Source organism: Scatophagus argus, chromosome 4 (genome assembly GCF_020382885.2).
Source record: "Scatophagus argus isolate fScaArg1 chromosome 4, fScaArg1.pri, whole genome shotgun sequence".
NCBI classification, from domain to species: domain Eukaryota; kingdom Metazoa; phylum Chordata; class Actinopteri; family Scatophagidae; genus Scatophagus; species Scatophagus argus.
This window is the reverse complement of record NC_058496.1, coordinates 19397268-19468167: the sequence shown is the minus strand read 5'-3', so window position 1 is coordinate 19468167 and position 70900 is coordinate 19397268. Positions and strand designations below refer to the sequence as shown.

The window sequence follows — 70900 nt, the reverse complement described above, 5'->3', positions numbered from 1 at the left end:
AAATGCCTCGACATCAAAGAAGGATTCCTGGAATTTGGTGCATTCGCAGTCTCTCATTGTCTTTGTGCAGATGTCTTTTGCTTGTGGGCAGAGCTGCACAGTGTGAGGGTCCTTTCTGTTGTTTTTGGATGAGTCAGTGCGTTGTGCACGCTTGCCCCTGCTCTGGTGCACATTTGCTCAGACCTCACATTAACCCTGCTGTGCACAGTGCGTCAGTGGTCTGCGTCGGAGGTGACCCCTGCCTCCTGAACAGCAGCCACAGAGGGACCATCCAGATGTCAGGACGCTTCATCCAAACCCCAATCACAACATTTTGAAACGTGGCAGCTCAGGATCACACTGTAATTTGTGACAGTGAGCCTTCCGGTCACTGCAGCAGCTTCTCAATATGACAAACATGGGGTGGTGAATGATGCGAAAATGTGCCCATTATGGTAGAAGTGCTGTTGTTCCAAGGAAAAGGAAGAGTTTCATTGTTGCATGTTTTAAAGATTAAATTCTTTCCCTTGGAAACTGGCTCTGTTCTCCAATTCTTTGATTGTTGCTGATGTTAAACCAACTTTAAAGCTACATTTGACAAACACCTAGTGACTGGCCTTAAGTGAGACTACAGACCCGCTTCAGAGTGATGCAGTAGCGAATCCACCTTAGCTCCGGAGGTACGCACTTACTGTAACTAAACTAAATCTGTGCGGCATGTTCCTCAAAGTGCTGTCCAACAATCTGCTGTGAGTCTGTTCAATGTCCAAATGGAGTTTAGAAATCAAGATTCAAAAATAGTCTACATAAAACATATAATAAGAGTCAATAGTCATGCTAATGGCTCTGTGAGGCACAAATATGCCCAGGACTAACTGCTAACACTACCCTGCTAACAGGCACTGTTGACAATTAACATACTGTTTAGCAGGTACACAGTACAACGTTTAATATGTTGCATTTAACACCTCTAGTAAATCTACAAGCACTATTTTATTTATCCCCTTGAAAGTAGCAGGAAAAGGTTGTGAGTGTAACATATGATCAAAGTCTAAGTTAACGAAGAGAACATGCTTGCATACAGTTTATGCTTGAAGATATTGAACAACAAAAACGACTTCCTGTTCCAAACAAAAACGAAAAAATTCCCAGAGTATTCTCACTATATCTCTGAAAGTTAAGAGAAAACATTTTCCATTTTCATTTAATACATTATTACAGTAATGACACAGATTATAGCCTTTTAAAATAGCCTCAGTAGATAGGAAAAAGAGTAGAAAAGGAGGGGAGAGATAAGAAAAGATATGCAACAAAGGTGCCTGGTTTGAGGTGACTTGAGGACTTTGTGGCCACCAGGGTACCCCAGCATTTGTTAATTCACATGAAAAATGAAGTGCAGTGGAGTTTGATAGAAACATCTTTAGTTTGCAGGTATTTGATCAAAAAAGTCAACAAATTAATTTTTTTTAGCTACTGGTGGCACTAGATAGAAAGAAATTACAAAAAGATACAAATCATCCTGAAGACTTGAATGTTTAAATGAAATTTCATGGCATCCCATCTAGAATCAGAATCAGAAATTCCTTTATTTATCTCTGAAGGGAAATTCTTGTACTCACAGACATTGCACATGCAGTATTCCCGACCAAGAGCCGTTCATTTCACTCAACCACAAATACAAACCTGCTGACAGTACTAGAGTCAGGGTTTGACCAAAGTAATTTAGCTTTGTCCTTTGTGGATACTTAAGTCTGGATCAAGACGGTGGACCTATACTAAACCGGTAAGCTGACACGCTAACCAACACAAACTGCTGCAAACTATGCCTCTTTTTGCATGCAAGCCACAATAATTTGCCTATGCAACAACATACCAAATTCATTTTTGTTTTGTGCATACTTTCTAGTTTTCAGTGAAAACCATGAATGACAATGAAGACAGGGCAAAGAAAACATTTACTAATTTTTAATCTTTTCCTGACAAAGCATCAAGTAAAGCATTATTTGTAACAAAACAGTTTGTTGATAGTTGATAGTAATGTCTTATGATGATCACAGGTCATAATGGCTGTGCAGCATTATATTTCAACAGTTTTCCTTGAATTTGAGATAAATGACAAAAACTGGCCTTATCTGGTATTAATCCTGGCCACCTCAGAGAGTTAATGCTGTGTAAGCAGACAGACAGTAAACCCAAAGGTAGAATCACCTAACAAATGTTCTGACCTTTAGTAACCTCTGTCTTTGCAACTCAGTCTCCTTGACAGAACGGCCTGTTCTGTGAGTTTGTGTGAGATGAGTCCCTGGAGTTACAGCAGAGTCATGTCCAGGGCTTGGCCAGGATGGGGGCCTCTATTGTTCACATTTGTGTCTATCAGTGTGTGTTTGTATTTTCTGTAAGTGCGTGTGTGTGTGTGTGTTTTAGGTAGCTCTGGAGAAAGCCTTTTCCTGTGTGGCGCTGGAGGTTCCCTCTGGGGCTGGGCGGCCGGCGGCCCTGCAGACATGCTGTCTCGTTCCAGTTCCACCACAAGGCCTTACCATTGTTCTACCCTTACTCCCTTTGTCCTGTTCAGTCTGCCAACCCTCCAACCTCGACACCTCCACCCTCTCCTCCTGTCTCTTACCCTGCAGGTGCAGCTGATCCATGGCCCAAAGAAGGAGGAAGTGCAAGGCCTAGTAACAATAGCAGACCTCACCTCCTATTTATATATCAATTCTTTGCTTTATGTATATGTTTGACTGCTTATTTTGAGGGTTTGACATCAGTTTGAGCAATTATTGTAACGATGCTTGATTGTAAAACCCTTTGTGTCAGCATACAAACATGTTACATCTATTGTTGACCAACTATGGGATTCCCCTTTCACCTGAATATAAAGTCCACGCTCTATGGTATTTGTATTGACAGTTTTTTTTTTGTGCCATGGAAATAACCCATATCTCCAAATGGAGATTATTTTATATTTCAGTGCCTTAATGATATCATAGATGGGGAGGGATTAATATCTGTAGTCATCTCCTCAACACTGCGACCAGGCTGCCAGTTAGTTGCGTTAAATAGTGTGAAGGTTTGACACTCTGCTGGTCAAGTGCACCCTGTTGATGATAATATCCTTATGAGTGTGCCGAGAGTACTGCTTGTCAACACGGTTATAACACAGATCAAAGAGCTCGGCTGGTAAAATGTGGCAGACAGATAACGCGTAACAGGGCAGTGAGTCTAGTACAGTCATTGAAGACCTTCTCTGACCGAATGGACTCCAAACTGATAGTGGAAAGTGAGATTGTTTGTTCATACCTCTACTAACAACAGCACACAATGACCCCTAACAGTTCACCAGTATGAAATGGACAAGATCTTTTGCTGTCTTGCATTTAAAATATTTGTCATTTAGTCTCACCAACAAGTTTGGCAGCTAGCAGATCGCTATATGATGCAATTTGTAATAAAAATTTGTGTTTCCTTTGTGCACCCAGTTGCAATACTTTCAGATTGGAGGGTGTTCACTGCTGGAATAATATGGCAAAAGATGCAGAGTCACCATATTGCAAAAGAGTAATCTCTCATGGGAAGTTGAAGGAAATGTATCTGAATGTAATGTGAGCTATGCAGCAGACAAGGAAAACAACATGACAGCTATTGAGGAAACAGGCACTGTGTGCAGCACAACCTTCGCTGTGTCCTTGTTTACAGTAGACGGTAGAGCATTTTCCCATGACAGATATGAAGATCTGGTAACAAAATTTGGCACTCTGGCAAACACAAGTCTCTCCTACATAACTAAACACAAACACATTTTATATGCCACACAACACAGTGAGGAGACTGGGCTGAAACACTGGGAAAATAAATCACCTTTTCAACTTGCACACAGTGTGGCACTTGGTTCACACGAAAAGTGAGATGTGAACTGTGTGAAAAACGAAAAGCTGAGGGAGCAGTTCGAAATCTGCTAACATTTAGCACCTGTCCACAAACCAGTCACTGAATGATGAGAACATGCTCCTTGTCACTTTCCACAGATTGCACTGATAAAAAAGTGTGGGGAGGAGGGATTTCAGATGCTTTCAGATGATCTGACAGGAACTTATTTTGAAGCATACAGATGCCTTAACTCAGTAAACTAAACACACAGATACATCTATAAGGATAGAAATGCACATTTTATCCAAAGAAGGCTGGTTCCCTATCAAACAGGTAGCATCGTCAGATAAATGCGTGTTTGATAAACTGATAAAAAAATGACAACTTTTGTTGTTGATAAATATCTAGGATGTCCTGTATTAGGAAGGACAATTACGGTAGATAAAATACAAATACAAATTCCTTTCAATACTTAAAAAAAAAAAAAAATTTATAAACATAATTATGTTGATGGAAGCACTTTACTCTTGTTTTTTTATGTGTGGAAATGAGAAACAGATATGCTTTAACTAGATCATATGAGTCGTGCAATATACATTGACCTTTAACAGTGACAGAATGTTTGTTTACATCCTTGGCCTCCATTGGGCTCAGACGAATGTTAATTTTCACAGTTCTAGAGTGAAATGTGCATAACAATAGCTGCTTCCAATCACACAGACCTGCCCCACATCCATCAGCTGAGACAGGAACTTTATAAATAAAAAGGAAACTGATAAGGCTCAATTGCTCTGTAGCTGATGCATATCAGTGTGGGCCAACGTCAGGCATTACGCCACTGGGAGAGCAGATATGTAATCTGTCTGCTCCAGTCACGCTTTGGTCTGAACTGGGTTTACTTCCATGCCTTATGCTGCTAATGTCTTACACAGCTGGGTGAGTTCATTAGGACAGGGAACATAATAGACATGCCAGTGATTTTCAAAGGGACAATGCACTTTGTTCACTTGTGATATGCTGTGCATCCTTCACTGCCTTGTTCCGTAAAATCAGGCCATAGCTGCTCTGCAATCCCATATATCCCACATGATAACGCACGTTGATACGTAGTAGGCATAATGCTTATCATCTTATCTGCTGGGAACTTCTCTGCAAATTTGGCTGCCAATTCATCAGTAGGTCTAGTAGGTTAAACCTTTAATCTTCTGCTGGGTAGTATGGATTTCTGTACAAAATTGCATAATAATCCATTCAGCTGTTGTTTCACTCTGAACTACAAATATCATGCTGGTGGTGAAACAACAATGGAATTTATCCTTATTTGTCCAGACACCAAGGTTCAACCTTTTGACCAGTATTGCTAAACTTAGTTTAGGTGACATGTTAGAACAGTTGCTTGTAGTGCAGATACATCATTAGTATTCATTTGAATGAATTAAATGAATTTAAGTCCTATATTCACACACAGTTTAGCTGTTTTGCTTGCCACCAACTCCTGCAGGAAATATCTGCCTCTTTAACTGCTTTAACAGCTCCATCTAGTTCTCCAGCTGGTTCTTCACCTGCTTTCAGCTGTGCTTTCATCTTAACACAAATATCATATTATAAATTTTTTTACCATGTTATGTTTTCAGCTTCAGTTTTAGATATATGATGCCTTTTGACATGATGCGATAAATCAGGAGATCTACAAATTCATCAGGATTCATCCTCTGAGGTCCATAAGTGTCAGTACCAAAAGCAACAGTGGAGATATTTCACTCTAATAGAATGACATAGACTCTGTAACGCTGAAGACTCATTTTGACTCGAACTGTGGGCTATGCCCCTTTCCGTCAGCCCAGAACATAATTAGCTTGCATAACAGAAGGAATAGAAAACAGGAAAATTTCTTGTCTTCTGCAGTTGAGCACTGAAAAACAGCAAATACATTATATTTTGTCCTCCCTCCTCTGCCCTGTTCTTCAGCTGCTCCAAAGATGTGAGAGACAGTATTTATCTTGGCCTATAATCAACATCTCTGTGATAATCAGAGTGAGAGGGAGGCAGCTGGTAGTTGTTAGGCTCTGACGGTGGGCAATGAGAGCTTTTAATCTGGCTACTGATGTCAGCTCAGGGTAGCAGTGAAGATGAAGGCTTTGGCAAACCAGTGGGTCCACATGATGTGGTTTTGACTGGTGAGGGTGCAGACCGTAAGAGGGTCCTTAATGGGGTCAGCACAACAGATAGAATGGCGAGGGCCAAGTTACTGAAATATGTTTTTCTAACATGAAATATTTTCTTCTTTCAGACTCATTTTCTTAAAGAGCAACACATATCTGGTGTATCTGATACCTTAAACCTAAATACATGACCTCTGTAGACTTTTGCATATCATTTGTAGAAGAGGACATGTACAGCTGTAAAAGCTTTCCCAATGCTGGTAACAAACATTTCAACATATGCAATATTATAATATTTTTAGCCATCCTGGAGAAATGACCTCAGCTTTTCTCATGAGGGGACAATCCATCCTAGCGATCAATAGTTTTACTGGAAAGCAACTCTATTTAATAGGATAAAATTATCTGCAAATTACATAAGTTTAGTGAATGAACATCTGACTTCTTCCATAAAATAACATAATGAAATAAAAGATCTCAAGTGAAACCTGGTCAGGCAAAACATTAGGTGAGGACACAGCCCCCCTGTGTTTAGGATGCATAGAGAGCACTCTAATGCTGAATTAGCATACTGAGCAACAACAGTGAGTAAAACCTACAGAGTTAACTGTCTGCATGTGCTTGGACCAGGCTGGCTGCCCCAGAACTGGTTTCAGACTTGTTCAGATTAACCCTGTGGGTCAAATCAGAGGGAGTTGGAGAGAGCATAGCAGAGCACACCACACCACTGCTTTATCCAGGCAGCCTGGCACCTACCGTAAAGCCTATAAGCAGATAAGCTGTCAGTTGGCCAGAATAGACGTACCACACCATCCACAAAACGGTAACCTCTCCTGAGCACACTGAGATTTGTGTTTAGTGGCACAGTTCTGTAATTCTCTTTTTAAGAAGCTTCATTTTTAGAGCATTATTCCTTTATTGAGTGTCCAGACCCAGCGAGAAGCACTTATCAAAATGGACATTTCCCTCTTACACGTGAGGGACAGCTAAAGGTCATCACAGTCCAGATCCTGCTCAGCTTTTTGGATCAATAACCAGGCTGAAAGATCAAACTGAATCATCAGCTCCAGTCAGATTTAGGGTGCTGAGAACAAACAGGTGCTGCAAGAAGTTAGAAACACTAAGCTTATTATGCCCACAATTATGAGTCATTCATTCACCAGAGTTATGTCACAGCACTGGAGGTCAGCTTCTTCAGGAAGCCATCCAAAGTTCACAGACAGCTTCTCATGCTGCAGTGTGTCATTGAGTTCATTTTAACATTACTTTGCCTAAATCTCACTTTCAATTATTGCATTGAAGTTGTTATTATACTTTCAAGAAATGAAATCTCTGTGGCAGCTGCCATTGGAGCTTGTCAAATACTGAGATGAGAAAAATTCACTGTTGGCATCTATGAAGAGACATGGAATCTTGTTATAGCCTTGTTGTTGTTATGTGTTCCAGTGATCTGTGCATGGATGGCAACATCAGGACCGAGCACATGGAGTGACTCAGCTGAAAGGTCACAGGCTGGATCACTGCAGCCTGCTGTGTTTATCTCAGAATCAGAACCCTTTATAATTAACACAGCATTTTTTTTCAAATCCATTTTTCTTTGGATCTGAATTTTGTATGTCATATTGTTACAACATGCACATCCAAATACTGCATTGGCAAGGAAATGAGGCAGAATTTCTAATATAATTTTGTGACTTTTTACCTACTATCATTTACATCACGCTGACGTCTGTAAGGAAGCAAAGTGTGGATGCAAAGTGGGGGGCGCCATCTAGTGTTAAAGCAGCATCAGAAGTTTATTGTTTTTAATCATTCAGTTTATTCAAAAAGAATTCTGCTCCTTTTTAAAATTACATATTGCATAGCAACAGGCAAATGTTTTCAGATGGAAATTTTTGGTTTGGTTCAATCAAATAAAGATACGTTTTGTATTTATCCTTGTGGATCCTTCATACAGATGTCACTTGAGTCCTCACTGATTAATCATAGCTCTAAGGACTGTTTAGAAATAAATACACTCAAAAAATAAATTATATACAGATATAAATGTAAGAACTTGTGCTGTGAATTTGATTTATTACAGAAGAGAAGGTGACAGAATAACTAATTAGAACAGCATTATTTTTACATATATAATATTTAATAATGTTATTAGAAATAATAACATATTTATGTAGAAGTTTTCCTTAACTTTACTTGTAAAAACTGACGTTTTACATTGAACTTATGTAATAAAATTAGATGGAAATTTTACATCTAAATAAAATGTGGAAACATACAATAAATACACTAATATTTTGGGGTTTTTTTGTTTATTTGTTTCTTTTTTTGAGTGAAGCTATTACCTGCCAGACATCACATCCATTTGCTATATGATGCATTATTGATGCATTATTGCAATATCATTGAACTGGCGCTTTTATGAATCATAACCTGTCTATGGAGTGTTTCTACAGCAGCTAAATGTCGCACAGTTCAAATTGTAGTGATGGTGTCTTCATGAATTTTCCATGAATGTTGTGACAAATACCTTTATTTTATTTATTTATTTATTTTAGCAAAACTAGTTAAGCCAGTCAGTGTTTACACTAACACTAACTTGCTATTTGATTTGAAGTCCCCCACCAGTCCAAACTGTGATTTTCTTCTTGTTCCTACAGTTGAATGTTTGAGTTTCACTGTGTAGAAACATGTATGTGCAGAATCTGATGCTATGAGACTGTGACTCTCATTGCTGGCAGTCAGCATTCATTTGGAGGCCAGTCTTGGTCCAATATTCAGCAAACACAAGTGTGATGTGGAAAATTGAAGCCTCTAGCCTATGTACACTGAGAGAGGTCTGTACAGCGAAGAAGGAGACGTCTTGTGTCTGGTGGAGTGAAATGAAAAATATTTCAATGTTCATATATTCTGGAATTTTTAACAAGGGAGGATTTTTAATATATGCCATTTATGGATTTTAATGTAGTAATTACTGTTTTAATAACTGTTTTTCTTAAAAAAAAAAGTAAAAAATATGCAGACACATCTGAGGAATCTTATGTACATCAAGAGCCTCTTTAATTATTTTTAGATTGTGATCATTTAATGCATTCCCCTGTCTTTGCTCTGTCTTTAAACCTTCTTTTTCTTGTTGTTTATCAAAGCAGAAAAGTCTCTTTCATTTTAATATAAATGCAGTTTTTGTACAGTAGTCCCTGGCTTTTGTTAATTCAGGGGTCTGTGCATCTGTGTATTGCTTGGCTACACATACTGTATGTGTATGGTAATGGGCACAAATAGAAGCTGATACAAAGGGCTTTAAACTGTGAAGTAATCTAATTGCTGTAAAGGTGCAATGAAGATGGGCTATGTAGCATTATTGGTCATGCAGCATTAAGCGCACAGTCATCAAACTCCTGTTTGTTTCTATGGATAACTGCCCCATCTAGTGGTCAAGATGTATACCACACCTTTGTTCCTATAATGTGTGCATGTAAGTACATAATCAAAGCACTGATTGGAACTGCATTTATACTGACTATGTACTTTTCTTGTCCTGCGCAAGGCAGTGATGAATCACTGCAAACAAAACAGGAGCATACATTACCAAAGCTGTATGCAAGGAAAGAATGGCAATTCCTGTGTTAGCATCCAGAGCTATTTTCTTTCCATTTGGCAAGCTGATTCTTTACGTCGTCCTTTGTTCAAGCTCCAGTGGTCATTGTTTGTGTCTGTTAATTCCACAATTTGTCATGGGCAAAGCTAAACAGATAGACAGCAGGAAAAAAGCCCAACAAACACAAGGCTATGAGTCACTATGTTTGATGCAGGCTGTGGAAAAGAAAAAAACAATGCTTTGATCTACTCAATGGAGAAATTACACTATGACTCATTTCTGTTATACCCAGCAGCCCAACAAAATGTACAGTAGGAGAGTATGACTTTAAAAAGAGAGTGATTACGAACAAGTCCTTCACAACAGCGTTCGAACTCATCTGTGCTCAAGACAGCGAATCTCTGATGAATCAAAAGTCTTCTTTTAGATGAGCCTGTGAATATTGTCATTCATCCAGGTCATGGTTATCTCAAGGAAATTCAATCGAATGCAACTGGACTTAGTTATTTGTCTTTGAAGACGTTTCGCCTCTCATCCAAGAGGCTTCATCAGTTCATGCTCGCTTGACTAGGCTGGGACTAGTCCAACTAGCTGGTGTGGAGACCCAGGTATTTAACCTCTGTGGAGGCATTCACATGGCCAGTGGTGTCATAGGCTCGTTTATTGTCCCATTGTGCCAAACGACAGTCGTTGAGAGACAGTCGTTGGGGATGGTGAAGTTGGTTTCGACTTCGTTAATGCTCTATTGTGTTATAAGGACAGTCGTTAGAGTCACATGGGGTCCTTTGTGAATGGCAGTTGTTCTTAGAAGCTAAGTTGTTGAATCTCCTGGGAAGGGATGAAAGGGCAGCATTGTAAATTGGAGATAGGTGGTGTCGCAGACCTCCTCCTCTGTTGAGAGATGGTTTTTCTAATTTCACATAGATGGCTTCTTTTACTCCTCTTTCAAACCATCTATCCTCTCTGTCCAAGATGTGAACATTGTTATCCTCAAAGGAGTGAGTTTTCTCTTTCAGGTGTAGGTAGATGGCAGAATCTAGGCCTAATCTGAGGAGTTGGGCCTCCTGTGCTGATACATGCGCTTGTGTAGTGGTTGTTTTGTCTCCCCAATGTAGAGGTCTTTGCATTCCTCATTGCATTGGACAGCATACACCAGATTGCTTTTCTGAGTGTGTGGTGTTCTGTCGTTGGGATGTACTAGTCTCTGTCTGAGTGTGTTGCTGGGTTTGAAATACACAGGGATACGGTGCTTGCTGAAGATCCTCCTGAGTTTTTCTGATACCCCAGATACATATGGGATGACTATGTTATTTCTTTTGTCCTGTTTTTTCTCCTCAACCACCTTGGTGGTGTTCTTCCTGGAACCAGCTGCAGTTTTCACAAAGGTCCAACTGGGATAACCACACATTTTGAGGGCATCCCTCAGGTGTTTATGTTCTTCCCCTTGGGCCTCCGAGCTGGTGGGTACCTTATCAGCTCTGTGTTGCAGGGTTCTGATAACACCAAGTTTGTGTTCCAAAGGGTGGTGTGAGTCGAAAAGGAGGTATTGGTCTGTGTGTGTGGGTTTCCTGTATACCCCAATGTGGAGGCTCCTGTCCTTTTCTATATGGACGTCACAATCTAAGAAGGGCAAACTACTATCTTTAACATCTTCTCTGGTGAACTTGATGTTCCTGTCCACTGAGTTCATATGTTCAGTAAAGGCTTGCACTTCTTGCGTTTTGATTTTGACCCACGTGTCATCCACATATCTGAACCAGTGGCTCGGTGTTGCTCCTTCAAAGGAGTTCAGGGCCCTGCGCTCCACTTCCTCCATGTATACATTGGCCAAAATGGAAGATACTGGTGAACCCATGGCACAGCCATGTTTCTGTCTGTAAAATTTGCGATTGAACTGGAAATATGTGGTGTTTAGGCACAAATCCAGAAGTTGGCATATGTGTTCTGGTCTGAGTTTTGTTCTGTCCTGGAGGGAGTCGTCCTGTGTAAGTCGCTCTCTTATGGTTTCCAAAGCTTCCATGGTAGGTAACAACAAGAGGAGACATGAAGACCAGCGCCACAGGCAAAGGAAATTTGCCTGATCATAAGATCTATAGCTCTATAGATATAGGTTTGTAAGAGTTAAATCTATCTCTGTATCTGTAGTCATTATTTCAGTAAAATTGAAAACCCATTTATTCAGTCTGGATTTTATCTTGTGATTTCTAATTTTATAGACTTATTATTATTTAAATATATTTATCTATCGCAGCATTTGATTTTTGAACAGGGTTATCGATTTCTGGTTTTACATGAAATACAAATATTAGATATTTATTTACTTGTATTTTCTCTTTTTATTTTGATATGTACATTTATTTATTTAATTATTAACCTTTCTGGTTATTCAGCGAAAATTAGCATTGGGTTTTGTTAATTTCACCCAGATAATTGAGTGGGGAAACCGAAGCTCCCGGCGTAAACCTGTAAATGCCTCACAGAAAGGTCTGGAATGAACCAGAACCTGACTGTAAGGAACCAGTGCTAAGCACTGAGACTGCATGGTGTCCTAAAACAAAATGGAAGGAAAGCTTGCAGTCAGCAGAATAATTAAAACAGATTAAAATGAAGGGAAAGATGAAGAGGAAAAGGGAATGTCAGAGATGAAAATATGAGGTCAGAAATTGTATATTTGTTGCCGCTGACTTGTTTTTTTTCCCATTATCCAGCTAAAATTAGCAATATATTTTTGCTAATTTCACCTGGATAATTGAGTGGGGGAAACCGGAGCACCCGGCGTAAACCCATCAATCCCTCAAAGAAAGGTCTGGAATGAACCAGAACCTGACTGTAAGGAACCAGTGCTAAGCACTGAGACTGCATGGTGTCCTAAAACAAAATGGAAGGAAAACTTGCAGTCAGCAGAATAATTAAAACAGATTAAAATGAAGGGAAAGATGAAGAGGAAAAGGGAATGTCAGAGATGAAAATATGAGGTCAGAAATTGTATATTTGTTGCCGCTGACTTGTTTTTTTCCCCATTATCCAGCTAAAATTAGCAATATATTTTTGCTAATTTCACCTGGATAATTGAGTGGGGGAAACCGGAGCACCCGGCGTAAACCCATCAATCCCTCAAAGAAAGGTCTGGAATGAATCAGAACCTGACAGTAAGGAAGCGGTGCAAACAACAAAAGTGGTTAAATGAGGAGATGGGACAGGAATTAAGTAAGTTGGTCTGGCTGGTCATCTTATTTCATTTTGTTCCTCTGCTTGTTTACATATTTATAGCCCAGAGGGAGGGGGTGAGGTTTCACGTTGTAGCGAGGACAGCGATGTTCAGAGGGCTGCTCCACGTTGTGACGCTGCAGCTGTCTCTTCTTCTTAGGCCTGCCACGTCTGGGCATTGGCTGAAAAGTATCTGCAGATAAGTAGGTGTAATCCGGGGGGGATCTGCCACTCTGTGGCTCTTTCTCAGTCTTAGGCCTGCCACGTCTGGGCATTGGCTGAAAAGTATCTGCAGATAAGTATCTGTAATCCGGGGGGGATCTGCCACTCTGTGGCTCTTTCTCAATCTTAGGCCTGCCACGTTTGGGCGTTGGCTGCGAAGTATCTGCAGATAAGTGTCTGCGATCCGGGGGGGGTCTGTCACCCTGTGGCTCTTTCTCAATCTTAGGCCTGCCACGTTTGGGCGTTGGCTGCGAAGTATCTGGAGATAAGTGTCTGCGATCCGGGGGGGGTCTGTCACGACGCCCTCCTGTAGCTGGAACCTTAGCAGTTAAAGGGTTGTTAACTGCTTTGGAAATTGGTGGGAGGCAAGGATATGGTGCAATTGTAGAGGGCACCTGAACCTCAGAGTCATCAGGTGAAGAGGAGAGGCAAGTCTGACCCTTTACAGTTAATCTTTCTTTGGAAATGGGTGGGAGGTGGGTAGTCTTTTTATTGCTGAGCTGCAAATTCTGGAGTTCTCCACGTTTCTTCTGTAGCTTCTCTGAAGCCTTGTGAAGATCATGCTGCACACGCTGCTGGAATTGTTTCTCCTCCATAGCAGTCTGTTCTGCATTCCTGGCTTCAGCTTCATGTTCTTCCCTTTTCAGCTGCTGAAGGTGGGCTTGTTTCTGACTTGCCATGTTGGCATTGAATTTACTCACTTGGATGTTGTTCTCTTTGGTTTTCTGAGCCTTCACTTTGGTTTCTTCCATGAACAACCCGTCAGCGTTTTTGTCCATCTGCAGCTGGTTCATACAGAGCTGACGTTCATCTTGTTCCCTCTGCTTTTTCAACCCTATCATTAACTGATTGCTAGCAGAATTTGACTGATGCATTGCAGCTCTCTCATCCTTCTTTTGTTTCAGCCGCTCTGCGTCTTTAGCATCTATTTTAGCCACATCTTTAGCAAGTCTCTGCTCCTCCTTCAGGGCCATAGCAGTAGCCTGGTCCTTGTTTGAGGCTGCCAGATTGTCTGCAACAATCTGGTTGCGCATCTGGAGTTTCCTGTCCCTTTCTGATCGCTCGGTCTTTCTTTGGTGCACCATTTCTTCAGTTCTCTGTCCATACCGCATCTGACTTTCATACTTGCGGTTTTCATGTTCAACCATTTCTTGCTGTCTTTCCCTGTTTTTAATTAGCGTTTCTGCATTCTCCGTGTCAATATTCCTCTTTTGGAGTTTGCTGTTGTATTCCCTGAGATCGCTATTCCGTTGAAGCTCATGCAAAAATGGATGATGTTCTCCTCGGTTGTTAACTGCTTTGGAAATTGGTGGGAGGCAAGGATATGGTGCAATTGTAGAGGGCACCTGAACCTCAGAGTCATCAGGTGAAGAGGAGAGGCAAGTCTGACCCTTTACAGTTAATCTTTCTTTGGAAATGGGTGGGAGGTGGGTAGTCTTTTTATTGCTGAGCTGCAAATTCTGGAGTTCTCCACGTTTCTTCTGTAGCTTCTCTGAAGCCTTGTGAAGATCATGCTGCACACGCTGCTGGAATTGTTTCTCCTCCATAGCAGTCTGTTCTGCATTCCTGGCTTCAGCTTCATGTTCTTCCCTTTTCAGCTGCTGAAGGTGGGCTTGTTTCTGACTTGCCATGTTGGCATTGAATTTACTCACTTGGATGTTGTTCTCTTTGGTTTTCTGAGCCTTCACTTTGGTTTCTTCCATGAACAACCCGTCAGCGTTTTTGTCCATCTGCAGCTGGTTCATACAGAGCTGACGTTCATCTTGTTCCCTCTGCTTTTTCAACCCTATCGTTAACTGATTGCTAGCAGAATTTGACTGATGCATTGCAGCTCTCTCATCCTTCTTTTGTTTCAGCCGCTCTGCGTCTTTAGCATCTATTTTAGCCACATCTTTAGCAAGTCTCTGCTCCTCCTTCAGGGCCATAGCAGTAGCCTGGTCCTTGTTTGAGGCTGCCAGATTGTCTGCAACAATCTGGTTGCGCATCTGGAGTTTCCTGTCCCTTTCTGATCGCTCGGTCTTTCTTTGGTGCACCATTTCTTCAGTTCTCTGTCCATACCGCATCTGACTTTCATACTTGCGGTTTTCATGTTCAACCATTTCTTGCTGTCTTTCCCTGTTTTTAATTAGCGTTTCTGCATTCTCCGTGTCAATATTCCTCTTTTGGAGTTTGCTGTTGTATTCCCTGAGATCGCTATTCCGTTGAAGCTCAAGCAAAAATCCTCCTTGAAAGTTCTCTTCTGTAAGCACATAATTTTTTTTCATTGGCTGCACCTCCATTGTTTTTGGCTCTTGCTGTTTCTGCCAACGTTTCTTAAGAAGCTTTCCCTCTGCTCTCACATTCTGATCAAGCGTGCTTATCTTTTTTCCTGCCTGCATGTTGTACATTTCCAATTATTGTTTCTTGTATTATTGTGCTGAATGTGTTGTGTGTATCTCTTGTATATGTTTTTGTACGTAGCTGAGGTCGGTCCCTGACTGTAGCTCTGCCAATACGTATCTGTACATTGCACCTCATTTAAGGAATCAGATCAAAGCCAGTTGGTGACATCATCGCCGATATGCAACTGTGGATTTAACTGCATTTAAGGAAAAAGATCAAAGCCAGTTGGTGACATCAACGCATTCCGTGGTTTTGGTCTGTGCTGTGACATCATCGTATTTTCTTTTTCTTTTTTTTCAACTTTTTTAAATACATTTTTTGTAATTTAAACTTTATTAACAGAATTTGTCTACAACCTTTATTTACATCATGGCCTGAAAAATGGAATAAAAATGTTTGGATGAGATGACTGTGATGTCTCTGTGTTTTGAGACTCCATTTGAATGTGGGTCTGCAGAGCAGTTCTTTTGTGGTGTGAAAGTGAAAAATATGAGATATGTGACTTCAAAAGCTAAAGTTCTAATAAATGCCCGTCCTGATTGTGAAACCTTAAGAAAGCAGTTTTAGAATTGTGATATAAGACAAGAAAAGACAAGACAACTTTATTTGTATAGCCCATTTTTACAAGCAGTTTGTCTCAAAGGGCTTAACATAACATCAGCAACATCCTCTGCCCTTCGACCCTCACATCGACTAAGGAAAAACTCCCAGAAAAACCTTTAACAGGAAAAAATGGAAGAAACCTCAGGGTGAGCAACAGAGGAGGGATCCCTCACCCAGGATGGGCAGACGTGCAATGGATGTTGTACAGGCAGGAAAGCAGTTAACAACATGAGAACGACATTACTAAAAAGACAAGTAAAACAAAATCTCAACTCATAAAAATTTTTAAATTTTCATGTGATTCATCTGTTCAGTTTCACTTTTGATACCACCTCAATATGATTTTAACATTTCACAAGACTGAAATTATAATAATGAAATTATAATGAAATGCTGTATCATTCATGTATTTTTCATATGCTGTTGAAAACCACTATCCTATCAATTCTATTCAGTTCAATTTTGGCCCGCAAGGGAGAACCACCCCGCTGATAGTCGGTGCACAGAAGAATGACAGGCAGATGTCAACGGTAGACATTGGGTTGGTCATAGAGCCGGTTACAGCTCAACATGAAGATCTGGATGGAGAGATACCTGCAGAAATATATATATATAGAGAGAGAGAGAGAGGGAGGGAGAGACACAAAACTACGAGGAGAACTGGACACACAGTTAGTGACATAAAATAATGAATTGTATGTTAATCTGATGAGGGGACAGGATAGAAGAGGAAAAGGAGGAGGGGGAACTGCTCTGTGGATCATGTTTGTGTCCCCTGGCAGCATAGGCCTATAGCAGCATAGCTATGATAGAGATTTAAAGACTAACAGTTAGTCAGACCTATTCTACCTGTGGCTATATATCATGAGGTGAGTGTAACTATGCCTACCAGCCCTACACACTTTATTTGGGGCTAACTATATGCTTTACTAAACAGAAAGGTTTTAAGTTTAGTCTTAAAAGTGGAGGTGGCTGCCTGTCGAACCCAGATTGGCAACTGGTTCCACAGCAGGGGTGCCTGATAGCTAAAGGCTCGTCCTGCAATCAGAATCATAACAAAACTTAGGAAATTTCCAGTATTACAACTGCCGGTTCTAGTATTATGGTGTGCTGCAGTTCTGTGTGTGGTTTGTCCAAGTGGTGTAGCCGTACCCAAGCAGTCTTCTGTTTTTTGGGCAGGTACAACTAGTGTCAAACACTGTAGCCTACTCTGTCTCCATTGTGGAAAACTAGAAAAACAAACTAAAACTAATATCCCTATCCCAGCTGACTACAGGCGAGAGGAGGAAGCACTCGGAAGCAATGATTTTTTTCTCAAACTAAGTTGTGGCTATAATACACACATATGCAACTCACTGATAATTAACTGTTTTTGATAACAAGCTGCATGCAAGCAGCAAACTAACAAGTATGAGAAATATTTTACATTTCCAAGTACATAATAAATACTCACCTGATCATCTCGACTCAACCATAATTACATAATAACAACAGATTTGGAAAGATATCCAGACATATACAGTATGGAGTGGTTGCTGTGCTTGCAGATTTGTGTGTCATAGAAAAGTGAGCTGTGGGTTTTGGCGCAGGCTGAGCTTACTGTTTCTATTAGTTTCCGATAGACAAGACAGGTCAGCTACACACATAAATATATATTGTTCAAAAAAGCCTACAGCTTACCCATATGATTTACCGCACATGGAAAAAAAAACATTTAAAGAAAACAAAAAACATTATTATTATTATTATTATTATTATTATTATTATTATTATTATTATTATTATCTTAAAATAGTGTAAACTGTGGCTGTGGCTACCGCGGCTTTTCTAACACTGATACATTCACTCTTCTGTCCTTGTGAGCTGCCACAGTGAATTTCCCCACTGCGGGATCAATAAAGTTCATCTTATCTTATCTTATCTTATCTTCAGTGTCTGGACAGTTCAGTACACTTCGTACTGCCCTTCTACTCTTGAGCCATTCAGTCACTCAGCAGCTAAAGGTGTTTTCGTCCATTTCTAATGATGCTCAGTCAATGCTATGCCAAAGTGTTTTATTCACATAGATCAGATACATTTTACTGCATCTATTTTTTAACAACAGCAAATTATCCCCCCTTCAACAGTCAAGTGTACTAAGAGCCCGCTGAAGAGAGATTGTTTGACAGTTTGGTTTTTCTAAAAAAAAAAAAGAATGTTCCAAGCAGAATTTCTGCTGCATTATTGAAGAGGACATTTTCTAAATCTTGCTGTCTCTGCAGCATGTACCCTCAGGGAGACTGATGGCTGTAGGAGAAATATTTTCATAGGTTTTTATTTTCCTCGAGAGCAAGGTGATATTCTACACCACTGTATTTTGTTAAATGATTCTATTCTCTTTAGTATACTTTATACTTTTATTGGCCTTCAGTGTGGACAGCAAAGTAAGAATTTCATTGTACAGGAAAACCTTCTCCTTACTGTGCACACATCTTGAATCTACAAAATCCCTGACTTTGTGCAAGTGTACCTGTGAGAACTGATGCTGGTTTGAAGGCAAAGGGTGTAACACCAAATATTGATTCGATTTTAGATTTTTCTTTTCAAGTTGTAAAATGATAGAGATAAACAATTCTTATTTATATTTTTGACAGCAGTCTTAGTTTACTGCATTTTTTCGCACATGCCGAAAACTTTTGCACAAAACTGTACGCATGTGATATGTAAGCATGTATGTGAATGTTGCTGACGGTGTTCGGGCTCACTGCGGTAACGACTGAAGGATTCTGTGGTTGCTACGTGATGTCTCCACGTGCATCATTCTGACATGACGATCATTCGAACATAAACGAAGTGAGTTTCAGCCGAGAATACACGCAGTGCTTTTCAAAGGTTTCACTCAACGATTTCTGGAAAGAGACGACCTCCATCCACACCTTGTTTAAATCCCACAACAGCTGACGACCCAGTAAAAAGGAACAAAGCTGTTTCAGCATGGAAGATGTAAGATTTATTCATTTAAAGCGCAGTTAGTCTTGCTAAGTATTTTACCGCTGTGACTTTCAGAACCCTCAAAATTCTGATGCTTTATTCCTTTGATGTGTGAAACAGTTTGAGGTTTAATTAAACAGGTCTGACAGACTGACAGCATTTCACTCTGTGAAGACACAAACGGATTGTCGGATAGCCAAACGAGGCCAAATAATTCAGTCGTCAGTTAATAAACGACATAAATAATTAAGTGGAGAAAAGAAAAATAATTCCATGAACTTTTAGACCATCTACACACAGGTTAGAGATATTTACAGACAACTACAAACACTATTTTGTTTGACACTAAGGGGTTTTAGACAAAATATAACCTTGAAATAAATGGTGTCATTTTGACGTCCAATCTCAGATCTACTTTTCAGTGAGATAAGTAAAGCTGCTACTATATCACATGTTCCTGAAACATGTGAACTACCTGCTGAGGGTAAAATGAATGATGTGTATGATATTAGGTGTCGTATGAATGTGACCTGTGATCAAGCATCCAGATTCTATGGCGAGACAATCAGCTGGATTAGTAAATTATCCCAGGGATTATGCATTAGAACAGTAAACTGAGCTGATCCAATGATGCAGATGTTGGCAGCTGTTTTAGTTATGAACGTTATTCGTCATATAACCCCTCATCTGACCTACGATGCGCTATGAGACTGTGAAACAGCCAGGGTGACAGTAAGATGTGTTGTCCTGCTCTGAAGGGAATTAACATTTGGATCAAATATTTTCTGACTGACAGCAGAATGATGTCAGAGTACAGTCAGTGATGTGAAGCTGCACTCGGTACGTTGAGTCTATCAGTGCTGACTGTCAGTGACTTGAGGTTGTGTCTGGTGATGCTGAGAAAAGCACAGTGTCCACGTGTCCTTTAACATCACACCTGCAACAGAGTTAGAGCAGCTTCAACCAGTTAAAGACAATTTATTGTCTTTAACTTTGAACGGAGTATTACTGGATTGTAGTGATGATCATTACTTGTTAGTCAAACAGTTGATGCTGCATTCACGTGTCCTGCATCAGAAATGTAAAGGTTTGTTTGTGTGTTCAGCCTGATCAGCGTTCCACTTGGACATCTGTCCTCGTGCCCAACCCCAACCGGCCCGGCAGCCCGAGACTGATCCTGAGGAGGATCCCAGCACCAGGCCCCTCCAGCAGCTCCTCCCCGAGCTCCACATCCAGGTCTACTCCTCCCACACCTTGTGGCTATCTTTGTTGCTCTTGCTCTAGCTGCTCTTGCTCCACCTTCTGTTCTGGCTGCTCTCTCAGGTTTCCCAGCCCCTCTCCAGCCTCTCCTCCCAGCAGGCCACAGGATGATCAGAGCAAGGTCGCCCTTAGGAAGCTGCTGGTGGTGAGTTCACCTGACAGACCTGAAGTACCCAGTAAGGTGAGTACATGTCGTAACCGAAATGTAAAGTTTTGTTTGTGTCTTCAGCCTGATCAGCGCTCCACTTGGACATCTGTCCTCGTGCCCAACCCCAACCGGCCTGGCAGCCCGAGACTGATCCTGAGGAGGATCCCGGCACCAGGCCCCTCCAGCAGCTCCTCCCCGAGCTCCACACCCAGGTCTACTCCTCCCACACCTTGTGGCTATCTTTGTAGCTCTTGCTCTAGCTCTTCTTGCTCCACCTTCTGTTCTGGCTGCTCTCTCAGCTGCTCTTGCTCCACCTTCTGTTCTGGCTGCTCTCTCAGCTGCTCTTGCTCCACCTTCTGTTCTGGCTGCTCTCTCAGGTCTCCCAGCCCCTCTCCAGCCTCTCCTCCCAGCAGGCCACAGGATGATCAGAGCAAGGTCGCCCTTAGGAAGCTGCCAGTGGTGAGTTCCCCTGACAGACCTGAAGTACCCAGTAAGGTGAGTACATGTCTGAGTTCTCAGAACCCCACCAAGCCTCGTCCGATGACAGCTGGTCCCCGGCCAAAGTGGGTAAGGAACATGCAGGCTATTATCAGGGAGAGAAACAGGCAGCGTGGCATCAGGGGAGGTAAGAGAACTGCTGGACGCCCAAAAGGTGAACCTGCAGCCAAGCGCTCCTTTAACTCTTAGATAGTCTCTCTTCAGTTTCTGTTCTGCAAATGTAAAATGTCATGTCCTTTGGAAAAATGTGGCGCAGCAGGAAAGATATTTTGCACTGGATTCTGCTTGGTTGTTTTTTCTTTGCTTCCAGGACAAGGATTAAACATAAGACCCCAGAGGACCCCAAAAGCAGACGAGACAAGTGAAGGTGAACAGATGAGAGAAGAAATTAGAAACAGATCCAGGATCAGAACATGAGATGAACGACTTGCAGAAGGTTTACCAAAGAGGTAAAATGGCTCTATATTTTCTGTTTCCAATTAAATACACAGCACTGCTACTGTCTGAGAAATTTTAATGATTTATCTCAGGATTAACTAACACTGGTAATCAGTATTGATCTAAATGTACAGTGTTGTCATGACAAAAGCACTTGGTTTGTAGCTGTCTGAGAAAATGCAATAAATCTCAGAATTAACCGAAGTTTTATCTGTTTTGTTCTTTAAGATTTGTCCTCCATGAGGTGAGCGACAGCCCCTGGGTGACAAAAGAAATTAGAAGCAGACCCAGGATCAGAACTTGAGATGAACAACAACTTGACAAACAAAGGTTAGTCTTTCCCCAAGATCTAAAACGGCTCTGTAGATATTTGATGTTTACAAGGAAATATGCAGTCTTCACGTCTTTCTTTGAACAACTCAGCAATCCAAAACGGCCAAAAGACCCCAAGGATAAGAGACGAGATGAGGACCAGCCCCAAGATGTGAAGCCAGGCCCAGAGAGACAAGGGAGCCCAAGTCGCAGGGACACGGAAGAACAAAGTGAGGCACAGAGGTAATCTAACTGTAGGAGTTGCATTATTTTGCCTGTCAAGTTCACTGTTTCAAAGAGTTACTAAAAGAAGTCAAATGGCCAGAGAAATACTGCATACCACAGTATGCGCAATAGTACAGCTGTCTGAATCTGTGTGTTTATCTGCGCGTAACTTCAAGACCCGAGAAGACGAAAAAGCAGAAAGAACAGGGAGGAGCCACAGGATGACAGAAGAGATGAGAATCAGCTCCCAAAAGACCCGAGATGAGGATGGAACCAAATTCGAGATGGAACCAAATTCCACCCCCAGCCCCACCCCTCTCTCTCCTTCTCTCTCTCTCTCAACCCAACCGGTCAAGGCAGATGGCCGCCCACCTAGAGCCGGGGTCTGCTCCGAGGTTTCTGCCTTCCAAAAGGCAGTTTTTCCTCGCCACTGTCGCCAAGTGCTTGCTCATGGGGGAATGTTGGGTTCTCTGTATTACAAAGTTTGTGTGATACAGCCAGGAGATATAAATAAACTGAACTGAATTGGAGTGAATTAAGCAGATAACAAAGAGTAAAATGGATGACAAAGGACAGGAAGGAACAGCCCTGAGAAGAGATGGGGACATGGTGAGACAATACAGTGTGCTTGTTAGGTTTCATTTTTCTGCTGGAAGTGTCCACAGTTACAAAGCCTCAGCACATGTCGTGAAAGTGTCTCTGCAGATACTGTATGATAGATACTGCTTACATGAGAGTGCAGTACTGCTGGCTGAAGAAACAGCCCTAAAAGATGCATAGCAGATGATCTATAGGTCATTTCAGGCCACCTACATGTAAAGTGTGTGATGTCCTGGCATGTGCTGTACATCATCATAACTGTAAGGTCACATCTAAACATCACACTACCTTTGTAACGTTTGCTTGTTTCAGCAGAATACCAGCAGCTAGCAGAAGACGTCTGGTGCCTGAACTAAACACGCTCCATTTAAAGATGCTGGGGACGAGTTGACAAGAAGAAGAATCGGGGCAGAGCCAACAGAAGAGGAGTTCAACAACATCTGACATGATTAAACTATGTAAAAAAAGTCCTCAATACAAAGTCAGAACAAGAAGAATTGTGTCTGTTGTTTCAGGGTTTTGGCATTTTATTTTCATGCCATGTGCTGCCAAATCATTTTGCAGGGATAGAAACAAAACACACAGTACTAAAATGTAAGCAACCCTGCTGGTTTAAAGTTTTCTATAATTTTGCCAGTCATACCTTGCAGCTTTAAATGATCTTGAACTATTTCCATTTTAGGGTAAATTTGTGGCAAATCTCCTGGTTTTCCTCCTTTTTTCTTAAATCAGAGCCATAATAAATCCAATAGACATCTGTCAAGCCAGCAGCAACTCTATTGATGTATTCTGAAAATATTACCCAGACTCATATTTATCCAAGTTCGATCAGAAAATTGTGACCTACTGGATCAAATTAAATGAAAATAAACAGAAACTCAGGAAGAAGAAGTGGTCCTTCTAAATTAATCAAGTCAAGTCAAATCAGGTCCCTGACTTGATGATCAGAGAGGCGGCAGGTCCTCATTCGTGCCTGCGCTGTTGTAAACTGTGATAAGAATAAAGGAGACACACATTGTGTTGGTGTTAACTTCACGGCAGCAGGCTTTATTCTTCCCATTTGCGTGTGAATCCTTTTCTCTACCACTTGCACAAAGTGGCATCTAGTGGCAAGGTTGTGCCATAGCAGTGTAGTGTTGAAAAACAGGTTTAATTCACTTGCCCAGCGCTGGTTGCCTTCAGCTGTCCCTCTGGCTCCACTCTGTCCATATCCTGAGATGGTCTTCAGGCCCTTCCACACATCTCGTGTTTTGTTCTCCTCCAGCCGCTCCTCCAGCTTCTTCCTGTAGCTGTTCTTGGCCCGCCTGATTGCGTACTTGAGTTCACGCTGAACTCTCTTCTGCTCCACTCTATCCCCAGAAAAGAAAGCCCTCTTCTTCTGGTTAGACGCGGGGCTTTTAGCTCAGGGGTCACCCAGGGCTTGTTGTTGGAGAAACACTGTACCCTCCAGGTTGGCAAAGTGTTCTCCATGCAGAAGTTAATGTTAAAACTATCTAAACTATCTTCACTTTGGGTTATACACAGAGTTATACTTGGTACTTCGTAGTAATTAAGTCCCTTTGACGTAACAATTTAGTACGAGACAAATCAAGATTCTCAACAGAAGATTCTACAGTCTGGAAATGTATTTATTCTGCTACTGGAAATATAAAGCAGAACGCAGAACATGGCAAGCATTCACAACAGAACATACACTGAAGAGAATTACATTACTGTCCGTCCCATTCCCAGTCATAACTTTTAGTTGTTTTATTTCTAGTATTAAACTTAATTTAGCACCCAACCAAGTTAAAAGGCAAGCAAACCAATAAAGCTCCTCTTCAACCAGGAAAACAAATATTAAATGCCAAAACATTATGCAACATGAACATGGCCATGTCTTCCAGAAACAAAAGGTTTTTCTTTTTAGCTATTTAAAGATTATACAAATACTTTCATATATGTGAAAGTGAAAGGACATAACACTGACATTTAGGGGTGACAACTTTACTATTAACGGAAATATCAACTATCAACAGTTAAAGTTCCTCTGAATCTTGCAATGTGCAATGCTTCATAGGTCTTTATTTTCAGTGTAGCCTAGCATTGAAACATAACAAGACCACAGCATCAAACGTCACTTGCATTAAAGCACAGTAAAAAGAAAAATTTCGACAAGTAAGTTGGCCAAATAAATGTTTCACAATAATAACACTGTGCACCTCTGAATGCAACTGTACAGGTGGATGAAACCATATATGTTTCTCATAATCTTGTGATCTTCCCCCACAACTTGTAACCAAACAAAAACACAGTTAAGAGGGGAGCTGCAGCAGGCGCTGAAGAAGCCACTGTCATCAACACTTCTATTCAAGAAGCACATTGGGTAAAAACTGCTTTGTCTAGTACAGAGAGGTGTGACCCTCAGTGTTATGAAGTCTACAACTAAAACGGTACACGTCTTGTTTGTGTATTAACAGTGTTAGGCTGCATTTATGCTGGTACATCTTAAAAATGGAGGGGGGGGGGACAAAAAGCAACTCTAGGCCTTACACAGGTGACAGCGCATACAACATGTCAGTACATTTTTGTATGTGGATTACTTTAAATTAGTAACAGAGTAGCTTAGAAACTGTCGTAATCTTTCTTGTCCTTCTTGCCTTCACCCTCAAAGCTGTCTGTCCCGTCACTGTTGTCACGACGACGTTTTCGGCTGTTTCGGATATTGAAGCGAGGGTTTATCTGCGGCAGAGGGTCCATACCCAAAACTTTATGGATCTGACGGAATGCCAGCAGCCTCAGAGCAAACTGTGCAGAAACAGAGAAAGAAAGTTTCAGCAGAGGGCATATCTCTTCATCTTTATGACTGGAAATCCAACTGAAGTAAGCTTTGCATAAGTTTCTTAGTGATGATCATGATTTAAGGTTTTACACCTTAAATCATGATGTGCTGCCTGACATGTCCTGCAGAATTATTAACAACAACAACAAAAAAAAGGTCCTGCTCTACTGTGTTGCTGAAAATTCTGTTCTTACATGCATGTTTGGATCCAGTGCATTCAAGCATCGTCATTACTCCAATTTAAACTCATCGTCGCCTGACACAGCTGTCCATTTAATTTCATATCTCAATCAGCTTGATAATCTATACAGAAATCAAGAGCTTGTACTTGGGCACTTGAGGTGATGTCCTCTCTCTGTTGCTCTCCCATAGGTGTCAGAGTATCCACAGGCTTCTTTTCACATGGATCTATCAATCCTGGCCCACCTGCTCCAAAGGGGTAAAACAGCATTAAGTGAGGCTTCATTTCAGCGTGTTTTCCGTGTCCTCAGGAGCAACACCAGTCTGAGACAATTGGTAAGTTTAAATAAAAAATATCTGCACTTAAAACTCTAGAATGAATCTCACATCATTTTTACCAACACAGAAGCATTACCTGACAATTTCATGAAGTTTGATTACATAGTTGGAAAAGTTAGCATGATATGTACTGTTCATGCAGTCTGTCACTGTGGACCTTGTACTTCAGTTTTTTTTCCAACTAACTCGTACAATCGCCAGAGAGATGGATTTGGACGGGATGTAAAATGGCTGATCTCTGTAGGACCTTCGGCTCTGCCTACTATTCATCAATGATTGCATTATACATATAAATATACTGCGTGTGTGTGTGAATGCAAAGAACTGCCCTTTCAGCTGTTATTAGTCTACAGATCACGAACAGCATTAATTCTGTCTAAAGAACAACAAGGCCAGTAAGTAGAACACTAATCAATACATAAAAAAATGAAGAAAAGGTATCTTACCAGGGAGTAAAATCCCAGATGAAATACATTCAAAAACACGTCTCAGTGCATCACCTGGGCTAAGGGGGGCAGAGGCGCTACTGATGGCCTTCTCAACTAGCAGCTCCATGGCCTTAACAGGGAAAACAAACATATAAACAACAACAACAACAACAAAAAAACAAAACAGTGATGCTTACAGCTTACATGCTTGACAAAAATACACAATCTCTGCTCACATCACGACAGTCAGTGTTTAAAGCTGGACTCCACTATAATTACAGTCAGAGAGTAGTGAACTCATGAATATTTTGGTGCAAAGACAGTGAAACATACAAGACATGTAGGCGCAGTATTGGAGAGTTATTGCTGCACTAATTATCAATAACCAGACTGAATGAATAAGGCTAATAAGACCAATGAGGATTTCAAAAAGACAGTTTTTTTGGTTTGAGACATTTTGTCTTTTGCAAGCCAGCTCAGCACACTCAGCACACCTGGAGGAGAATTACTGGTGCTGCCCTTTGAATCAAACAGAATCCCTAACCATATATTACAAGTATTAGTAAGTTAAGTATTGTACACACCGTCCCCATGACGTCACACGTCGCAAAATACGGCTAAGCTGTGGCTGATCAAGGACAGGCTTGTGGTCTGTCATGACTCTCAGTTGAGACTAACCAACTAATCTGACACAGCGATCATAAACAGAGAGAAATATTGTGTAGTCTGAGCCTGGCTTTACACTACTGACCCTTTTTGAATAAATAGTCACAGAAACAAAGGTGCGAAGAAACTCAAGATCAGGAGCCATCGACTGATACGTAAAGCACGTATCAGTCCAGGGCCAAACCAATTGTTAGTAATCAAGGAAACCAATGCATGAAATCTGGATAAACAAGAACATTTAAAAATAAACATTTGCAGTAAAGATATTACGTTGCACCCTACTGGACATTCCATCATTCCACCTTGAGTAGTTCCGATTTCTGATATGTAGCCAAATACTGTTCTCTTTACCTCACTACATTTATTTGATTTGAACTTTTGTGATGATCATGTTGCAGCGATTAGACAAAATAGTTTGTTTCTTCTTTTGCTTGCTTGCTCTCGAAGCATTAACGATTATGGAAAATTCTAATCAAGACTTAATGTTGATACGACTTCAGATCATAAGAAAGTACTACATCGAGCAGCTCAGAACTGAAAACTGGTAAAGACCCCCGGTAGCTGAAATACAGGTGTATTCCCTGATGTCTTAAAAAATGTTTCCATGCAAGTGCCTGTTGCAAAAAAAGGGCCAAAAAGAAGTTGCTCCTCAACTCCTGATGTTATCTGAATTTGACACAGGCTGTCTGACACAGACATGCATTACGGTAATGACTGAGTGCCGTGTGGGGAGAATGCAAGCGTAATGCATGTAATAGCATCAGAAAGCCCCGTTTCACAGCTTTCAGGGGCAGTTTGAATGATTAAAATTGCACGGAGTAGCGGGGAGTTACGGTAATTTGAAATACACATGCGCCGCAGTGTCACAGGTGATCCCCATGGTTTCCAAAGGGTTAAGTGTTTCGATACGTGTTCAGATAAGAGACTCACCCATCCTGGGAAGGGCGACCATGTAGGAACTCGCTGACAGAGGTCTCGCAGGATTCGGATGATGATCACACAGGACTGAAGTCCATTGGCTCTAGCCTTTTGATGCAATAAAGTTAGGTTTATGGCATGACCAAGAGTGACAAGAGATGGACCAAACAAGTGAATCAGTTCTGGCATAGAGGTCCAAACACTACTGTGCATAATGGAAGCTTGAGTATGGTTTGAGGTGTGTATGAGCCATTAAAGTTTGCAATCAGCTGCCATTCCCAGTAGTCTTGTGCCTCACAGTTAGTAAGGGGGGTTCAAAGTTTGCAAGATGCACAAGAAATGAGAACTTTTCTTGCCATCTTCTAAACCCTGACCCCAGGTTTATCCGGGTATCTCACAAACAGGTACTTAAAAGTACAAGAGTACACCTGAGAGGAGAGTATAGGGACTGAAAGATCAAAGGAAATCTGCTTTACTTTGCCTGTGCTTTTGCTCATGTGGCAGAATCACAGAAAACTACTCAGATATTCCTTTTTCTCTCAATCCCCATTCTACAAAAATATATAGAATAAAAACAATACAAACGCTGAACATGAAAGCACTTCTTGATGGCACAACCTTGTGCAAGTTATTGTGCAGCCTTATGGAATCACATGTAGCTATAATGCAGTACTTGAAAAATTGAAAACGTAATACAAGGATGCCAGGTCTTTGCTAGAGTACTTTTATTTTTCACGTGAGAGCCTCAAATTAACTTAGATTTATAATTAATACATGTGATGGACATGAACCAGATCCTTGTTGTAATAATTGGCATCCTTGAATATTTTTTTTTTTTTTTTTTTGCTTCAAATAGTAATAGTTTTCCTCATTGTTATAAAATGAAAACCAAATGTGTAAAACACAAATAAATGAATAAACAAATAAATAATGCATCTCATAAGGCTACAATAAGAAAGTAAAATGATGTTCCGAACCTGGAACCACTTAGCGTGGCGCAGAGCAGCCAGAGCGTCAAGGCATTTTTGCCTGTCCAAGACGTCCGCTGGGTCTTTCACCATACCCGAAGTTACATCTAAAAATGGATTTGAAGTGTCAAAATGGTGATGAGGAATGGGTGTTTGACCAGGTTAGCGAGGCTGGCAAAGAACAAACACATTGCCACACATACCAATGTTTCTTTTCCCCATAACGACCAACAGTTGGTTGTATATTTGGTTACTGATATTAAAAAAAACTGACTACACAAACCAACACACTGTCAACGTAAGTGGAAAGATAAAGATTGACTGTGTACAATATGTAAAGTCATTATATTCTGTTAAAAAGGGGTATGAATTGACTACCTCAACACTGAACACAAAAAGCCTGATGTGTTTGCTGAGCAACAATCAAGCTAAATTGCGTGGGTTTAGGTCACAATGTCTTGAAGCCAATACCATTTTATCAGGTAATTGTGTTGTAAAGCTTACCATTACCTTGGCATGTACCATGGGAATTTTGAATTTCAGCAGATTTTCTTACTCATGCATTTGAACAGAGGAGGGATTCCATGGCTATTTATTATTAGTATGTACTTGGAGCACAAAGAAAGACAGGGCAAATGACTAAGAGGGAGTCACCTGATAAAAAAGTGGCGTGGCAATAGTAGGTGTGGCAAAGTTTTTGGGAGGTGAGAAAACCTTGGTCAAAAATCCTTCCGAAGCTGTTGGGCCCTACTTAAACCTCTGATGGGAGACAATGTACTGGAAGTTTTCTTTTTGGTTAAGAAATAAAGAGCTCTTTGTGCTGGACTTAATACTAATATTACTACGAATATAAAAAGTAGGAAGCAATGGGTGCTGAAGAAGAGAAAAAAACATGAGAACTACCAGCAAACAAAAGGGGTTAGGATATCACTGCATGCATACCTAACATCAGTAGGTTGGAATAGGACCTTAACAATCAATGTATACCAAAGGCTGTACTCAGGTCCAACCAAAGATTTCTTGGTCACAACCTTCTTACCCAACAATACTCCCCTAAGAACAATTTGAAATAATCAGATTTTAAAACAATATTGTTCATGGTTTAGCTTGTTACTTCCATTGTCAATTATTTCAAAAGAGAGAATGGTCCATCTTCAAGTTATTTGTCCTCATCTTTCCACGGTCAGTGAAATCAAAACGATAGCATAACGAATATCGTCTCCTGCTGCGCCCAATTTTGAGTCTCGTGTGTAAAGGAACATGTCAATCAACTCAGGGGAGCACTTCAGAACAGGGGACCTCAGTAAGGTGAACTGTTCACCAGTACACAAAAGGAAGATTTGTTTCCTGTGCGGAAAATAACAGCCAACATCCTCTGCCAAATCCTGATTTATGAAAGGGTTGCAAACGTCATATGTTTTTGCTTGATTCATTCCAAATTGAAACTTGAGGAACAGAAGTGCCTCCTATTGTCTATTTGTCCATCTTCTGCAGGAATTTTCTTTTTTTGTCTCCTCATGGAGAAAAGGTACTATAAATGTATGTCTCCCATTGAATATAACTAACAATAAAATGGAAACAGGATCCCCTGGAACACAGGAAACAAAATAGAATCTCACCTGGGAATAACTAGACTTAACACAATGCAAACACTGATCATGCTTTGTTTAAAAGGATAAAGATAGCATTTGAGAGGTAGGAGTTACAGAGCAAAAGGCCTAAGAGCAATACTGCTGGCACTTTCACCTTTTTAAAATTTTACACCGTGAGTGATCTGTCCCTCATACATAGAAAGCAATTCATAATAATAAAAAAAATAATAATATTATGAAGCTGGGGGTTTCTATGGCTTAGAGTTTAGACCAATAAAAAGTATGAGATGACCTAAATCTAATGTTTCATTGCAATTTAAAAAAAAATCCATTCTATCAAAATGGTGGCATTAAAATTACATTCTTATAGGTAATAGACCGCACAAACAAAACCTGAAGGCGATCACAAGTGAAGTTAGTAAATATGATGAGCTTGCATTTTCTTGGTTGCCCTGACATTTCTGAAATCCAAATGAATTAGAAATGAAGAGAATTTAAAGCCAAACCAAACAGTGTTTGTGTAGTGCCAGCAGGACAGTGCTCTTCAGGGTGTCAACCAACATACTGAAACTGATTTCATAGAGAGATAGCAAAAAGACAAGTAAAGAGGTGCAATGGGAAAGGCTGTGATGGGTCTCCCAACCTCCATCCCGGCCATTTTCCTCTCTGATGACAGGTGAAGTCAGTGTGATTGTCACTTGCATCTTTGGCTCTGTACAGGACGTCAGGATGATGGCTGCTTCCTGGATGGATCCTTTGACTTCATATTTTTCTGGTGTTACAATCTGAAAGAAACAGCGTAGTTGCAAATATGCTAACATTATTTATAACTCTGTTGTACACACAACCAGCTGACAGTTGGTTCTCAAAGCAAGGGGACATACCTAGAGCATACCTAGTTGATATCATCAGTACTCATTGGCCACTTTTATGTCGTTGGTGTAATATGCGATTTTCCCAAATTAACCCCCCCAAGTCGAGCTGAAAGGTCAGTTAGGCTGAATTCTGTGGCCTCTTCTCAACTTTGACCACAGATCCAAATCTGAAGTATTATTTATTCTGCTTGCCTGCTTCAGACACATGCTATAAAATCTCTATTAAAACACTTGACCAGAGTGTTTGGTAGATCTAGCACTTTAAAGTGTGATCTTTTTTTGTTTTACCGACAAGAAGGGTTACATCTCTTGACAGCTGGTTTCAAGCTAGCTGGTTTAAAATAATAAGCATAGCTAAGCTATACAATTGCAGGAGTTTGGTTTTCCACAATAAATATGTCAGGTGAACCGATGTTAGAAAGGTCATGTCATTTGTTTTGATTCCATGTGAAAGTACCGCTTGTCCCTAGTGTAAGCATCTTAGTGGCAGTGATGGCATCTGCCGTGTAACGAGTTAGACAAGTAACTCCTGGAGTTAATGTTCAAATATATTACTTCCATGCTATATTATGTAATTATTTTATATATGACATGCATCCATAACTGACCTTGTGATCTTACTTTAGCTGCCAGCTTGGAACTAATTACTGGAATTTGCATTATGCATTTTAAGCTGTGTGATTAACTGTTAACCTGGGGGGTTCCTACCCTCTCGCCAAATGTCAGCCAGGATCAACTCCAGCCTTCACAAGACCCACTAAAGGATAAGGGGTTTTCTGCAATGGCCTGATTTCTAACAAGTCAGGTCAATATAAACACATACACAATTTCTTAGCTGGAACATTTACTACTAAACCAACAGCAACGAGAACAAACAGTCTATTAAAGTAGCCAGTGAAGAAATAAACTGTGGTGTGATATTTGTAAAAGATAGTACTGTTAGTTGTTTGGGGAGGTGCTCCACAATGCGGGTGAGGAGTCCCTTGGTGGGCTTCTCAGAGCAGAGTAAGACAAGGTTGACATTCTTGTCCCCACGAAGAAGCAAGCCTTTGGCGAGGACCCCGACCCTCATTACTCCCTTCAGGGCTCTAGACAGGGAAAATATGAAGGAGTAAAACAAGTGACAATTGAAAATGCCCTTATTCTAAAAAGTGAAATGCATACAAAATTTCACTGGCTGTCATTCACTGCTGCTGTTAGCTACATGTATCCACCTTACTGTGTTGTATAATCTAGCCTAGAAAATGCAAAGAGGAAGGCAGGCTAGTTAATTCTCTGAATGTGTTAAACAACTCCGTTAGTAGATACCTGTAGCCGTCTGACTGACTGTAACTGCATATGTAACAGGTACAAACACACTTACATATATGTTGTTTGGATTATTATTAAAAATTATTTTAAAAGTCATCTATGTGATCTTCATGTATACACTATACAACTTGTGAATTTTGTTAATTTTGGTAAGAATCAGCAGTTAATCTAATTCATATTCTGTGCCGAAAGGTTGGATTTTGATGTGCATTCACATCAATGCTGGGTGAAAGTGTAACCAACGGAGAGAAGTCTACACATAGCTGAACGTGTTTTTATGTTTTTGGAGGGGGTCGTCATTTCTGGTATTTAACTTTATGCAGAGATAGGTATGTGAAACTCTTGCAAAGGAAAACTAACCATTTTAACTGTACTGCATTCAGGCAATACAAAAGGTAAAAGCAGCTTGAATATCCCACCTGTCTTTAGTGGCTTCTTTTTTCTCTTTTTCTTCTTCTTTGGCCTTGTCCTGGTCTGTAATGATGTCAGAAACCAGTTTGAGGGCCCGTTCTGTGATCGACACAATCTTCTGGATAGACTGGAGCTCATCTTCTGATGGGTAGATGGCTGCATGTTTGGTCATTACATAGCGGTCATCTGAAGAATCAGGCCGACGCGGGGGCTGAAAGAAACAGTAAGACTGCGTTTAGCTAGATACCGATTTTCTTTGAAAAATGTCAAAACATAAACACACTAAAGAGTAAAGATAAAATGCACCTTTTTAAAACTAACTGTCTGACAACTGTGTGGGTTTAGAAGTTAACAAGCGAGTAAAGTAATAGCTTAGTATCACCAGCAGCCAACTATTATCAACTTCAAACTATTTTCTACAGTGAAATGTTTTACCAACTCATGGTTTCTGGCAATATATATTAAGCCACACTTTATAGGCATGAATAAAAAGCCCCACCACAGGGCCCTGAGGCTGCAGGCCAGGCATGCCAGGTCGGACCCCAAGTAGACCAGGAGGTCCCTGTGGATACCCTCCATCTGGTAGACGACGTCGCTCGTCCCAGTGGTGCTGCTCTTCCTCCATGCGTCTCCAGTACATGTCTTCTTCATAACGCCTGAAAATACAAACTGCAATCAATCTCAACACTAGCCTCAAAATGTACAAACTTTCAAAATAGTTAGATTGACAAATTAAAACGGAAAAAAAACAACATCAGTTGTTTCATCACAACTTCAGTGAGCACGGTAAACATCTTCTGTTGCTACTTGGCAGAGTTAGGGATGAGCATTCTTCCAAAAGATATTCTTTCATTTGGTAAGCACTGGGTCGATTGATGAAATCATATTTTCACAATGTACAATCACAATTTTGGCTTCCAACGACTATAAATAAAAGATACTGAAGATAAAATGATTATTGTGTCACATTCCTTTTTCCAATGGTGCTCTTGTTTTGTTGAAAATAAGTTCGATAATACCATGTTTCCAAAGTTACTGAGTGATAATGTTAAATAATGTTTTGATGATGGTGGTTGACAACTTTCCCAAATGTTCCACAGGTGCTCAGTTGGGTTAAGATCATATGGTTTACATGATTCTACATAGTGCCTTGTATGGGTCCCTCTGCATCTCTTTATATACCATAACTTCTCAGGTTCTGTCATAGTTTTTGTCCTTTTCACCAGTCTGTATGTAAATAGAGCTTAGATGCTAGTTTCAAATCTGGCAGTATTTTTCAACAGTCCAAGATGGTGTAGATACATCATTAGTTTAATACCATCTTTCCTCTGATAAGAAAACCGTAACCATACCGCATCTCCATTCTCCAGCGCTCCTCTTCCTCTCTTCTTCTCCAGTACTCCTCCTTCTGCATCTGCTTTCTCATCTTTTCTTCCTGAATCTTTCTGGCTCGGATGCTGGGCTTGACCTCCACCTGCAGATCTGGATTCACTTTTTTCTACAAAATCATAAAAACAAAAACTATATCACTGGTGTAATAGAGAATGTGAAGGAAAAGAAAAGTCCATTCAACTACACATGTCCATGTGAAATGCTAAAACATACAAAATCTTAGGCTAATAATAAATAAAAGCAAAAGTGATGGTCTAAGCATATGGCAGGCTCTATACTGCCAGAGTTTGACTGTGACTCCTACCTCAGAGTAGAACATTAGGCGTTGATTCTTGAAACTTTTTCTACTCACACTGAGCCAAAAATTCCCTTTTGATAATAAATAATTACTCAATTTTCCATCTTTTATAAAACCACTGAATAGGCCTTTACATCAAATGTGCATCAATAACTGCTTATCCTTATAGGCTCATGGGGGGCTGGAATGGCTTCCCAGTTGACATTGTCAACCACAGGGCTAACACATGCATGTCAGATACAAACCTTGTATTGCAGGCGATGCCTACGACCTTTGAGATGCATTTCCTTTGCGTTTGGATCATTGAAACTACATTCACACAGCTTGCAATGGAAGCGGATGACTTTGCCTTCATCGTTTCGGACCTGTAAAAGGAGTTCCGCATATTACACTCAAGATTCAAATGCAATTCTGCTCAGTAACTGCAGGGTGTCTTAAGATCCATCAAAACTTACTTCCTCAACATAGTCATGTCCGACAGGCTGGACATCACTCTGCAGTGCTGCCAGAGCTGATGTGGACAGAGAATCTGAAATTTCAGTCTTGGAGTCCTGAGCACCTGAAGAGGGTGTTGCAGGCTTAGAAGCCTCCACTTTGGCCTCCACCCTGGCCTCTTCTATCTTCACTGTGGTCTGCAATTTATTTCCACCTGCATTTGAGAAATTACATTGTTATTAAATTAACTTAACCGCCTTCTTGGTTATTGCAGTGGCTATAATGATTGACACAACAAACATAAAAATCTACTTGCTTGCAAATTAATTCAGCAATTTGCATTCAATACTGCAGTATTTTTAATTTTGATTAAATAGCTTTACAAAAGGATTTTTTTTCAGAACAGACCAGTAATTAGCCTAAAATGTCCTGATCATGGATAATTTAAAATGACTATGTTCTAGCTACATGTAAAGAAGAACAATGTACAACAGAACATTTACAGCAAACCATAAAAGTAGTATCTAACAGGGGCTGTGTATCAGAGGAATCAACCATTAATCACAACATGGGGGTTACAACTGAATATATTGTGAAATTGCAATAAAAAACCTAATAAAAAAAAAATTTGTAAAACCTAATTTTACAAATACTGTCCTAGTATAAACAATGCACCAATATATGCATAAAACATGGTGCAAAGAGTTTTTTTTTCTTTTTTATGGAATCAGAACAATCTGCATTTGCATTTATCACAGCCCCTGTAACATCCAACATCATAGCACTTCTGTCTCTGCAATCTGAAAAAAGGACCTGATGATTGCATGCATAACATGATTAGACAAGTGTCTTTCATTATATTGTTCAGAATAATTTTGGTGTATTTTTTCCAAATAAGTTAAAAAAAAAAAAATACTCTGTCTTGCTGAAGTAATGACATCATATGTTCTCGCACAGCAACATCAAGCATCGCTGAAAGACTAAGTAACACTGCTACCAGGAAGAGTACCAAAAAGAGAAGCGACGTGAATTGTGTCGAGATGGTTTGGTTACAAAACATCAGATATACACAACAAACTACAGTAATGTGCAAGAAGATTGTTGTATTGCCCTCTTTTTGTTGTTACGCTATTACCTCACTCTGTTGCTGTGAGCTCAGGAAAAAAAAAAATTGTATTTTGTCAAGAATATCTGAAATATCATGACATTATTTTAGGGGCATATTGCCCACCCCTAGTGTTTACTAACCCACAAAATTGATCTTGGGTGCGGTGACTTTCTTCCCAGCTGAGGCAGAATTGGCAGCAGAGAGGCTGTTGGTTAATGGATTCTTGACACCTGCCACACCACTGCTGACTATGTTGACAGGTTTCAGGTAGGGGGGACTGGAGCTAGTGGCAGGGGAGGAGGAGGCAGCCATACACAGAGAACTGGTGGTCGTGGAACTGCTCAGGGTAGCTGTGGTGATCTTGCTGGCAGCAGTTGTGGTGGAGGATGATGTCTGAGTGACCATACTGGGCTCAGTAGAGGGAATGGGCTTACCAAGTTTGGTATGAAGCTTCACAACCTAGAGAAAACAATTCCAAGAGGAGAAAGAGCATTTTCAGCAGGTCCAAGGAAATTTCATTTATTAATGACTTAAAATTGATTGATGGATTGGTATTGCAATTATGCCAGTCAATGCACCATTCCAATACCACATAATTTATAAGCCTTGAAATCAATTCAAGACTCTTAAAAACAGTAGCCTACACACCAAGCAGTGATTATCATAGTCCATTCAAGAAACGGAGCTGCACTTAAAGACTGTCTTGGCTAACTACCATGACAAAAGGTGAGTACCACATTTAGCCTCTCACCGAGATACAGCACACACGCCATGTTCTACTCATATGCATACCTTTTGGTGCTTGGCTCCACGGATATGGGCAGCATAGGCATCTGCGCCAGTGCAGGAAACGTCACAAAGTTCACAGCGGAGTTGGTTCTGAGCATTGCGGGCCAATACCCCTCCACCACTTCCACTGCTGCTGTTGCTCTGGGAAACCTTCAATGCAGCTTCCTTTTTCTTGTGCTTCTGGCCTTCTAGATGCTCCTTGTAAGTCTTACGCATTCAGTTTTTACAGGGAGAGAGAACTGTTAGTTTCGAGACACTAATGAATTAGTTACTGTATCATTTTTAGATATAAAAATATCAATCCATCTACACCGATTTCATCATCATTTCCAACCTAATCTACGGTAATCTGGAAATGTGTATACTGGAAATGACTAAAAAGATGAACACACAGCGAGCAAAGCCAGTGTGACAGGTTATTCCGTATTTATTTTTCGATCAACAAGAGACCATTACAATCAGCTTATGCTAACAAAATGGTGTCACTGTGGGATATAATTAACTCACCTGTGGGCCAGCACAGCTGATTTTACAGACATCACAATAGTGGATCTGGGGGGGTTTGGGCGGCTGCTTGGGCCGAAGCTGCTTATTCTGAAAAGGAGGTTTCTTGGTGAAAGTGTTGCCTGTCCATGCTGCTGTCGCTGCTACAGCAGCTACTGCCTGCTTTTGCTGCTGCTGTTGCTGCTGGTAGTAGCTGGAGGCAGCTGAGTAAACTGCTGCCTCATAGCCCGAGTATGAGGTTCCTGAAAAGGATAAACAAAGATTTACTTGTAACCAGGGTCCGAAATTAACCCCCAAGTAGACTTTCTTTCTGGCAAGAAAATGTTTCTATCAAGGCTATCCAATCACACTGGTGGACAAGTGTGTTCGCATGTTGGTGTCACAATCCTGTGCTCGTTTCTGGCTTGTGTCTGTTGGAGTTATGGTTAGTGTGGGCCTTCATGGTGCATTCAGGTATGCTTCCTAAACTCTTAAACCTACATTGTACTGAAAAAAAATGCATAGGTGCTGACTTCATGGTGCATTCAAGTCCACCTCAACCTCAGAATTCAGTACTACAATGACCACTAGGGTTGTTGTTTTTTTTTTGCATTTTTCTTGTTGAACTATCTACACCTGTCATTACATTATGGTTTTCACTACAGGATTTTCTATGATTAGATGCTTAAAAAAAACATTATAGCACCCCATTCATTTCTACACAGGCATATATTCAAAAGTAACAGTAACAGTATCAGCTTGGCTGGTGAGTAAAAAAGTTCATTTCTCCTCACTGCTCTGTCATTTCACAGCCTTATGAAAACATGGATTGAAAAGGTGAAGGTTAATGTGCCATGTTAACCATGTTTAGTATCTCAGTTTAGCATGCTTGCATGGTGACATTTAGCAAAATGCAAATTAATATTAATTCTTAATAATAATTTATCCTATGGGGAACGTGAATGGCTATACAAAATTTCACAGCAATCCACTGAATAGAGGCCAAACAACAAAAGAGCAGATGTAAACAAAGCTGACAGTTTGGCTAACTATGAAAGAATACAAACAAATACGTGCAAAACTAATGACAGTGCGAAATAGCAAATGTAGCATGCTAACACATTAAAATAAGATGGTGAAGAATGGTAACCATAATCGCTTAACATCAACATAGTATTTTCACTTTGAACATGCTGACATTAGCCAAGTGGTACTTTAAGCTAATTGATAAACACCAATCGCTTGCAGACTTTCATGGATGGTTTTTGTTTGATACAGTGTCCCTATCGGGAGGGTACATGCACCAGAAAGGACATCAAGGTGTATGGAGCCAAGCACGAAGTTTGCTAAAGTCATTAGGTTAAACACCTCCAAACTTTTGTAACTAAGCGTGAGCTGCACCTTTGATCTGAAGATATTAGCGTTCAAAGTAGACTGGCCAAACAGGCTCGTCTCGATGAACATTCCTTGGCAGAACACAAGAGACAACCCAGAAGCTCTGAATTACAACGGGAAATTTCAAATTGGAGGTAAGTGATAGTAATTACAGTACAAAACTGCAATATCTGGCAGAACATTGCCATTGTTAAAACAACTCGTTGACTTTTTCCTTATCTCAGAATATTTTGTTTGCCATTCCCGTGGTGCCTCAGAGAAGATTGCAACGAACATAAAACGTGTGAACATATATGCCTGTGTGCATGCTCAGAGCTCACAAGTCTTCTGTGGAGGCCAGTGTTAGTGTCCTGCACAAGTATAAAAAAAACTTTTTAAGTTTGTGCCTTGAGGATAAACTCCTTTGATAATCAATTTCAGTGTCTTGACTATACTTTATTTTCCACTAAATACATCTTACAGTGTTGTTTAATGCAGTTTTTTCTGTCTTTGTCAAGATAGAAGGGGAAAGCAGTTAATGCAGTAAGATAAAAAGAAAGAAAAAAAATACATTTAAAAAAAAGAAAAAGAAAAAAGTTTAGTTTTCCTGTTTCAATACCATTCATTTTCTGAAATACAGTGAAGGTGCATTGTCCGACTTAAGAACTGAAATGCGAAAATGATGAACAACAAACAGGCAGCAGTAAATTCAGCGTCAAAGCCTACCAGAGTAGGTGACAGCGTTTGTGCTGTAGGTTGGGCTTTGGGAGTAAGAAGGGACGACAGAAGCAGCAGCAGCCACGGGCTGGACAGTGGAGGTCACTGGGTAGATGGAGAAAGTAGATGATGCTGGACTGGGAGCAGCTGGCTTTATCACAGTCACTTGTCGAGTCTGCTGACTCTGGGTGTATGACGTTACCCCCTGGCTGTATCCCGGTTTAGGGGCTAGAAAACACAAAAGGAGAGATCTCTCAAAATCATGTACAGAAGCCTAGCCTAGCACAGCACAGCAAAAAGTGCTTGTACATAAAAGCAATTTTATATATTTTTTTTTTTAATCACAATTTTATTTAATTGATCAAAAACATAGCAGAGCTGTATAAATTTATTACTAGTGCAACAAGGAATATATTTCTGATGCTTCATAATAAAAGGTTTTCAGCTGTCAAAACCAAGGTGGCTTTTAAATCTGCTTCCATAAACTCAATGTGTTCATCATCATAGTTAGTGTGGACTGATTATTAAAAATAGTAATCTTAAGGCCCCGACTGGAATTGTCTGCAGTGTATATGCTGGCAACAATTAAACTAGTAAACCAGTTATTGTTTAACTTGCAAAACCAGAACAGCTAATTCTCCATTCCTCCCTGCATAATGGTGCAGGCCAGAGGTCTTTAAGAACATTATGTATTATTGACATTATACATCGTTTAACCATCTCTCGAGAAAGGTTAACAAGAAAGAAAGTGTGCAAAAGTGAGTGAACAGTGACAAGCAAGGTAACAATCTGGTTTTTGTAAGGCGAATAATGGAGTGAAAATTAATTGAGTGTGTATTTAGCATACCTGTCTGGTAGTAGGAATCTGCCACACTGGGTTGTGGTTGTGCAGCAGCGACAGCCGCTGTGGCAGTGGGCTGTTGGTAGTACTGCTTACTGTCATAAGGTACAGCAGGTGCTGTGGACCGCACATAGGAGTAGGAGTCCTGCAAATGAAAACAATAAAACAGAATTACAGGTTTAATCACCAGCTCCCCCGTTCATGTGTCAAAGTGCCTTTACAAAAGACAATGAACCCCAGACTACTCATTTGTGGATTGGTAAATGACAGGGCAATTGCAAAGCTCTCTGGATAAGGGCACTTAGTGAAACTCAGTCCAGTTACTATTTATGATCAGCAAAAAGCAGTACCCCCCCCCCCCAAAAAAAGGAAAAAAGTTACATTTAGTGGGACAAGGCTTACAAATCTTTTGCTGTGTAGTCTAATGTACATTACTGAATCAGGGTGCAATTCAAACTGGCTGCCAAGGGTCAATAAAAACAGATATTAATAAATGATTTTACAAATGAAATACATTGTACATACATTACACAGCCCTCCAGCAGTGCAAGCGTTGCATGTCTGTGCATTCATCATGCTGTATTACACACGATAAATTATTTATATGTATACAGCAATCAGACTGACTGCTTTATATCTTTCAAAAAAAGTTAGGTATATTATTTTTATTTATTTAAGTTCTGTTAGTGAAATCGGCCTGCATTTTGATTAGGACTTAAATGAAGGATATGGTGTGTAATTGTATGGGAGCTGTTGCTAGACATTTTGGGGAGGCTTGTAGCTTTAATTTGAATAGGACAGCTTAGAGATTGGTAGGAAGAGAGAGGGGGCAAATGACATGCAGCAAAGCACCACGGGTTGGAGTCAAACCAGGGCCACTGCTGGGGAGAGTCATTTTCTTTTCTTTTTTAAATAGCATTCAAACCACAGTGACAACCAAGAACGTGATTAACATGAAAAAAAAAAATGTCTGTCATCTGCGTAGCAGCCTTGAGTAGGACACTTGTGGTGTACCTGGTAATTCTGTGAGGTGACTGGCGGTGGTGGTGGAGGGACTTCAGGCTGGCGTTGAGGGTAGCCGTAGTCAGTGGCAGCATGAGTTGGCTGGTATCCTCCATAAGCTGCAGCAGTAGCAGCTGCCACGGCAACGGGTGCAGGTCTAGCCACAGCAACGGTGGCTGCAGTGGGAGCATAAGCCGCCGCCACAGTGTGCGCCGCCACGGGGGCTTGATGAACTGTGTAACTGGCCACTGTGGTTGGATGTGTATATGCTACCCCTGCAGCTGGCTGCTGACTAGCAGGACCACACAAATGAGAAATAAAAGGTTAGCTGGCCAATCATCGCTATTGCCAGTTTGTGTGTGTGTGTGTGTGTGTGTGTGTCTGAGACTGTACACCAAGTTGGGCATGTGTGATGGCTGGCTATCGCAGTAGTTTTAATTTATCGTTTATACATTTTTAGTGTCACATCACACATGTTGATAGCCTCACATGTACACTAGATAAAGATATCACACCACAAAGAAAAATGTTGTGAACTGATGTAGAATTTTAGTTTGAAACAAACATTTGATAAGATCTAGAGAAAAGGTGTGGCTGCTTTCATACATTAAAGCTGCTTGGGGAAAAAATGCTGCCCTCTCATTTATTTTAAAGAAGACATTTCATTAACAGTGTAAGGGTGACAATGCAATCTACAGCAGTAAAGTGACTACTGACACCCCAGAGTGACAGCGGGTTTTACTGCTGTGACATCCACCAACAAGTGTTAGAGTCACAACTGACAGAGAGATAAGTGAAGTAAATATTGAGATAAATTATCAGCTCAAGAAGAAAAAATGTGCTCTGTGTTCTTCTGCTCATGATGTGAAACTGATGTATGTGGCCAGAGCAGGTGTAAAGCAGAGAGTTAACATGTTGTCACCATTGTGGACATTTTTTTTTCTTTTTACAGTTAGCAGTAAGAGGTTGACCAGGTTCATATCACATTATCATATTTAGATTTAGCAGTTATTCTACTTAACTATTTATTTTCAGACACACTTTGGTTAGTTTTGGGCACAAAAACTTCTTGGTTAGGTTTACAAAAAAAATTACCGTAATGGATTGGGTTAAAACAGAGCCATAGAACAGAACACTGGGTTAAAATAAACCCTTTCATGAGTACTAGTCAATCATAGCACAGGAGGGTGGAACTGAGCAAAACCGTGTTTGAACATAAATAAATAAAGCTAAACCTACAATGACTTCTCACATCAGTTTGTACACTAGGCTTCTGATGGCAATATGTCATCATCTTGGTTTTTTGCCAGCCACAGCCACAAGCCACTGTATTTAGACAAAATAATGGAGCCAGTGTCCTGAACTAACTTTTTAACTTGCCAATCAAGTGGGCTGGTAGATGAAAAAAAAAAAAATCCACCGGCCAAGCACATTTTTCTTTTGCCACACAGAATGTATGCATATTGGGGATGACTACAGTATTTTAAATGATTACAATAAAATAATCACAGTGTTAACTGATCACAATATTGTGGAGTTTGCTGATAATGATGTGATCTGGCATCTAATTCTTAAAAAATGCTGTGATGAAGGAACAAGAATGTAATGACAGATGTGGTCTGTGTATTTCAACAAAGGAAAATAAAGGGAAAAAATAGAAACTACTCCTGTTTCTAACTACCCTGAGTTTATGAGGTGATTCTGAATGCACCACGAGGTCCCTGTCAACCGTGTGTGCACCTGTTTGCGACCAAAATGCAGCCGACAATTTTTATTATCGCACTATGTTGATAAAAATATTTACCCAACAGTGTGGCAGGCAGTCTTGTTACCTGAAACTTGAACCTGAGACACTGTGTTAGCAACCTGGCAACCACAAGGTAGCCACACACCAAAGCATACCCTGTCTTATTGTTTATGTTACTCTAAATGGGTCCACATAAAGATAAAATAAAGATCACTTGAAACTAGCAATTGAGATCATAAGCTCATTAGGAAACTGTTTACTGAGGTAATAAATTAAGTGAGAAGTAGGTTCATTTTCTCATAAGCTAACAAGCAGTCAGACTTCTGTTTGTAACTAGCTGTCCCTTGATGTCCATTAGAAAGAATGCTGATTTAAGACACTAATGCACTGGTTTCACATTTCAAGCCCTTAAGTTCTGTCCATTATTTAACACTGTTTATGGGCTCCTTTCACTTCTCTTTATTGTGCCTCCTCATCTCCTCTCTCTTCCTGCCTGTGAAACAGAAATCGATCTCAGTGCCCCATCTTATAGGATGTCTCAGTTCTTAAAATGCATCTCGAGGAGAGAGCAGAGGGGAGACAGGAGGCTTGATGGAGCTATAAGGATGCACAGACATATCCTTTACGGATATCTGTTCCACCTGTGACCTATAAAAGAGGTGTGACACACAGCTACAAAACAAGATTGGGGCAGGACTATGCCAATGTTCTTTTATATTTATTAGTTGCTTTGGTTATTTAAGATGTGCAATCAGATTTTAATTTTCATAATATTTATGTCAAATTATGACAAATTGCGAATTAAAAGTGTATAAGTTACCGTGAAGACAGTTATGTTCATCTGACAGCGATCATAAAACACCAAAACAAAAACAATGGGCTGATGATACAGCTGTGCCACAAGTTATTTATTTGGCTCTGAAGCACGGCTGTCTCATTTCATTAAATGCCTCTTGCCTCTCCTCGAGTCTCTTCCTTCTCACCTCCGTTTGCATCTCAGGTGCAACGGACTAAGATACGACGAGAGGGGGTAAGGAATGGAGCATGCACAAAGCAAGAAATGAGTGGCTGCCACTTATTTCTATAGCTACAGAACACCTGCTGCAGGCTGGCACTACGAGGATTTTGGTCCTGTTGCATTCCAGGTCGCGGAGTCGTAACTGAATGGGGGAACTACGACTGCTTCCCCGAGTACTATATTCCACCATGATAATAATACGGACAGCGATGCAGTAGTTTGGCATTTGACCACCCTTAACGTCATGGATATAACAATAATATCACTAACACTGGGTTTCTCTAATGATACAGTAGCTCAGCAAAGGACATCGGCGCATTCCCCTGCGTTTTTCACGCAGTGCAATTTTCAGTCTGAACTCACTGTCCAACTGCGGCAGCAGAGGGATAACCGCCCCCTCCCCCAGCTTGAACAATGGCAACAGTGGGAGCCATTACAGCCTGTACATACCTGTGCAACATATATACTCAGCAAACCTTTGTCCTAGATAAACATCATGCAGCATGCTGCAACCCAAGAGCCACTTATCTGGGGTACCCTTACCTATACTGCGCAGCAGCGCCAGGGGTAAATCCAAAGTAATTGCCGGTAGCCATTTTGGCATCTTCACCAAGCCGGCTGGGCACTGCGGAGAACAGACATACAGAATAATGCTAAGCTAACTGTTAGCAGCAGGCTCAGATGAGCGCTCCAAGGACTGTCCATTAACTTCACTATCTTATACTGCTTAAAGCTTATAATGTTACTCGCGTTTTAATGACTAACTGTAAAACAATTTTCACATTTTTAACAATACTCACCATAGGTGAAGGAGACCACTGGACATATGGGAATCATTGGTTTCGTGTATTCTACCAACACCCGTATTGTAGAGCAGCCTATTTATATTACATGTCGCACCCGGAAAAGCCGTCCTGGCGCATGCGCGGAGAAAACGGACGATGTGGTTGTTTTCTGTCCACTAACTCGATGGGAGCCACAATAACTGTAGGGGGAGTATACGAGAAAACGGCATATTTAAATAGAAAAAAAATCATGGGCCTGTCTATGTAAAATCAGTGTGCGCGTGTTGAACTTTCATGGGGATAAAAAATCAGTTAAATTCTGTCCAAACATTCACATTAATTTTAATGATAATAATAATGTTCAAATGATAGCACGCTCATTTTAGTCAATGTATTTTTAAGCACTATGGAATGCCGGTAATGTGAAATTTCTGGTGCCCTGAAGGTGCCATCCACTTGTTTTTGTACGTCAGTTGAGGTTACGGTTGTGGCAACCACTCCCCAACTGACAGCTTAGTTGGCTTAGTTTTTAATAATGCAGAGGACCTCACCCTCATCTTCAGGACTGGCTCCACCTGCCCAGGTCTGAGGCAGAAACCCCAGATAACCCCAGTGTTTTGTCGTCAACACTGTGCCTGCTCATGGGGGAATGTTGGGTCTCTCTGTATTAATATATATATATATATATATATATATATATATATATATATATATATATATATATATATATATATATATATATATATATATATAAATATATATATATATATATATATAGTCTAAATCTGCCCCATGTGGAAGGTATCATGAAATAACTTTTGTTGTGCTTTGATGCTTAATAATACAATTCTATTCAGCAAATTCACTTATAAAATGGAAATGGTAACAAGGATTTCAACATTTTGAGTAGCTTCCTGCAAACAAATGAGGAATGAATTAGGGGTTAACTGCTCTTTTATCATTAGTAAATGAGTAACTTCCACATAAATTATATGGAATAGCTAATAATTAATTCATGAGTTAAGTTAGAGAGAAGAAATCAACAAATCTGGAATTCCTCCTACTGTACAAAAGTGAAGCCAAAATATTTCAGTTACAAGAGCTTCCATGTTGCATTGGTGTTGTTGTTTGGAGTGAATGTGGTCTATCAGCAGGTAAGTACATGAAATCCAAACAGTCCAACAAAATCCAATCTTCCAGGAAAACAGGAATCAGAATCAGAATTCCTTTATTTATCCCCGAAGGGAAATTCTTTAAATCATACAAGCAAATTAGAGCAGACAGGGCAGGAGAGGCAGAGGTGGGGCAGCAAACACAAAAGCAGCAGTATCCAGCGGGGAGAAGGGAGGGGAAAAGAGGGAGGAACAGGCAGGGTATACACAGAGATACATGATCATAACATAGATAGATACTTTATTGATTCAGAGGGAAATTTGGTATCCAGTAGCATCATCATAGACACAAAACCCACAATGCATTAAAGTATAAAGTACAAAAATATAAAGAAGTATAAAAATATAGAATATCCCCCCCAAAAAATAAAAACACACACATAACAAATAAAACAGTTCAATGATGTGCAAACAATGATTGAGTGAGAAAGTGATGAAGAAAGTGTACAATGTGAGGCATCCATCGACACAGTCCAGTTCTGTCCTCCCAGGGAGGAGCTGAAGAGCTGAATGGTCTGGGGGACAACCTGTCCATGGAGCAGGACAGAGACAGCAGCCTGTTGCTGAATGTTCTCCTCTATCTATTTATGGTGATGGGCATTGTTCATTATGGATCTGAGTTTGTTTGGAGTCCTCTCTGCCACAGATCTTAGGGACTGCAACGCTGTCCCCACCACAGAGCCAACCTTCCTCACCAGCTTGTCCAGCCGCAAGGCTTCCTTCTTCATGCTGCATCCCCAGCATGTCCCCATGTACTTAATTTTTGAATTTCATCTCAGGAGATAACTTTAGATTGTGTAAAAGTATGAAACACTTTGCTGTAATGGAACGTAGCAAAATAGATGTTATGATTGCAACAGCAAGTATAGAGAGTAACAATGCAAGAAAAAAAATAATGAAAATATTGAAAGTGTGGGTTATCACAGGATAAAGACAGCCTGACATGTTGGCTAGAATATTAGTTAAAGCACATAGTTATGCCCATCTGTCAGAAAAGTATAGGAAAGTAGAATAATAACTGATGGCAAAAAGTAGGAGTCTGACTGAGTGAAATTATATGGTTCCTATTGCACTTTAGATTTATTTTATTTCAGATTTATTAAGAGACTTTTTCAGAGATTCTAGATATTGGTGTAGGTAAAATAATTTAAACACAGGTCTTGAAGAATTTGGGAGAGTCTAATATTTTATATTGTGATCATACTCTGCTTTTGGTAACTTCTGTCAGTTAAAGTCCAGATTAATTTCCATGACACTAAACACTCCTGTACAGCAGGTGGCGGTATACATTTAACGCTGTTTTCCGACCCGACAACGAGCACAAAAAAAGAGGCCCATAAGACGACTGTGGCGAAGCCTTTGTTGTCAGTCGCTGTAAACTAAAGAAGAAGATAAATTTCCCAGCGTGCACTGCTGCTGCGTCCTATGTTACCAAACTGAAGCGACTGTACCAGGGCCTGCATGTGAGTGAAGCAGACGTCGATACTGTGTGGCCTTCAGCCTCGCAAGGATGAGCACTTTGCGGTCTTTGATGAGCGCCTTTGCGCTGGCCGGTATGGCGGGGCTCGGCTATGCGACTTGGTCTTTGATATCTCCAGGAGAAGAGAGGCGGAAGGAGCTCCTTAAGGTAATTCAGCTGACATAACTAAACCACAAGAAAAACAAGACTGACTCAGCAACTTGGTAACCACATTTAGTCTGTGCTTTCCTACAAACGAGTGAGAACCAGCTTCTCTGTAGATGAGTCCTTGAACTCCCAGGACCCTTTTATGGTTAACCTGTCGATTAAACGGTGTGCAGTGCCTGTTGTGAAGGCAGATGATGAGGATCCCTGTCACCTGCTTTAGAGCCAAGTGACACAACGCATGCTGCTTTGATTGCTGTTAGCGAATTTTAAAACAAACACACAAGATCTGACCAGAATGCTGACCTCTGTGATGTGAATGTACTTGGAGCATATGTCTCAGAGGCCCACTGTTATCCTTTGCCTACCACAGTACAGCAAAAAGACAAGCTCTGCATAAAATAGATGGGATAAAGACTTTCCCAAAACCTCATAATTACATCAATGTCATTATCATTTGTGCGTATTCCTTGTGGAGGAAGCTTTTCATGGGTTTTGCGGAACGTTTTTGAAGATTTTTGTGCCACAACTTAATACCAGGAGGCTTTGGCTCCGCTACTTGCAGTAGTTTTCCTTATACACTTAACATGGGTAAGTTTCATATCTTCTGCCATGACCTTGTTGGACAACCCCAAACTACACCTCAACATAGAGATGTAACGCAACAGATTACTGGATATGGTTTATAATGGTTCATAAATGAGGTAAATTTAGTTGTTTAGCACCATACCCTGGAAAAACCTAAAAGACTTACCCAAAAATCCTAAAAAACCTAACTTGAGACTTAAAGATAAAAAGTTGAGGAAGGGAAGTCAACTTGGTGACCCACTGAAACATGCCCCACTGAATGGAGTTTTGTTTTTTGTAATGTTGCCAAACGGTCACGAATCATTAATAACCAGGATGTGAACAACATCTTTTGAACCCAATACACACTACACAATAAAATGGAGAAAATCCTATATTCAGATGAGAGAAATTAGGCTTTCATTTCAGTGCTTTTTGACTTGCAAGCCACATTTGCAAGATGTGACATCAATTAATCTGCTGATTTGTGGCCCTGTCTCTACTGTGTGTTCTCCAAAATGTGGAACAAATGGTTTATGGCTTGATGAAATGATACAAACATACAAGAAAGAGAACAATATGTTACTATTTGCAAGTTTTCTGACCTGCTGATTGGTTTAGATCAGTCTTAAACTCTGTTCTGTGCTGGGCCATGTGAGAATTTTGATTGTCCTCGGAGAGTCCGTTATAGATAAATGTCTCCATGTCATATTACATAATTTCCTTGGGTTTCTGTTATTTTTGGTTTTAGTTATAATAATTAAAAACTAGTTCCTAAAGTAAATGGCTTGCAAAATTAATGGCAAGCTGATATTCAAGTGCACAACTATTTACATACTTTCGACAGTTCAGCGAGTGGGTAATTTCTTTAGCCACAGTAGAGCTGACTTTCGCTGATTAAGATTTGCTGTAACATTTGCAAACACTTACAGGCTGCCTTTTAAAACTTTGGGGTTTTTTTTTTCGCAAGCTCTCCTGGGCCATGTAAAATGAGGTGCCAGGCCAGTTCTGACTCACGGGTCTTGAGTTTGACATGTGATTTAGATGTTCAGCCCGCCATCCTGCTGACTACCTGGTGAAAAGACCTCAAGAGGCCACAATGTGAACACTGCAGTCTCACACCTGGAAGCTGCATCTGACAGCTGATGGCTATGAAGCCTCACACTGTCTTCAGCTGCAGTACCACAGCACCCTATGTGGTCAGCAAGTTCAACTAATATGAACTTTGAAGTTTTATTCACAGTGTAAGCTCACAAAGGCCAGTGCCAGGTTCTGCACCCAAAGCTGAGCTAAATTCAGTTTGGCCCCCAACACTTTAACCTTTTACAATTATGCTGATGTGGACACCAGGATGGAAAAACACATGCAATCTCAATCTATATATAAAGGCCCAAAGGCTACTTTTACAACTGAAATGTGGAAATATTGATGTAAACAACTTATACAATTTACTTGTGCTGTGCTGCCCATCAGAACCTGCCCGAAGCGAACCCAGTGAGAATGGAAGAGTCGAGGAAGAGGAACGCTCTGGTGATGCAGGCGATCAAGGAGGCGGCTGAAACCGATGAGAATATTGCAAGAAGATTTTAATCGACAGGCCCAGCTCTGTGAGCTGTCTGCAGAGTCTTCATGTGTTGAACACAGCTGACATGCTGGAACACAAATTTGGACACAATTGTGTTCCAGCATGTCAGCTAGAACACAATAAAGTTGGACATTATTTTGTTTTACAGGAAGCTTGTTGTTTTGTCTGTCTTGTGCATCTATAATGTATGTAACAAAAACGTAGAAGTTGATGTTAAAATTGTTCATTAAAACTCGCCTGAGCTCCACTGTCATCCATATCTGTTAATAACACATCAGTGTGAGTCAAGCTAGAGTGTGTTTTGGATAAAAGACTACTGTCACCACAGGTATGAAGGTACATATTTTGATATTAATACTTTTGTACATATGTACACATGTTCAGGACTTTCACATAGAATATTTTTAAAAGGTGTTATTACTTACAACTTAAGTAAGTAAATAATCTGAATACTTATTCCACCACTGGTTATAGGATTATGTCCTAGTGGGAAACATTGAAAGCAATAATCGCTGTAGTAGATTACATTTACATGCTCTTTGAGATCTGTACATTTAGTAAGTTCATACAGCCCTGGTCCAAGCACATTTTTTTACTTAAGAAACTGTTTTAATTCTGTGTTAAAGGAAAATTAGCTAAACCTTATGCAAACCACTATGGTGCTTCCTCGTAATCACCATCATTTGCATCACGTTAATATTTTTTAGATTCCAGCCCTCCTAATCTCAGTTCAACATCACAATCAGTCCCACAATGCTGAGAGAGGCAATTCACTCGTGTCTCAGGGCACTGCTTCTGCCATTCCTTCTGACACACAAAAAACATAAAGAAAGTAGACCCTGTGTTGTTTTAGGATGGTCTCATGAGAATAAATAGATTCTGAAAACATTTATTTGACAAGCAACGGTTATGCTTTATTTGAGTAACGAGTCGCTGAAGTGTAGCGCCTTAGATTTCAGCTTTGTTCACCAGATTTCCGGTCACACATGAAGAGGTTAGACAGCTGCAGTCATGTTGTATTCAACAGTGCTGCTGCCAGATGACAAGATACCGATTCAGACCAACATCAGTTAGGGAGAGAGGCCATGCACCCCTATAAATAACAGAAATGCTCAGCACACAAAGTAAGCCCCTGTTTGTGGCTGAAATACAAATTTGCCTGGCTACATGGTGTTCCCCGTGCTAGCTCAGGTTTGGTGACAAATAATAATGTTTTTCATCACAAGCTTAGAGCACGAAAAAAAAGAACTATTTTATAATATTTTAAAATAGTTATATGAGTGAATTGTGTAAAATACATAAATGAATCAGACGCCCTCATCTGGGCATCTTTGAAGTACGTTTGGTGCCATAAGTTTAATTATTGCTAAGTCTCTGACGCAAGTGTAATTTTTGCACTGTTCATGTTTTAGTTTAGCATTGTAGCATGCTGACATTTGATATTTATCATAAAACTCAATGTGCAGCTGAGACATATGGGAAGGTCATTAGGTTTGCGGGTGTTTTAACAAAAACCAAGGTATTATTTTGTTGCTACATTAACCACTTTGTTCATATTAATCCTTGAAATTGGCACTCACATTAGTCCTTGCGGTTCCCGACAGCAGGGGTCAGACACAGTTCTAATGTGGATAAGGTAGGAAGTGCTATCCACTGTCCTCCACTGGTTTTCCTAGCTCTAATGCAAAAAAGTGAGCTGCCTTGAAAATGCACCATGTGTGCTACATGGTGCATTTTCAAGGCCTACATATGAAACCACAGTCCTCAGGTCTGACCTCGTGCATTTGACAATGATAAAAAAAAAAAATCAGTCATAGACAGAGAAAAAAAATGCACTACCACAAGAGCAGAATCACCATAGAAATTTTTTACTTAAAAATAATGGGCATGACAAGAATATATGCTCTTTACTGAATTGGCTTCACATGTTGTTTGCCAAAAGGATAATGATTCATGGTGGACATAACGATTACAACAAACAGCTTGCTACACAGCACAGAGAGAGAGGAAAAAAAGAGTATGTGGTCATTATTGGACAGGGGAGGCTGAGACAGAGATGCACTTCATTGTAAATGCAAATGTAAAATATGAATGAAAATAAGGAACTCTGACTTGAACGATTTCAACTCTCCAATTTCAGATTTCAAATGACCTCTCAAAATTAAAAGATGAGACACATCTTGCTTCCCAAATACGTATCAACATATCCTAACCCAAGTAACCTAGACACACACACGTTTGAAAACAAAAATCACTGTTGTAGTAATTATAGTTCTCACTCATTTCCTTTATTTATATTTTATTGTTGTTTTGTTTTCACACTTGTTATGGAAATGTAAAACACGCTAATAAACCCTGACTGAATTAAACTGAGAAAAAAAAGCTCCTACACCTTGACAGTAGTTTTTCATTAAATGGGTTGTGCAGTTTGGGCCTCTTGATGTTTTCCCCTGTTGTTAGCATGAGCTTTATTCATAAAAATACTAAATCTAACAAATGAGAGGCCTGTAGACAAAACACACTGACAGAAGTGCTGATGAAACTTTCAGTTGAAAACATCCCTGTAGTCTAACCAAAGTCTGCATCATCACACAGTATGACTCAACCAAGAAAACCACATACAAATGGAAAGAAGACGACCACCAAAGTGCAAATTTTTTCGGGAGAATATCAGGGTTAAAGGAGAACTTCATTAATTAAACACCTGGAAACAGATTTGATGTGTTCAAAGTCTGTTTCCAGGTGTCCAAATCTAAATCAGAGTACTCTTAATTTCACAATGCCGAAATGTTCTCTCAATCTAAGCAAAGTGATTTCTCACTGGGAGATATCACAGCTTTAAACATCACTCCAAAAACGTACTTTTGCAGAGTGGAAACCCACCAGTTCATGTGGAATTCACCTTTAGTGATGACAATCCTTGATTTTAGGACTTGATCATAAAAGACGTTTTGACAACACAGGAGGAAAAGCACAAGCTGTAACTGCTTCAGTTTCATTGGTCACTGAGAAAGGAGCCATCTTCAATGCTTGTTATTGTAGATATTATGCCTTAACTAATCTATATCAGTACCGGTATATAACTTGTGCTTTTCCTACTATGACAAATCAAAGTGTCTACAAAGGACAAAGGACATTTGAATAAGCCCTCGCTGTCCAATGGATGTGGCTGTGTCAGAGCTCCTGTGTGGTTCATGTCCCCTTCAAATACGTCCAAAGTAAAGAGTCTTCCAGTCCAGCAGTCTTCAGCAGACACGTTTCCAATATTGTTCAATACGTTTTAAATGTTTTCTTTGTTTTACAAACTCACTGAAAACATGTTTGCGGCTCATTTGTGACATTTGTCCCATACTCGGCGTGACATTTTGTACTTGACTACATATGTAAAGACAAAGTTACAAAAGAAATACTTAATTGAAGAGCAACATAACACATCTTTTTAACAAACCTTTAGCAGTAACTACTTACATATAATATACTTCAGTGGATTTAGTAGTGGTAGTAGTATTGCTGTTACTTCTACTCTCTCACACTCTCAGTCTGTCATATCCCATACTGTTAATGTTGCTGACAGCTCCTCGCTGTCCTTAAGTGTTTTGTTTGTGGAAAGTTACTCACTAGACATTAAATTAATATCATCAGTTATTGAATATAGACATTTATGTAGATTGGGAGAACAACGGTGGAAGGGAGAAAGGGGCAGCCACAACAAAGCCAGAATGTGACACAGCTGTATCCATTGGACAGCGGAGGGAAGGCACCAGCTTGTATGATGGCAGCAGTTAAACTCCAGGTTAAACAACTCAGCAGTGTTCATATTCACATATTATTCAGTTTACTCAGCCTCACATTTGACTACATGCTGGGGCAAAGGTCAAAAGCAACATCACCACCAACAAATTAAGTGACTGAAATAAAACGGATCTGGGAACAGGGTCTGGTGAAATTCAGTGCCACATAGAGTGCTAAAAATTCTGCTTGGTGTACAGCAGTAACAAACAGATTCTGGATAAACCTCTACTTCTGCGATCCATAACTGAGAGCTCTGGACACACAACATTAGATTTTTCGGATATGCTGATATTTTCTAACTCATTTTGGCTAACTGCAGATGCTGACACCTTTTTCATCCGATTGCAGACAACATCAAGACTCTCCTGCAGAGGCATTAACACATTATTATGTCTACTCTTACAATGCTTTTCAAAACGTACACATTCAACTGTCATATATGCATGTTGATATGGATTTCATTTTCAAACCTTTATCCACAGACACAGATGATGTGCCAGTATTATTTTGTATCCAGACTGAGAACTGTTCAGAACTTCAGAAAGTAAATGAAACTCAGTAAGCTCACACCTGCAGAACGGACTGGAACATAAAGTACGAGTTTGTCTTCACTGGTCCTAGTCAGGCACTTGAAACAGCACTAAGTACTTTCTTTAACAAAAGATCATAATTTACAAACAACTAATATAAAACCAATGAAGCTGATGTAAGTGCTGGCTTATAAGGTGCTCCCAAATGCATGGGAGATCAATACAATTTGACTTATTCAGTGCAGCAAGAAGGGGTCTACAATGATCCACAGGTTGACTGGTCTTCACAGCAGCTACAAGTCAGATTAGAGCTGCATGCTGGCAGCACTAAGTGGCAATAAGAGGTAACTACACATTAACCTTCTGTACCACAGTTCTGTAACATGACGTCAGTAAACTACATACAGCATCTGTGATTTATTCTGAAGTCTTTGTTCGTCTCTTCCTGTTTTGTTTTTTGCTTTTTTGTTTTTTTTAAGAAGAGACAACAATGGGACGAACATGTTATATCTACAGTGGCTCCATTAGTGCAGATGTTACAGACTCACTGTGTTGTACTTCAGGCTGAGATGAGCATATTTTAACACAAAAAATTCTACTCAAGCTATCGTCCATAACACACACAAAAAAAGAAAAGAATATTTCACAGCTGGCTCACCCGTTCATGATCTCCTCACCTGTTTATGTTCTCTTGGCTCTGGGCTTCAGACCCATGAAGTGGTTCAAACAGTCAAATTGATTGCGCGGTTCAGTAAAGCTATGGCAGTCTTTGCATTGTTGTGTCGTATGGTGATTGAGAGCACACATTCTGGAAACCAATTGACTGTCGTCTGATCAATAGAAACGTTTGCGTCGGTTTTCTTTCCAGCGCCCATAAACCACCAGCCCTACCACTGCCAGAACACCCAGGCCCAGGATGGAGAAGAGGAGGGTGAAGAAGAACTGGACTGCACTCATCCCTTCCTCCTCGAATTCCACTGCAAAGCAAAACAAGTTCAAGACATTAACTATCAGACATAACCTGTCTATCACAAGAGTACCAGCCACACGAGACAACACTTTTACATGATGACAGCTTTGAAATGGCACAGATTTTACACATGAAATTCTGTTTTCTGTAAAGTCTGAGAAAAAAAAACATCGGGGTAAACTATAATCTTATACCACTCGCCAGTCACAAATGTCGTGGGAGTATTACTCAGGAAATAATTTTGCTTTTCAATGAGAAACACAAAAGGATAGGCTAAGAATAAGGAGGGGAAACCTAACAACAAATGCTTCTGAGAAGAGAGCCATACACTCGTTTTGGACATTGTCCCACTGGCCACTGTTGCTTTTGATTTTGACTTTTTTTTTTGTCTTTCTGAGTACTTTGTACTCAAATGAAACACAACATTTATCTAGTCATTTTGGATGGAAATTACAACCCTGATTCCAAAATATTTGGGACACTGTGTAAAACTTAAATAAAACCGGAATGCAATCATTAAAAAAAAAAGAATTTTGGTGCATCCTAGTCTGGAACGATTGAGCCTTTCCAGGATGTTCCTTTCACAGCCAATCATGATCCTCTCACCTTTTGCCAATGAACCTGTTTACCTGAGGAATGTGTCAAACTGGTGATTTTTGAGCAGTACACAATTTTCTCAGTCTTTGGTTGTTTGTGTTCCAACTGACATAAGATTTAGAACACGCACAGATTCGCAAAAAGAGCAAATATATTGTCTTTAATGTACTATTTTTAATCAAGTATATGTCAATATGCTGATTCCTGTAAGTACATGTTTTTTTATGTCTCAACCTTTTTGAAATCAGGGTTGTGTAAGTGAAAAAACTGATGACTACCTTGGAATTGTTCCATGTTGTCAACACTGGGGATGGTGACCTCCTCCTCTTCCTCCTCCTCAGGAGTCCTCTCTACTGTCAGCTGGTACAGCTTCATGGAGATGATGTCATGGTTGTCTGGAGCGACATGCACAAGTCAGTAACCAACACTCACAGACAGAATTCACACAAACCTCTTCTACCCATTCACAGTTTATTCTGTCATTTTACAATCTGTGGTGATTGGGATGAAGGCTAAAATCTGCATCTCATTCGTCAACTCACTGGAATTGTTTTGATCGTAGTGCTTGTAACTGATTTTCCCAAAAGACAAAAAGTTTCATTCCAGCGAATTTTGCTAAACAGAGTTTCCAAGTGGTGAAACGACATGCTGACGATCCCATACCTGACAGGTCCCCAGTGGCAGAGGAGGCACCAAAGAAGTATCCTGTAGGAAGACGCACTCCTGCGATGTCAGCACAATGTTTCCATTCCTGTTTACCATCTACATCCACCATGAGCTGGAGGGTAAAGGAAGGGTCAGTATAAGTTAATGATAAAAGATTAATTAATGCTAGGACATGTCTAATACCAATAGCACCATCCTAGATCTCCTTACTTCACAATTAAACTTGCTGCTTGATTGTCTCTCAATCAAAACAAAACACCTAAGCAGTGTGGAATCATGGGAGTCTTTACTGTTAAATATCTACCACTGCAGATAAAAAATATCTGATGTGACTCAGGCAAAAATGTTCACAGCTAAACAAAATGTTTAGCATTTGCACTACTGGTATTGATACTGAACTTCAGGTCTGAACAATATTGGAAACATTTGGGATAACATACAAGTCAGCAGAATATATAACAAAGCGCTTGTTGCAGAAATGTTACATATACTTTAAAGAAAAACGACAGCTGAAAAGCCATGCTTTTAAATAAATTAAAAAAAAAAAAACATATGAAGATTGGCTTGTAAATACACTCAAGCCCGCCTTAATTAGAAGGTTTCTTACCATGAGCCTATTTTTGGAGTATCTGACAAGGAGGAAAGTGTCGTAGATTGCGTTGCGGGCCATAGCCGTACATCCTCCAAGCTCAGTGGGTCGTCCATCACGATCGTGGTCATATGACAGAGTCCCATTCCCCAGCATCATCGATATGTACGGGAAAGCCCTCTGTGAAGAAGGCCGGGAGTTAAACACAAAACAATGTGCCTACATCATAGACACACCTTTATCCGCTGAACCATACAGTATACCACTGTACTGGTGTACACAATCTGAATTTCCCTCTGGATCAATAAAGTATCTATCGATCTATCAATCTGGCACCAGGCACCAAGCTGTATGACAGAATATGGGATGGTGAACTGCTGTAAATAATAGACACTCTCAACTCATGGAAGAAACAGCTGTTTCTGATGCTTCCTGAGTGCCAGGTTGTGTCCTTTGACATTCAAGAGGGTTGCATAAGCAAAGAGAAATAGGACATCCTTTTGAGATCACTTTGATACTGAAAATAAGTGGTGACACAGACTGTCTTCAAAAGAGAAAAAAAAACAACATGTGACATGTTCATACAGTCTCGGGTATGAAATGGCAGCTATCACTCACATCGTGGCTTTTGTCTGCATTGGGGTAAGTGTCTACAAATATTCCAAGTCCAGTGAAGTGGTTCATGTTTCCAAACACAGGACCTGTGAAGAAAGAGTGAGGTACAGCAGGGCATTATCTCACAGTCTCACAACACACAGCACACAATGTATGAGCAACACTGATAAACTACAGAAGCTGTACTGTCACAGGTAATGTTGTGCTGCTGGAAAAACATGTAATCTTCATCATAGGCTAGCTGAGTATTAAATTTATTATTTTTACCATTTACCGTTTAGCTGGAATTTACAATCCCAATTCCAAAACAGTAAATGTAAATAAAACCAGAATGCAACCATTTGCAAAAAAAGTGTATATTACAAAGTGTTCCTGTGTCCATGTAGTAATGTCTTTTAGACAATCGTGTGTTTGACAAAGTGGTAAACATTGCCCCATCCTTGCTTGTGGATGACTGAGCCTTTGGAGGATGCCCCTAAACCTGTTATCAGTCTTTGTTAAGCAATAAGATGAGTCAACTCTTAATATTATGCTTTGTATTTATAGTCTCTTTTCTCATTACATTAAATAATTTGCAGTGTCTAATTCCTTTTCACTGGATGAGATACGACAACCTTAGAGTGATCTATTCTCTACCTACCATTCTGCATGCGATCTTTGGTTAACCAGACAGCCAGTCCATCCCCATTAAAATTCTTCTTTCCCTGGCCATGGATCTTAAAGTGTACCTTGAGCTCCCAATCACGCAAGAAGAACGGCTAGAAAGCAACAGAAAGGAAGGCAATTAGGTTATTCTTGTGCTAAGCTATGTGTAGTGTGCATGAGAAAACAGAGCTGAGTAACTTTTGACACAGTCTGAATTTGTCTAACGCTGCACCATCATTAGACATGTAAGGGTCTTTATTGTATTGATAAAATGTTTATTAATAATCAAGAGGGCCTGTTGAGGGACTGCTGCTGCTTATTTTTATAATTCATCGTCTAGTATATAAAATGTCATCAAAATGCTGAATTTCCATCAAAAAGACTCTTCAGAGTACTTCTTTTGTCCAACCAACAGTTCAAACCCCAAAGACTCTTCATTTCCTGTCATAAATGACAAAAAAAAAACATGTACTTACTGGAATCAGCAAATGCTTGACATTTGTATTATAAAATGACAGAAATAAGTAATCAGTTAACAAAACAGCTGGCAACTAATCAATTCATTGATTAATAGTTGCAGCTCTAGCCTGATGATGTGTACGTTGCAGACAATTTCAGAGTAACTTTGTGAGAATGAGGAAAGAATATAAGAGGCTAGGGTGTGGGATATCTGGTAATGAAGTAACGGGCAGTGAGTTTTGCAGTTTGCAGTACAGTACTTACAATACGACTCCACACCGCTCCCTGTCTGCTCTGCAGGTCTGGGGTCAGCCTCACATGGTCAGGTGTAACCATGGCAGTGCCCATCAGATCCCACTGTGAGGAACTAGAGAAACTCAACCCTGCAAAACCGTAATATGTGTGTTAGCTACAGTACTCACGTCGACAGTACACTGTATGTAGTAATTCAGGGATTCCTCCGATTAGTCCTCGGTCAATGGACAATGAAGCAGAGCAGGCTGCTTTGTGTCGAAAAAAATGTCTGAATTTAATTTCATTTCGCTATCCGGCAAAATACTAACATTAGTTATTACGGTAAATTCGGCACATGTGATTATCAGGCATAAAAACAATCTCTCGGTATGCTGTCCCGAACAACTTAATCAAAGGAAAGAATCGCTGTAACTAACAATGACTGGTGTAACGAGGGTATAAGGAGCACAAAACCAACAAAACTGTGACATTTTACGGTCGCGCTATATTTGACGTAATATTCTCTCACCCGCTGCTCATTTGTCCGAGCTAACTTTGTCCCCTCTCAGTAAAAATCACTTCGCGGGTTATCTAGTTAGTTGTTGTGGGCTAGCAATAGATATAATTTCCTGTATTGTGACATGTGAAACCACAATTGCCTGAGGGGTACAGAGTTCCTCTTGGTTAATTATTATACTCAGTAGCTAACACAACATTAGCTATTCACGAAATCGGCTAAATTGGGCGAGATGCTAAATTACGACAGGAGAACCTCCTGTGGTTAGTTAAGGTTTCTTCTGTTTACCTCTGCTAACACATCTTAGCAAAACGCTTGCTTTAACCTAACCGCTAGTTGACAGGAAACTTAACTCACCTCGGTATGGCTTTGCCAGAGAATATTCCTGCTTCAGAAACTCCTCCATGAAGTCTTGGTCGTCTGCCAACGACTGGTTCATCAAAATACAAACGGTAATAAACAAACATGTTAATAGACGGATGATTTTAAAACGAAACATTGGATATAAAAAAGAGAAACTTCTCAATCGGTCCAGATTTGGCTTGATTACAGTGGCAACCATCTTTACACTCCCACTTGTCACGTGGTTTCAGACAAGCGAGTAGCAAAAAACGACACTTCCGGTTGCTTCTTTTCAAATAAGAACCACTGATACATATCATTACATGAGTAATGTAATAAAGAGTAATGTAGTTATGTTTCTGAAATATAGAAAAAAAAAACACCTGCTAACGCCATATTAAATTACTAAAATGTAACAAGTATGGTGAAACTCATATCTAACCACATGTGTGAGCCTGAGTGAGGTGGTTATTTTCCTGGACCTTTGATTTGATGTAAAACACCTCTGTCTTCTGGCAGTGCTGCATAGATGGATACATCAAGTGCATCAGTGTTTGTTTTCCTGTTTTCAAACAGCGAGGTAATGCCAGGGGTCAGCGTGCCAAGGGCCCTGCTTATGCCTGCCACCCAGCATGCAATGCACCTGATCCCAGCTCTCCCTGGGGGTGGTAAGCCCACCATGTTGCCTTCTCAGGCTGTGCCCTGAGAAAAAAATCCCTTAAGAGTAGCCTTTCAGGGGCTGCCTCCTCAGACAATATGGCTTCCAGGTTCCCAGGGACACACAAACCCTTTCACCACATTAAGGTGGTGATTCGTTGGGTACCCTCAGTCTTGAGCTGTCAAAGGCTCTAAAAGAAATTCTACCCCCAATGTAGGCCACATAAAAAAGAAAGCAATGCACATTGAAATTACTCATCAAACAACTAGTTAATTTTGATTGATTATATGCCCAATCATACTTTAGGATAGCAGTGTGGCACTTGGGGTGGCCGAATTCAGGAGTTATTGACTTTCATGTTTGTTCAATAAAATATTAGAAGATATGTAATGTCAAAAAAAGTATCCTTGCCAAATACTGAACTGACTGCTGCCTTTCAGGCATTATTATTTTTAGATATTTAATACATAATACATTTTAATGTCTATAACTGTAATTGTCCATACCATATATGAATATATATACAGGCTGAATATAAACATTAACAATAGCATGTGGCAAAAAACTGTCATGTCTTGTTTGTGACACTGGGACAACCATAACATAACAAGTTACAGTGTGTCACATGCTGAAAAGTTTGAAAAGACGAACTTTGTCATGTGTGCTCCATTTTGTCTTAAGTTAGAACAAAATAGCAAACTATTAACAAAAAGGTGCACGAAGTGAAGACAAAATATCACCTGAGCATATGATATGAGCACTGCCATCCAATTCTGGTGACGTCATTTAGCGCCAGAGGCTGTGCAGTAGTGAATGGGTGGTGGAGCTGCTCTCTTTTTATAACATCAAATAACTAATTAAAACCAAAGTTATCAGAAAAAAAGAACATTTGAACATACAACGGCATGATAGAAAATGGCACTGAATGAATTTTTGTTTCATTATATATTGAAGATGTAGGAGCTATTTATTATCATTATTAATATTTTGTTGTTTGTGTTAGGTATTTGTTTAAGAAAGATATTTGTTTTGTTTTGTAGACTACATACATATACAGTAACGTAGTACGTGTGCCTGGTCTTGATATGCATATAAGCTCCTGTTCCTGAGCTACAGTTGTCATCAGTTACCAAGCTGCATTTTCCCCTTATTTTTTACTTACTCAAACAATTGGTGTGCCTTTGTCTTTGTGCATGTGGTTTTACCCGTTTTTCTGTGTGCCATATGTTTGGGGTTGCTACAGCCTGAACAGACTGAGTTTGAAAAATGGCAAAATGCTATCAATGTGTCGTGTAAAAAAAAGATGAATAAATAATCACTATTTAACTCTATTTAACTAAAAGGGTTTCAGTATTAACTCAGGATTGCTTTTATGCTGTCATGATCAAGTTGGCCATGTTGGATGATTATATATTCTAATGATACAAGTTTCTTATTTCAAATCATGGAAAATGAGTCTAAGAGGCTTCTATCAGCCCATTCAAATAACTTTAACTCCAGCATGTAGTAGAGTCAACACAGTCTGAGGTCAAGAACAAACAGTGAAATTCCAGCAGGAGATTACCATGTTCTGTCAGTTCAGGCACAACTTGAGCCACTTATGACTTTAAATGTGCAGTAATTCATATTTTTGCCTCTTGGGGCACACATGAAGCTGTGAACAAGAGATGCCAAAAGAAGTCCAAATCAAATCTTTGAACAGGAGTTGGTGTGGTAAATTCCTGGATCCTTTATTGTGATACTGCAGAAGTTGCGTTTAGCGATTCTTTGGCTGGATCTTACATGAAGCTGTTATAGCCAAAGGGTAGGACAAATGTCTCAGCAGCTACAGGTGTACCTGCCATGGTGTTGTTATGGTAGTGTCATGAAGTTCAGACTTTGCTTCATGTTAATGCGCAGGAAAACATTTTTTTTAATAAATTCTCAAATTTTTGAGCCCAAATCAAGTCCCAAGGTTTTTAAGGACGAATCATGAGTCAAGTCTCAGGTGGCTGCACATGCAACTTAAATGTGACTTCAGCCCAAGTCATAAACCCGAGTCCCCATTGCTGGTGTGAGCACAACAATGTCAAATATCATCTGAAAACACTGATAAGGCGAAGATGTTAGCGAACAATCACTGACACAGACACAAACACAGAGCAACATTATCATCATTTGCAGTCATGTGTCTGTCCTGACACCTTTGGACACCTGACGAATGTAAGTTCAATATTCACTCTCCTTTTAGCTTTGTTTTTGGTTTCTACCAACTCCTGAGGGAAATGTGTTGCTCTTTTGTTGCTAAATGCAGCATGGTGTTCATCAGCTAGTTGTTAACATTGTTGCTGGAAACATCATTTTGTTCATCAGCCATTTGCCTTTTACTCAAAGTAGCAAGCTATACTACAATCTATCAGAGCAAATTTTATAGTGTTCTATATTAACTCTGAGAGAGGCAGTTCTAACACTATCTACAAATCAACTATTTTTCTCCTTTAACACAGTTCAAATTGTTTGTGTTCATAGAAAGCAAAGTAAACTTACACCTGGCGCTCATTCACATTTGACCATGGAATCATTTTTTTGTTTCCCCAAATAGTCAGAATACCATACTTTATATTAGCAGTAAATCCAGCAGACAACCAAATAAAGTCATGTGACCAGTTTATCATCCCCTCTGCCCCATTTTAGAACCATCTGATGTTTTTGAATATCCGCACCCACCTGACCCTTTATGAAAGTCCACCCAACCCTCAAAAATATGTACCAATCACCAAACCTGACCCTCAGACCTTCACCTTCGGTTGTTTAATGTTTTATTCTAAAATTATGGCCATAACCTATAAACTGCATTTTTCAAAAGCTCTGTAGAGCTGAAGGAATTCACCGTGAGTCTGTCAGTGTGAGTGACCCCTTTCAAATTGCATAGACAATTAGCACTGGCACGCAGGGTTAGATATGATGTAATACCAACATTTTAAAAGTTTATAGACTGGATAGGCAGGTGGATAACATCAGACATTTTATGACATAGATCTCCCAACCTTGCTTTTTTTCATGATTTGTCTCATCACAGAAAATATCAACGAAGGACCAGCAGTAAATTACATTTCACTCAGCTCTTTGCAGGGTCTGCTTGCTTGCTCACCCAGCCTTGTTGTGTCTCGTAAAAGAATGGTGCTCAGTTCAATTAATGGACAGAGCCAAGTACTGACATGTAATGGTGGATGCCAGGCTTGTGTCAGGATCCTGGGAGAAATTACAGTAATGCAGTCAATTTGAGGATGATGCTATTGCTCCTCAGAGACAAACAAAGAGACAGAGTGGGGATAAGAGAATAAACATGAAGGTGTTTACGATCCAGTGGTGGCTTGGGCCTCTTAGTATTTCCTGTATATGTCCCCTGGGAAGATATCATTCATTTACATTGAGAAAGCTGCAAAATTCCAGCTGAACCTTGAAACCTGAAACTATAGCGTCTAGCACATCTCCTGACTCCCACGCATCACCATTTGTGTATCTGTGGTGGAGACCAACACATACAGCACAGGCCTGTCTGCAGGGCCATAAATTCTGCCTCAGCTTATTGAGAGGAGAGGATTGCAGGGCATGCTGCGTGCAGTCGCCTCCCGCTGTGGCAGACTTCCACTGTAATCCCTGCTCACAAGGTCAGGAGATATTTTAATATCCGTTGGTCACAGTCAGATTCAGTGCTCATCTTTATTAAAGCTGTCCGCACCTGTTCTAGTGTAAACAACTGGGAGCGAATGTTTCCTAGGGGAAGAAGAGGCATCACTTTTACACACATATGCTGTATGATTTCAGCATTGCATCCTAAGTGTGTAGTACAGGCTTTGAAATCAAGAAACAATACAACATGTTGCTACAGTATAGTTCAGTACATAGACAGTAGTAGTTAGGGTCTATCTGCCACAACAATACAGAGAATGAATTGCAAAAGCACCAAACTGTCCGAGGGCCTTACTGTCCCCAAATTTTTCAGTTTATTTTAATGTTGCAACACGAATGCTCTGATCAGTTACCTTAGCGCGAAAATACAATGTCATGATAGATCAATAGCTGTCATTTAAGCTTATGCTGATATAAACTGTCTCACAGTCAGTGTGCTTATTAGATGACAGAGTGGCTTGGACCTGGTATTAAAATGTGTTCCTGTTGTCCAATCACAATTGCAATCTCAAGTAGCTGGATGATCCCGCATTCTAATCCCAATGTGCTCTGCGTGCATTCACACTTGTCATGTTTTTTTCTCATCTACATGAAATATACTAATATGAATCACATTTTAATGCCTGGCGTAAAAGATGTGCAGCACATGAGACTCAACAATCCATGTCTTCTATCCTCAACTGAAAATGGTACAGAGACAATGTATTTAATGTTTGACCTCATTAACTTCACTAATAAAAAATATGTTTGTTCTGAATTATATACCAGCAACGCATTTCAAACAAGTTGGGACAGGAGCAACAAAAGACTGAGAAAGTTGTGTACTGCTCAGAAATCAGCAGTCTGGAACATTCCTCAGGTAAACAGGTTCATTGGTAACAGGTGATAGTGTCATGATTGGCAATGAAGGAACATCCTCAAAAGGCTCAGTCGCTTCAAGCAACCACTGTATTGCAAATGATTACATTCTACTTTTATTTGCATTTCACATAGAGTCTAAACTTTGTTGGGTTGTATGGTTTGTTTTGGGGATTTTTTTAAAAAAAACACTTTCTTTTTCATTTTTTCTCACTCTCTGACAAAACATATACTAGAGTGGTAGCAAATACCCCAAAGAAAGAGAGGAAATACACTTTCTCTTACAAATGACAGGTTGTAATGACAAGGAATAAAGTGCACTTTTCCTTAGTTTTCTGGATGAAACAACTTTTGTTGGTCTGACTTGTAGCTTATGTTCACTCATGTTAACTAATTTCAGCAAAATCTGGGTTGGTATTGCTGTGTAATAGACATTACTGAGTGTAACTTCTTGTGACTTCTTATATGACTGTAACGCAGAGTTTTGCTATCATCTCTTGTAATTGTTGCTTTTCACACCATCTTATTTTAAAAACTGTATTATTTTACAGAGCATTTTATAGAACACAGATCTTATTTTTGTAACTATGACATCATCTGGATGTGAGCTATCAGCATGAATCATACAACACCTTCTTTGATAAATAGGTACTTTGTAAGTTTACGTTGCACATACACCTAATCTGCTCTGTCCAGCCTCCTGACAAGCCCACAGCGAATGATTAAATAATGAGGAGGCCTTAATGCTTCTTCTGGCAGGACATGCCTCTGTTAATATATGACCACTAACGGCAGACAATAACGGTCCTCTTTATCTGCTTAAAGAGTGCAGACATTAAGAACAGGCAAACACCTCTGGACATAAATATTCACACTATTCAAATCAATCGGCCTGAGACAGTATTGTTACAGCAGTAAAATGTAGTCACTTCTAATTTCAGATACACTTTAGTCAGCTTTACACCCCTCCGACACCCCCGATCCTCCCCACCCCCACCCTGCGGTCACTCATTGTGCTGACAAGAAGGAAAACACATCTTCTTAATTGAAATGCTCACATTTCCTACCCATTTTGTCTTCAGGATGTGTTACCCAAGACACGTCACTATCAATAATTCACAGCAACAGGGATGACTAGCAGGATGTTATTTTGTGTATGATATTTTTGATTATGATATTATGATCACTACAAATAACGTATTGCTGCCTAATCAAATAAAATCACAAATCTAGTCTATCTGTTATAATGTCAGGAAGAATGACGGGAGCACCTTTGTCCATATTTTGACTCAGCTGGATGCCTGTTGTCTGATGGAGAAACAAAGAAGTTGTCTGGGGTTTGAGCAGACAAAAAGATTGACTTCCTCATGCAATGAAAAAAAAAAAGTTACTTCAGAAAATTAGCAACAGTCTGCCAACTTCTGTAAATTATCCTGAAAAGTGCACTGCTGTTCAGTGCAATTGAATGCATGTTTAATGAAAGATGGGAGGACTGTCATTCATGGGAGACAAAATGCTGAGATGTGTCAATCAATTAAACACTCCCACCAATGTGTTGAGTTCTGTAAATACTTCTCTTACTCTTGTGATTAAAAATATGAATCTGAAGCTCCATTCTGAGGCTGTTCTGCAAGAAAAGCACGTTCTAATCAACCCAAAATGGATGAGCAGCAGCACTGGGCAGCAGCCTTCAGCCTGTACAGGAAGCCACAGAAACACTCACATCCTGTCAGATCTTACTAAAATACAGTACAGGTATGATGTATTCTATGACATTTTTAATAGGAATACATTTAGTCTCTCTTCACCATCAGCACATTTATTAACATTTATTCCATTTCATAAAAAATGAACTTCAAAATCAGATCAGTAAAATCAAAATCTTTCCAGTTCAACAAAAATGAAAAGTCTCTGAAAAACATCATATTACTGAGCCAACTTCTGCTTCACCGAACAGAGATTTCCTGTATCTGTGTCACATGGGTACTACTCCTTTAGGAAACTAGCAGCAAGTCCTGAGTCTATTCTCTCCAATGGAAGAAACTAACATGAACTTCAGATTATGACCGATGCTTTGGCCCCATAGACACTAAAGTAAATACTAGACAGATTTTTTCAGAAGTCACATATCTTCTGAACATCCATCCATCCATCCATTTTCTATACCGCTTATCCGTCAGGGTCGCGGGGGAGCTGGAGTCTATCCCAGCTGACTACGGGCGAGAGGCAGGGTTCACTCTGGACTGGTCGCCAGTCAATCACAGGGCCATCTTCTGAACATCCTGTCACTAATATGGCATTTTACCAATGAACATATGAAGAGAAAATGAACTTTTGAGACCTCTCTCTGCCTCAGCAACACACGCTCATGAGATCTGCAGATCAGGGTTGAGCATATTATGCTTTCAGATAAAAACGTGCAGAGAAATAAAGTGCAGACATCAAGCTTTGGACCATATCTCATGTTGCTTTTCTTTAACTCTTAACACGTAATCATACATCACATACATTAAAAACTACCTAAAATGACATAAACCACCTTAGGAAAAAAATTATTTGATGTGTACTGTAGTTTGTCCCATGTCCCATCTACTAAAATGTAGGGGTAGAGGTTTATGATCTATACTACAGCCAGCCACTAGGGGGCAAACGAGATGTCTTGGATTTATTTTTTGAGCTCTTGTCATTCATCTTTATATATGTCAATAGCATAAATAATTTCTGTCAGGTTTCATTACTTGTAGACATGCAAACTTCATGTTTAACTGAAACTGGTGTTATCAATTAAGAACTCCATACAGGACATAGAGTCTGGTTTCAGAGGCAAAGAAATCTAAATATATTTTTCCCTTTCAACATGCATGTCAAATATTGAGGGTATGAGTTGAACTCTTTGTATGTATTAAATATAATGCATACATTCTAATCATTTGTTATTTTTCTAAACATCCACTATCATTTAAAAAGGAGCAAGAGTTATTTCAACTTTAAGATCAGTTAGTATGTAAATAACCTCATCTCTCAAGTAATGAACATTTCATTGCAGAGTTATGGTGACCTTAAATACAAGTGGATTGTTAGATATGTGAAGATCCTCATCTTTATGCTCACGGACATGAAGTAACAATGGAGAGATGTTGCAGTGTAGAGCATCACTTTCCACAGAGCTCATCAGTGGAGAGGATGTTTTACAGCTACAGATCTCTTTAACATTCAGCCTTCAATCTATCTTTCACCTCTCAATAAACTAATAGTTCTAATGTGTCAAAATTGATCTCTAGGGGCCTCCTCCTCCTCTCACAGCACTTTCTCATCCTCTCTCTGTGCTCACCTTCCTGTACAACTGATTTATGGCCTTGTTGGCGCTGAAAATACACATTGATTTCTTTTTGTTTGCATAAACATTTGTTTTAAACTTTGCTGTCTGAGCAGAATGAACTGGAAAAACTTCACTCAAGCTTGACACTCAGACTTGCTTCAGTAGTTGGATAAGATTCTTTTTTTTCAGTCTGAGTATTATATTATCGCAATCTGGCACTAGATATTTGTCCTCTTTGGCACTAAATCTGACATCAGCCCTTGTGAAGTGCGACGGTTTCATAGTAAATGTGACACGGAGAAATATGAAACTGAGATGGTTTAATTACAGATAAAAGAGAAAATATAGAATTATGGTCTCTAAAATTCAATTTATTTGTTAGATTAGAGAGCTGAACTTTTAAATGCTTCTGCATCCAGAATACACTCTAAAAACAGAACTACCGGTAACAAACAAATTTGATAGTCAAACAGTCAAACAAAACTCTTTTGCCCATGACAGTGTTTTTACTTACAACTGTTTGCCATGTTCCACAATAAAACATAAAATTTTCTTATGAACTTGTTTCAGTTTCTACTTTAATCGATATTTTTGTAACAATATATCAAATTACATCTTGAGAACAATGTGATGGTATGAAAGGGGTCTCTGACAGACATGAACCTACATTGAATTATCACCTGTATATGCAGCTTCTCTCAGCTTTTTGGAGCTTTATAGTGAGTTTCAGCTCATTGTTCAGCTGTCCAGCTGCAACTTCACTGTCTTGGTTCACTTTCATTACTCTCATAGTGTTATTTTCAGCAGGCAGCTGTTTTTAGAGAATAAGCTCGAAGAACCCGCTGTACTCTACCTGCTCAGTGGACAGATACAGTTAGAGACCAGGATGTGTAATCAAATATGTATCATCTTAAGGTTATATGTTGTGTTCACATCTTGTTCCTACTGCCCCCAGCTCTTGTAGGTTTAAAGCTGCACATTAGTGAGAATTATCTCTCTGCTCATTCTTTCAGCTTTACAGAGCTTTTCATTGTTTGTGGTCAAACATTTTCAACATTCTATCATTTTAATGTAGCAAACAGTTACATGTGCTGTTAAATTTGCTGTAATTCCACATTATTGTTATATTTATACTTGCACATCCTTATTTACACATCAGATATGGGTGTTGTTATTCATATTTAGGTCTACTGAGGAAATATGTCTTAACTGAGGTTTCTTCCAGACGGGATCTGAGGAGCTGGGAAATGTAAGGAATGCTTAGCATCACCTTGTGAATCTTCTGCTCAACCCCCCCCCCCCAACAGCCCAAAGGTTATCTGCTGCTGGACTTGTCTGCATACACAGTTTAATTCTGAAACACACTTCTAGATGAACTGTGCTGGTGTAACCATAAACCACATGCGACACCACATGCATTCCCTGATTGTGATCTTGAGAATTGAATTGCGTGTATATCAAGCAGAGTTTTGTTTTTCAGAACTCACCACCCAAGAACAAGGCATACGATAAATAAATAAATAATAATAATAAAATCCTCTGATTCAGTGACTTGCTATAAATGGGCGTCAAGATTATGTAACAGTGCAGGTGTTGCATTAAAGATTTATCATTTCAGTTTGATTAGTGGATATGATTGCTAACTCAGAGCCTATCCACTCTGGGTGCTAGTCAGGGTTCATCCTGGGTACATCAACTGCATGAATACCCAGAGAAAACCCACACAGGCACAGGGAGAACAGGCAACATCCACACAGAAAGACCCAGCCCAGGAATCGACCCTGAAACCCTCTTGCTGTGAGGTGATGGTGCTAACCACTGCACCACCGTGCCCTGTTATTACTTTGTATAAGTTAGTTTTCATTTTGACCTGATTCAATGAATGTTCAGTTTGGCTTTTTTGTACTTGAGGGGTCTTCAGTGCGTTTGTGCATGACACTAACAATGAATAAATTGAACTAAATGAACAAATAAAATTATGCAAATACTGCTAAGAAATGTAAACAATAAGCAAGGAAATAACATAGATCGGATCAAAAAAGATAATGGAAGATCAAGGTAAACGCAGTTACAAACAAGCACATTCAAGACAATTAGGCAAAAAATACACCAGGGCTACCCAATCACAAATTTATTTGGGAGGGATTTTAAAATCAGGAAATGTAGATGGCAGCCTGTTTAAAATCTTACAAATTTAAATGTAAATGAATATCGTAAAAAAAAAGAAAAAAGAAAAAGAAGGAAAAAAAGCAATGGTATGTTGATATGATGACTTATATTTAGTCTGATGGTGACTGACTACACTTGACTTTCTCATGGCTCATCTTCCACTCTGCCACACCTTGTAACATGTGGCCGCTGTGTGTGTGTGTGTGTGTGTTTGATGTCAATACAAGCCCTGTCTCTTTCAGCACCTCTGCTCTGTTGTTAAACTACATTCCTCTCACCTCTGAAGCCCAACTATGTTCACTTGCACTAACCTGTTACCATTAGGCTATTCATCAACGTTCAACTGTCCAAACA

General features: G+C 39.9%; 5 protein-coding genes across 11 annotated transcripts; 2 read left to right on the top strand and 3 right to left on the bottom strand.

Moving 5' to 3' along the window:
• Positions 1 to 12478: 12478 nt before the first annotated feature.
• On the bottom strand, positions 12479 to 14295 carry LOC124057694 (trichohyalin-like). Its single transcript, XM_046386181.1, has 2 exons — positions 13292 to 14295; positions 12479 to 13195 (listed from the first exon to the last, which is right to left on the bottom strand). The coding sequence occupies exons 1-2, from the start codon at positions 14178 to 14180 to the stop codon at positions 12834 to 12836; spliced, it is 1251 nt and encodes a 416-aa protein (XP_046242137.1). The 5' UTR covers positions 14181 to 14295; the 3' UTR covers positions 12479 to 12833.
• A 4477-nt stretch (positions 14296 to 18772) lies between these two features.
• On the top strand, positions 18773 to 23503 carry LOC124057698 (leucine-rich repeat extensin-like protein 5). 6 transcript variants are annotated; one of them, XM_046386193.1, is made up of 8 exons: positions 18773 to 18999; positions 20093 to 20392; positions 20477 to 20607; positions 20773 to 21342; positions 21560 to 21661; positions 21755 to 21886; positions 22045 to 22477; positions 22781 to 23503. In XM_046386193.1, exons 1-4 carry the CDS (start codon positions 18991 to 18993, stop codon positions 21080 to 21082), a joined length of 750 nt encoding a protein of 249 aa, XP_046242149.1. In that variant the 5' UTR covers positions 18773 to 18990; the 3' UTR covers positions 21083 to 21342; positions 21560 to 21661; positions 21755 to 21886; positions 22045 to 22477; positions 22781 to 23503. The 6 variants fall into 6 exon arrangements, with proteins under 6 accessions (XP_046242149.1, XP_046242146.1, XP_046242145.1 ...); XM_046386190.1 differs by having other exon boundaries at positions 18777 to 18999; positions 20477 to 21342; positions 21755 to 21873; XM_046386189.1 differs by having other exon boundaries at positions 18777 to 18999; positions 20477 to 21342; positions 22784 to 23503.
• A 575-nt stretch (positions 23504 to 24078) lies between these two features.
• Positions 24079 to 45140, bottom strand: zfr (zinc finger RNA binding protein). Of its 2 annotated transcripts, XM_046386144.1 has the most exons (20): positions 44982 to 45140; positions 44725 to 44806; positions 41429 to 41708; positions 40421 to 40559; positions 39583 to 39801; positions 37507 to 37745; positions 37003 to 37206; positions 36351 to 36669; positions 35123 to 35316; positions 34913 to 35032; positions 34330 to 34475; positions 33477 to 33633; positions 32986 to 33188; positions 32193 to 32343; positions 31024 to 31165; positions 28798 to 28895; positions 27833 to 27928; positions 26255 to 26366; positions 25618 to 25715; positions 24079 to 25255 (listed from the first exon to the last, which is right to left on the bottom strand). In XM_046386144.1, the coding sequence occupies exons 1-20, from the start codon at positions 45016 to 45018 to the stop codon at positions 25073 to 25075; spliced, it is 3219 nt and encodes a 1072-aa protein (XP_046242100.1). In that variant the 5' UTR covers positions 45019 to 45140; the 3' UTR covers positions 24079 to 25072. The 2 variants fall into 2 exon arrangements, 1 of the variants encoding a protein (XP_046242100.1); XR_006843147.1 differs by lacking the exons at positions 24079 to 25255; positions 25618 to 25715; positions 28798 to 28895 and having other exon boundaries at positions 26321 to 26366.
• Positions 45141 to 47483: 2343 nt separating this feature from the next.
• LOC124057712 (ubiquinol-cytochrome-c reductase complex assembly factor 3) lies at positions 47484 to 50167 on the top strand. The gene is made up of 2 exons (XM_046386214.1): positions 47484 to 47765; positions 49803 to 50167. The coding sequence occupies exons 1-2, from the start codon at positions 47649 to 47651 to the stop codon at positions 49917 to 49919; spliced, it is 234 nt and encodes a 77-aa protein (XP_046242170.1). The 5' UTR covers positions 47484 to 47648; the 3' UTR covers positions 49920 to 50167.
• Positions 50168 to 51766: 1599 nt separating this feature from the next.
• On the bottom strand, positions 51767 to 60122 carry LOC124057696 (VIP36-like protein). The gene is made up of 8 exons (XM_046386184.1): positions 59886 to 60122; positions 59042 to 59160; positions 58314 to 58431; positions 57677 to 57759; positions 57077 to 57238; positions 56467 to 56581; positions 56082 to 56198; positions 51767 to 55213 (listed from the first exon to the last, which is right to left on the bottom strand). The coding sequence occupies exons 1-8, from the start codon at positions 60088 to 60090 to the stop codon at positions 55071 to 55073; spliced, it is 1062 nt and encodes a 353-aa protein (XP_046242140.1). The 5' UTR covers positions 60091 to 60122; the 3' UTR covers positions 51767 to 55070.
• Positions 60123 to 70900: the final 10778 nt, after the last annotated feature.

What these genes read in the sequence shown, in the direction of transcription:
- LOC124057694 (XM_046386181.1), bottom strand. Translation starts at nt 14,180, where the DNA reads ATGGTTGAACATGAAAACCGCAAGTATGAAAGTCAGATGCGGTATGGA. An exon ending in TCGCAGACACTTATCTCCAG is followed by an intron (nt 13,196 to 13,291) that starts ATACTTCGCAGC and finishes ACTTATCTGCAG; the next exon opens with ATACTTCGCAGCCAACGCCC.
- zfr (XM_046386144.1), bottom strand. Translation starts at nt 45,018, where the DNA reads ATGATTCCCATATGTCCAGTGGTCTCCTTCACCTATG. An exon ending in TCAGCTGTGCTGGCCCACAG is followed by an intron (nt 37,207 to 37,506) that starts GTGAGTTAATTA and finishes TGAATGCGTAAG; the next exon opens with ACTTACAAGGAGCATCTAGA. An exon ending in GGCATCGCCTGCAATACAAG is followed by an intron (nt 34,476 to 34,912) that starts GTTTGTATCTGA and finishes ATGATTTTGTAG; the next exon opens with AAAAAAGTGAATCCAGATCT.
- LOC124057712 (XM_046386214.1), top strand. Translation starts at nt 47,649, where the DNA reads ATGAGCACTTTGCGGTCTTTGATGAGCGCCTTTGCGCTGGCCGGTATG. An exon ending in GGCGGAAGGAGCTCCTTAAG is followed by an intron (nt 47,766 to 49,802) that starts GTAATTCAGCTG and finishes GCTGCCCATCAG; the next exon opens with AACCTGCCCGAAGCGAACCC.
- LOC124057698 (XM_046386190.1), top strand. An exon ending in CCCTTAGGAAGCTGCTGGTG is followed by an intron (nt 20,393 to 20,476) that starts GTGAGTTCACCT and finishes TTGTGTCTTCAG; the next exon opens with CCTGATCAGCGCTCCACTTG.
- LOC124057696 (XM_046386184.1), bottom strand. Translation starts at nt 60,090, where the DNA reads ATGGTTGCCACTGTAATCAAGCCAAATCTGGACCGATTGAGAAGTTTC. An exon ending in TGCCACTGGGGACCTGTCAG is followed by an intron (nt 56,199 to 56,466) that starts GTATGGGATCGT and finishes ATGTCGCTCCAG; the next exon opens with ACAACCATGACATCATCTCC. An exon ending in CAACATGGAACAATTCCAAG is followed by an intron (nt 55,214 to 56,081) that starts GTAGTCATCAGT and finishes TTTGCTTTGCAG; the next exon opens with TGGAATTCGAGGAGGAAGGG.